The sequence below is a fragment of the Tinamus guttatus genome, unplaced genomic scaffold (assembly GCF_059628265.1).
Source record: "Tinamus guttatus ecotype Peru unplaced genomic scaffold, ASM5962826v1 Tinamus_guttatus_pri_ptg000030l, whole genome shotgun sequence".
Classification (NCBI taxonomy): Eukaryota; Metazoa; Chordata; class Aves; order Tinamiformes; family Tinamidae; genus Tinamus; species Tinamus guttatus.
This window is the reverse complement of record NW_028288564.1, coordinates 1,339,683-1,411,600: the sequence shown is the minus strand read 5'-3', so window position 1 is coordinate 1,411,600 and position 71,918 is coordinate 1,339,683. Positions and strand designations below refer to the sequence as shown.

Sequence of the window (71,918 nt, the reverse complement as noted above, 5' to 3'; positions counted from 1 at the left end):
GTTGTCTATTCAGTGGGGGTTTCTGGGGGTTGTCAGTGTTTGTGAGGCACTGAGAGTCTGTGAAATCATCAGTCCCAGTGTAAAATGAGTGAAGTCAAACCTAATGGCTTCATAAAGTGAAATCAGTAGGACACAAATGGATATCATTTCAAGAGGAACTCCACTGCACCACAGCCAACTCAAAATAGGTGCCAGCTAATAGGATTCCTGTGCATTCTAGACCTAGTTAAGGATCTTTACACATGGCATCGGCCGGAGAAAAAGCATATTCTGTGCTTGTCTGAAAATATCTTTAGCCAGGACAAGTCACTTTTCAAAATGTACTTCCTGTGGTGTAAGTATGGAGGTGGACTCTGCTAGTCAGATTTTGGACACTTTAGTTGTCCAATTCATTGTTGTTTGATTAGAGTTGACATTTGTCAGTTGACATTTGTCAAATGTCAGTTGACATTTATTTAATTAAATTATCCACAAGGAGTACAACTTGTGTGAATCACTCAACAGTCCTACTCTTTTAACAAAACACTTGATAAATCTTTCACCAATGCTACACAAGACAAGATTTCTGCTCCTGATATTTCTAAGATTAAAAAGTGAAGCATGAAAAAAGCTGGGAAGTGCTCCTCATCCTCCAACCACGGTTGTTTTTTTTTTTTTGAATAGTGTGAACTTTGTTTATTTTTTCTTTTTTTCTGTTTGTTCTTTTTTTCGAAGAGTCCTGATAAACATTGTTCTGCTTTGCAGATCACCTCTAGTGAAATAGTAGGTACATGCTAACTTGCTAATCCAAAGCCAGATGAGTCTGGATCAAGACCAAAGCACTATGTTGTTCTACATCTCTGCACAGCCACGCAGGATGGTATTCTGCCTTTCCAGACTGAGTGCCAGATGCCAATGTTATTTTGTCAACTAACCATTCTAAAGCAATGGATACAGAAATTGTATTTGAACATCTGCTTAAAAAAAAAAAGTTTTACTGTCTCAGGGCCAAGCTAAAGCTATGGGGCTCAAATACATTTCAGTTTTGTGACAGGCGGTAAGTGGGAGTGAAAGAAGTAACAGGAGATTCCATCACGGATCATGTTTAGACTATCCTTTGCCATCTGCTAATAACCTGGAAAGCACTTATACAAGTCACTGTTTGCAAATACAAGAAGAACCTATAATTTTTCAGTTGTAGTACAGGATATGACGTACAATTCGCCTCTACTCACTTTAGAGTGTTTCACGAGAACAGGATCAAGCCTGTTTCTGTTATCACAGCTTCTGGGCTAGGATAAGTTCACAAAGTTGAGCTTTTCTGTATTATTCTGAAAGAAAAGTGATGTTGATTTGTGTTCTCCATGTAAAAGGTACATGGGAGCTGAGCCAAAATGTACCCACAGATACCTTTCAAGGCATCCATATTTTTGGTGCTTGACCCAAATGGTGACTTCATTCTGAAGACTTCAGCAAGAACTGGGATGGGAGGGAAAAGAACTAAGCCAAAACCAATGCAGCCAATCCACACCAAACCAGAATCTATCCAGGATCGTGCCGTAATGCCCATCAGACAGGTGTGTCTGAGAGGCTTTGATCATGTGGGTTCTCATGCTGTTACAAACAACTGAGTGAAGATGCAGACCAACTAAATGCTGGTGTAGCTAATCTTCCATTTTAAACCTGTATATTATCCAGCTTATACTTCTTTGCTTAACTTTTCTCTCACTCTATATTTTTCATGTCTTTCTGTTCTTTCTTTATGGTACTGACATAGAATATAGATTGCCAGAAGCTGACATCAATCTTCTGATAAGCTGTGGTATGGTACTAGTAAGACACATCAAGAGGGGAAATAAATTTACAATGACGTTCTTATGTTTAGCAGCCAAAAAAAGAGGCAGAGACAAAGAAGTCAGTTCAGTGCACAGCAGAGTATTTGCTGGCTGGCAGACTGAATTCCTTAATGAGATTCTTATTAAGTTCTTTCTGCCAAATGCTGTTTGCTTGTGCTGTCAGAACTGTCTGCATTAATAATGAGTAACTACTCAGAAGCTACTTATGTAAAGCATTGTTTTTATATCACTACCACAGACCGCATCTCCTGCCTCTAGCAGGAGAAAGCACCTTATGAATGAATTCATGGAGCAATCCTTAATGCTCTTAGGCTAGGACTACGTCTCTATGGACACAGTCACGTTGGTTTGACCCACAGCGTTCCCCAGACAAAGGCCTCTAGACCTAATGCACTTTTCCTTTGAGTTGTCTCCTATCATATTTCACTACGTTTGCAATTGAATTAACTCTGCTGTGAAGACAGCCCATTAGCAGCACTCATAAGAGAAGTGAGCTGAGGTAGTCGTGGGAGGCAGTCCAGAGCACGCTGAGTGAGCCACTGAGCTACTATAACGTGGTCCCAGAGGTAAGAGCCTCTTGGCAAATGGAGAAGGCTCCACAACACATGGAATGAGGTTTGGGGGTAGTTTTGTGAAAAGTGCACTGTTATAAGCACAAATAAAAGCAAGGAAAATACTTATTTCTTTTTGTGCACTGCAGTTTGTCTCTTTCTGCTTTTGCCTCAAATGTGTTGCTGCTTTTATTCCCCCTGGTCAATACCAGCTCTATAGGCAGAACACAGACACAAAATTTAGACTGGATACATGAGAAGGAAATTTCTGCCCTTGAAGATCTTCTTGCAAAAGTTTGTTACTCTGGTGATTGGCTCTGTGTGATTTTTGGCTAATGATAGAAAGTTGCTATCATTAAAACTCTCTATGGTGAATACTCTTCTATGCTAATGTAATCCAGCAACTGTTCACGAATCACTAAAACCCAGACAAGGTCAGATGCAGATATAGCTCTAAGTGGCTAAATTGTTCTTGAAAACAGCAGTCTTATGAAGGCTAAGCAGCACACAGCATGGTTATCGTCCTTCTCAACTGGAACAAGGATGGGAGTCTGTGCCTAAGAGCAGCTTCCAAGAGAAGCAATGAGCAGCCTTACCTGCAGCCCTTCTTCATACGAGCTCTCCTCCGCAAGATGCCCTAGAATGCCCTGTTGGCCATGCACCCAGGCAGGCAAACTTGGAGGCTGTGGAGAGAATATGCTTTGGACTTCCAACATCAGCATTCAACACATGTTCTTCTTCCATATGGTGATGAACTCTTGAAAGAAGTAAGAGCAGAGCTGTGCTTGGAAACAAGGTTGAAGGATACTTTAAAATTAGTGATGAATCTGTGTGTTTCATTTGCTCTGTGATCAAAAAAAAGGCATGTAGCAGTAAGTAGCTTTGTAAACCACATAAGTTTGTCCATCTAAGAAAAATGAGAAAATACAGTGTCAACCGGTTGTATTTAAAAATGAATGAGGATTGTTTCAGTTCAAGTAACATTTGAGAGTTATGTCCATCCCATCTCTCAGTGGGAGATGGAAGAAAAAGAATATTCATTCACATAATCAAAACAAGGTAAGCCTTGATTCTTGATTTGGAAACCAAAAAGACCCCTTGTAAATGAAAAATGTTGATCGGAATGTGAGACGGACACGTAGACAGACAGATAGATATGCTTTGTGTAAGCAGAGAATAACAGCTGAACTAGCAAATTAATTCAGAGGCAATAATTCATGAGAGACTGAGATAAGAGCCTTGTTATGAAGTCCATTACAAAGAATGTATAACCATATAAAGTGGTCAACACTTCAGGCTTATAGAGACCACTTCTGCTATTTAAATTATGTCATGGTGATTTTGCTAGCTACTGTACAACCACATATAAAAATAGTCCTTACACCAAAGAACTCACTAGGACTCCAAACTACAGCACCAGGGTATTTTAAGTTGCTTCTTTTGTTTCCTCTGTTTCATGAAACAAGGAGGAAGATACTTCTGATATAGTCCCAGGACAATGATTGGTGCAAGAGGGGAAGGGAGGCAGAATGGCCAGGCAGATTGAAAGATGTTTAGAAGAAATCCAGTTCTTCTGGGAACCTGGTAGGCACTTTGAGTTAGAGCTGGTAAGAGCCCTAAAATTGCCTTAAAATTCAGCTCCACTGAGACTAACGGACATCTGACCTCCAAAGCTGAATACTATACTCCTCTACCTACAGTTCTTTATGTAATGCACATGGAGAATCAGCTAGCTCAGGGTAAAATTCATCTGAACCATGAGCTATCAGCCATTTGCTAGTTTTTGTATCAGGCAAGTCATGCCTGATACAGCAGTCAGCAGACTGAGAACTCTCAAGGGGTCCCCTCACATCACACCAACTCATTTACTCTAATACTATAGAGGATCCACTCACGGTTTTCAACTCATTAGGTCTCGTTCAATCTTGCAACAGAATAATAGCTAAAGTAGGGGTCACGGACTATAAGAAGGTTCCAAGACATACTTACATACCAATTGCAGATACAGCTGTTAGCAAATAGGACAAAACATACATTCAGCTTATGAAATTTTCAGGAGACTCTGAAATTCTGGATTTAGAGGGTGATTTTTTTAATGTTTGTTTTGAACAACAGGAGAAAGTCCTGCATAGAAGTGATGCAGTTTCCCTCAGAATAGCCAGACAAGAATATGCTTTGACATTCATGGCCTCTCTGTTCCCAGCCCCTAGTTCAGATTAGTGTGACACTGGCACCAGTTCATCTGATTAATCATCATATGGGTTAGCACTGCATTTATAACACATTACTGTTACAAATTTAGTCTTTGGAAACTCTTTTAACTTGTACCTCAAGGAGTTCATCCGATTTCTTGTGTAAGGCTCCTTACTGCCTTGGCAATAACCCACCCTCATAAAGGGCATGTTTTGTATATGCAGCTGGTACTACCCTCACAAAGAATGGAAAGACTGCTAAAAGTGTCTTCTGGAAGAGGGACAAAGTATTAAATATTGAAACATCTGACTCTGGATTGGAACTCTTTAGCTCTTGTCTTCCTTCTTCCTATAGGATTGGATGAAGATAGTGGAAACTGCTAACTTAAACAAGAATGATTTTTGTATCCGAAATAAGCATCGAGCAGGCAGATTATAAGTAAAACTTCCTTAATTTTACTAGGTTAAGGTAGAATTATATAAACTATATGATCACTTTTGCTGATGGAGGTTTTAAAAAACATTACACCAGGTTTTATTTGGAAAACTAGATGGCCAGATGATAATTACCCTATTTTCATGTCTACATTACTGCCAGAAGAGGCTCAGCTATTGCAATCTAGAAGAGATTCGGCTCAAAAAAAATTAAACTAGTACAGTCTAAAAACAATCTGGCATAAACACTTTTTCAGTGACTTGTATTAATTTGTTCCAAAGGCATTACTCACCTTCTAAATTGCAAATTGCGGAGATCTCCCTTTTCATTCAGCTAATGAAAACACCATACACATCAAAAGGATTAAAATAAAAAACCCTACCTTATTTCTAGTGATTAATTTCAAATGATGAAACTGAACAGGTCAGAAGCAAAGTATTTAAATGGGTAAGTCAAAGATCTAAGCTGTAGAGTCTGCTTGCTTTGGCTTTGCTGCAGGGATATATAAAATTCAGCACTGGCTAATTCTTTCTGTACTGGCTACTGTACTCAAGATTCTCCCCCCCATCCTATCTTATAGTATAAAAAGAAAAAGTGTTTGAGAAAGGGAGTACATGTGTCTCTGGGGAAAACAAACTTCTGAACAGCTGAAGAATACGGCAACAGCCATTAAAAAAAAGAAAAGGAAGAAAAAGAGAAAAAAGCCCATAATCTGAGGTGGAAGCAGTACCCAAGGACAGACTCAGTCCTGCAAATAGAAAGCTGTCTACTAAGATATTGTGAATATAAATCAGACAATACAAAGAGCTATTACATCAAAACACATTTTCCTATTCTCCTTTGAGCCTGCCTTTTTTTTCCCCACCCACTTAACTAACAAATATCCATACCCTTGTGAGTTTCCAAGCCAAGAGATGGGAAAGATGCATTTACAAGAGTAGTGAGCCTCATCCCATGGGCATACAACAAAGCTATCCAGACCCCTTTCCTTGGCACATCCCTCATAGCCTTCTCCACAGTGCATGTCTGCATATAACCTCTAGCTGGAACACTTCATCCAAGACCACATTGCAAGTTTTACCAGCTCCTTTAAGAGGTTTACTTAGATCTACTCTGCATATGGTGCTGGGGTGTGATGTCTACCTTAAACACCCAATCCATCCCAAATTTTCCTAGGGCTCCCTTCCTCTCACTTGTTTGCACATGTAGGCTCTGTACCTCAGTCTTCACACAAACAGCCCTGGTTTGTTCTCACATTTGCCCAGCATCCTAGCTTAGCAATGTGTGGGGAGGAAGAAAACCTGAGCTAGCTGACAAACACAAATCTTTAGGTTATTGTCCTTCCTGACTGCCTGTCTAGCGCATCCTCAGCACCTGCATTTGGCAGCCCCCAGCTGGAGCTTTGAGCATTTGAACCTATAGGATTTATCAAGACTGTCTGTGGGATGTACTAGATCGCATGGGCGAGCTGGGAAATAGCAAAGGTTTTGTGCCATTATATCAGTTATTTCACTCTAAGAGTAATTCTATGTGTGGTCTGAAAGCAAAACAGTCAGGAAGGTCAGAAGTTCTTCAGTTCCCAGTGAAGAACAACTGTCCTATAGATAGCATCTTAACTAAATGGAGGATGCAAGAGAAATAACAATCACTTCTAAAAGATGTTTCTTTGTCCTTGGTAGTAAAACGTATTTTTTTTTTAAAGTGCATGACCATATGCATCATTTCAGAAGTCCCTGACAGATGGATTTTGAATATAGTCTTTGTTTAGCCACAGCTATTTCTATTCAGAGACCACACAGAGTACTTCAGATCATAAATGTATAAACATAGCCTACACTAAAACTACACTAATATGAAGAGCGTTTACAGGGCAGCCTGTAAATGTTTCACAGATTTTAATAGTGTCTCAAGATTAATTCAGGTGTTAAAAACCCTTGTTTACATTGCTTTATAGATTGAAATAAATAACAAAGATGCTCAGGAATTTCCTTAAAACAGGACTCTAGTTTCTAGACATGGTCATTTTGTTCTTTAAAATAATGAAAATGGGAATTAATGCCTTTCAATGCTTTGCATTGCTTTGAAATGTCCGAGGACGTGCTGTAATGCCACACAGAGGTCACATGTGTGGCCTGACAGATGTTTTTTACTTGCAATTTCTCTTCGGTTGGCTGAGTCCTGGAAATGAAGACTGCATGACATGCAGGCATAAGCAGAGTCTCTAGTTAATTTTGTGTGAGAGCGGGGGCTGCACAACCAGAACCCCCAAGCCACTGAACTCACCTAAATGTCATGCAGGTGGACAACACCCTTCCTTCCCTGCTCCTGCAGAAAGCACTGGGTGTGGGGGCAGATAAATGGCTCCCAGCATTACTTTAGATCTCCTGGCATTGTTCTCACACTTTTTGAGAGAAACATGGATAATTAAAGCTTTTGCTCTAAGATATTTGGGCACAGCTTTCTAGTTTCAACACACTGGGTTTTTTACCTTTCCCCTTTCCATATAACTCCTCATTTTCTCCTGTGGCCTTCTAGGGCCACAATTAGTTGTTTCCCAAGACGCTGGCACTGCCTGCTTTCCTCTCAAGTTTTGCCAGAACCATTAGTAACTCCAGGAAGAGCAGAACTAATGAAGCCTTATTTCCAAAGAATTTGTGTCTTATGGTTGGATTGTTTCATATCTAATAAATTGTGAGCTACGATTAAATTTTTTCTCACAGTTACAGTGTTCATATATCTTTCTTCCACATAGAGTTTTTGTTGCTTAATAAAATTTGAGCATAACCTATACCTTTTTCATGCACTTATTTCCAATAAATGTATAGGGAACCTAATATATCCTGTGACCTGAGATGAAAGAAGTGATTAAAAAATTACTAGGGACCAGACAGACAGGGGAGGAGGAAGACAAGAGAGACATAAAGATACACAGGGGTGTGTACATATACTTATACAGACACATACACAGGCTAAAAAAATCACAGCCTTCACCAGCACATTGATTAGAGCAAAATGTCTAATAGCAACTCATCTTTCTGCTACTGCAGATCCTCTTCAGGAACCTAGTTTAAGCTACCCTGTCAAGAGACTTATTGTGCTAATATATTGTATGCAGCCTTCCGGGAGCGCAGTATAGTTAGCTTGGCAAGTCACTCTGTGTGTGGTGGGCAAACCTGAGCATCTGTTAAAACTGCCAGCACCACTGAATCTTTTAACAGGTTAGAGCTTGGGATCCTGCTCATATCCAGTCACTATATCACGAGGAGAGAGGTTTCCAGGCTTTTTTGATCTATATCCTTTCCCCCACTCCAGATGTAATTTTATTGGTAATAAGCGTACCTTTTCTCTGTACCTTTTGTGGAATCCTTCAAAGCAATCCACATGTTGAAACTTTGGGATCTAACAGTATTTCTCAGATTGGTTTCAGGTATATGTTCCGGCACTGGCTTCAGCTGATTCCTGCCTCATTCATCATTCGTCCCCAACTATTGCTTCTATAGGAAAAAAAGGTAGGATTGAATAAGACGGTGAGAATATATGGTACTCCAGGGCTGGCCTAACTGACTTAGCTTAACTGTCAAGCATGAAGCCCATGATACCGCAAACTTGTTCATTTACAAAACATTCCCAGGAGGCATTGGAATAAAATAATAAGATAACTTTTTGATAACTTATTTTCATGTTAATAGTACAAATTCTGTTTGCATTAGACCTTCACAGTCTTTCATTTCTTGCTTTCAATGAGGACTGCAGCAATGACTATTAAATCTTCAGTTCCCATGACAAGCAAAATGTATAAATTTGCATCTAAAAATTATCAGGATTTTTTTAATGAATATCTATACATTTTTTATACTCCAAAGTTCTCCCTTTTACATGATCTGGAAATCTATGGATGCACTCCTTATACCAGCAATGAATTTATATTCTGCATAACAAAAAAACAAAGAAAAACTTGTTTTTGTTAGGTTTGTTTGCTTGCTTGCTGAGCTACAACACAATTTGAAAATTCATTTAACAAGTACTCACTGGGGAAATTTATTGTTTATACAAGACCATAAATTAAATTTGGAAGGCAGGAAGGAAAGTTCATTTGGTTAAATCTCATTACCTTCTGGAAAACCTATCTGGAAATTCCTAATTCTCCTTACTTCAAAACAGAAATTTGATACTCTAACATTATTGTGACCATAGGCTATACCTCCAAGGCCTCTAATTGCAGAAGAGAATAAGATTACACAGAAGCGTGTTCATTAGAGTCTTTATTCACATAAATATTTCTATTCAGATGACTGTAGTCAGCTCATACAAAGGTACCTGTATTTGCATAGTTTTGTATCCATCCAGCTGTATTCAAGATCAGAACAAAGGCATAACACAAGGAACAACAGCAAAGGAAAATATTTGGGTCTGTGCATTTGTTTGCTTCATGATATCCAAATGTCTCCAGTTCATTTTGCATTAGAAGTTAAGGCCCTCTTAGCTCCATTTTGTTTAATTTTCCCTGGAAGCCTCTCGCAGTGAATGGTGAATTGTAGCAATTATAGCGCGACAAAGATCAAACGGGTGAAACTTGCACAATGAGAGGAAAAGACACACCTGGCAGCCTGACTGAGCGCTGCATTTATTTGTGTGGTTACTGGCCAATTTAATGCCATGCTGTGAAGCTACGTTTCTCTACAGAGCTCATTAACCTCGGCGACGCACTGCACCGACATGTCTGTTCTGCTTCCAGTGCTTATGTCAGGATGTTCAGAGTTAGCTTGGCTACTTCCCCACGGCAACGCACTGCGCTGTGTGTGAGCACCGGCTTCGTGCTGGCTATACCCTCGCCCTCCCTTCATGCACGTCTCCTCTATGCTGCTCCACCCGAGAGGAAAAATACTTTCCTGGCGGGGGAAAAGAATGATCTGGCACTAGCGAAGTCCTAGATCTTATGCGTTCTTCCTCTTCAATCACCTCACCCCTCTGTCATTCACACTAGAGCTAAGGAGACTTGTGGAAAAAGAATTACATGAAACATCAAGACTTCATTCTTAGGGAATAGGTGCTCTCCAAATACATTTCAGCTGGGCTGTGCTGGTCACTCCTCTGACTGGTGTCTGTCTGTAAATTCAACCTTACAAGTTTTCTAACACCTTTAACGACTTTATTTCCTGCTTTATTGGCAGCAGTTAGAGTAGTTGAACAGCACTAAGTATCTCCTGCCTCAGAAAGGAGGAAAGAAAGGAATAGCTAGATCTAGACTGCAGAGCAGGCATGCTCTCCAGCCCTGATCCTCCACTTGCCCACCATGAGCCCTTTCTTCACAAAGAGGCTGATAATCCTCAGGTAGCTCTTACACCAAAACGCTACCACTCAGATGTCTTGAAAATTTGGAGGCTGGCGAGAGCAATGGAAAAGCAGATCCTTCATATAAAATGCTGTTAAAGAGGCTTAAGGTCACACTCAGCTAGCATTATTTCAAGTAAATATGCAGAAGAAAAATGGTTTTCCCGTCGCCAGTGTTGCAGTGGCTAACAGAGCCTTCCAGCACAAGCCCTTTATTTATTTACTTTTAACTGAGAGTTCTCAGAAACTACAACACATACATGTTACATGCATTTATATGCTTAGCCCATAACTAAATAGGTTTATTCTCATTCTTGTTCACTTTCTGTGACAGGGATATCCTGGGGAATAGAGACATATATTCCAAAATACAAAGAAAGCCCAAGCCAGCTATTAATTCTAACATGATCTGGGCTGAATCCAACCCTAAATAAAGCCATTCAAAGTCACTGATTTCCCAAGTATTGCACAGTGGCATCATGCCAATTAAAAACCTCCAAGGGACTTGGGGAAATTATTAAATGTAAAACAGCAGTGAATGATTAACTCACTCGCTACTCTAAGCTTGCTTCTTTGATGGATGATAACAAGAACTTTGCAGAGGGGATGGGACTGTGGTTTCAACTACTCCAAGCTTGAAGTTTCTATAATCAGTAACTTACCCACAGCTTTTGCTACTCCATTCTGGCCCAAACACAAGAGAACCCAGTATGTCGCCTTCTTCACTTTCAGAATAGAAATAGCATCTCTAAACCTCTTTTCAGCTTTGAAAACGTACAGGGTTCTCTTCTGTTACCTCAGAGGAAAAATGCATTATGCAGAACAAGTACTCTATGTAGATAATGTTACCAGCCAATCTATGGAAGTTGTTTGATTTAGGATTTTTTTTTCCACTCAGTAAATAAATTTCAAACTGGAACACTAAAGCCAGTTTTCCAGGTAGTTTTGTGGTCTGGATTTCTATGTTCTTGGAAATGTTCATTCTACGTTCTTCTCAGCTTCCACAGAATGAAGTAATCTTGTACTATTCACACATGATGCCTATGGGATGCCTAGTGTAGGCAACCTATAGATTTCAGAAATATAGTTGTTTGCTTATTCTTTGTAACAGCTGACTAAATTATTAAATAATTCACCAGATGAACCTAATGCCTGCAAATTCTTATTTAAGTACACATTCCCATTTTATGCTCTGCCATCTATTTGCTAGCTCACATTCACTGAACGATCTGTCCCTTACTTTGTTTGCTCTCAAGGTCTTGGAGTGTCTCAATTCTGCATTCATGCAGTAGCTAGGACAGTTGTGATCCAGGCCTACTTGAAACTGTTTTACCACCATCACCATCCAAAATGACAAATAATAACTCTTTGAACTTAGAATCTTTTTTTTTCCCTTTTGAGATGCTAATGTTGAAGGAATTGATTCTGTTCCCAGAACTGTGTGTTCTTTTCATTAGACTTAGAAAACAAAAACAACAACAAAACGCCTCTAACTTTCCCTGAAAAGAAACACTGCCAGTTTTAACTCATAGTTTTTTTGTGTTATTTTCCCTCCTCATGGTGATCTGTTGTTAAAAGTAGAGCTAGCCAAAAATATTCTTATTTCAAACTTTTTTTTAAAAAAAAATGTTTTTTACATTATTTACTATCTGTGCATACACTAACACCATGAGTTTTCCAAGAATATCTAGGGCTTCGTATTGTGGTATCTATGCAGTAGGCATGTGTTACCCAATAGAAACAACTGAGAATTTACTGAAGTAGGGTAAAGGTACCTGAAAATTCCTTTCACTTGAGTACCAGTAGCTGTAGAACGCAGCTGGATTGTGAGGGAAGGCCTGCACGACTGTGCATCTTGGCTACACTCAGCCTTGGCCAGCTCGGAGGCCAAAGTTACGAGTGACGACAGTAGTGTGGGAACAGGTGTCTGTTCATACGGCTGTTTTTCCTTTGGGTCTTTTTCAGGGCTTTGCATATTACTGCCTTATCTCATACACAGAGTCCTGTCTGCTTGGGTCTCAGAAGGTCCATTTCTCTTTCCCAGATGACAAGGTGGAAAGCCAGAAAGACAGGGTTTTAACTGTATTTCTGCATGGCAGAAGTCTCCCTCATGTGGCATAATGTGGGGCTCTTATGCAAACAATGCAGTAGATTTTTTTTTCCTCTGCTTCTGGAAAAGCAGCTGGATAACTGCACAATTCTGATGAGGTCAGGCATCAAGGAAAAATATAACGTGGAGTACCATTAATTCTAAGTTCATGTCGGTCATTCAGGTAGACAAGCCTGCTTCTCGATGCATAACACACTCGTAACGGTCAGCATTCAAGTCCATATGATCTCTTTGCCTTTCTCTCAGCACATTAGGCAGCCACTACACACCAGCACTTTTGTTACCAATGCCAGTCCTTGGCATGAGATTGGGAATGTGACCAGCTGTATCGTGAAATAAGTATCCCTGCTGTTGGCCAACATGTAGACTCTAGTACTGCTTTCAATGTACATGCCTGTAGTTACTGAGTCCTGACAGACAAGCTCGCCCTCCTGCAGCCTCTGTTAATTCAGCCGTGCTCTGGGTGCACTGGGGAGTGACAGGGACACAGCAGCTGGCCCTGCTGCCAAGGATAACAAACAGCCAGCCCTGCAAGGAACCCAACCATGCTGCCTCCCACAAGCCCGACTCTCCTCCTCCACAAGGCTCCATGGTGCTTCCTGCTCCCCTTTTCTCATTTTCCCATCGCCACACGTTGCATCCTGCCTCAGCCCGTTTCTCCAGTATGATTAGTCTGACTGTCGTGCCAAGAAAGGTGTCTCATGGAGGCAGCTTGCCAGAGCTGTGGATTGTGCAGCCTAATTTAGGGCAGAGCATCTGCTAAAAATGTCTTGCCTACCCCTAAAGGCTTGTAGAATAGGTGTTGTGCTTGTGGATGCCATTATTTAACAATATGTTCTGCCATCCAATTTAAGCAAATTCAGATGAAAACAGAGTTCAAGCCCCAGGGCTCACCTCATTAACAGACAGAGTTATATTCCAGCAATATTATCCAGCTTTTGTAGAGCACTGCTCATGTGTAGCTTTTTGATGGACAAATATTCTCCAGGTATAAAATTCTTACTATGCAAGTGATTACTTCTCAGATAAATTTAATGCTCAGTTATGTTTTAAATGATTATATTTTTATTGACACATTTATATTTTCCTGCACATAGCCACAAGCAGTGAAATAAACACACGGGCAAAGTGCATCAAGTACAAATCAAAGGGAACAAAAGTCAAGAGAAAAGGAGGGGCCTTTTAATTAAAGCACAGGATTAGGTATTAGGAAACTCTGGGTTTCAAAGCTTCCTAAATAAAGTTAGAAAACTTACCCTCTCTCGCTGGTGTGTGATACTCTTAAGTCACATTGAACTGGACTTCTCTGCATGTTTCCTTTGAAGGCGAACACATTTGCCCAACACTTCACATGTTTTGACTCTTCATAACAAGGAGTTAACTCCTCCAAAACTCAGCTTGACTGAGGTCATAGTTTCCTCAGCGTAAACAGCTCTATCTCTGCCTTGATGTTAAATTATTAAAACTAGTCATTTAATCCAATAACATTTGTTCCTGCAGGCTTCTCCTTGAGATGAATGTGAGAAAAAACATCCCAATTCAGCAATGCCATGAAGCTCGTACCACTGATTGGGATGCCTGGGTTATGTAGGAAGGTTTCCATACACATTAAGTAGTTGCGCTGTACTGAAAGGAAAAAAAAAAAAAAAGGCATGTTTCCACATGCAGGAAAGTTGTGTCTCTAAAGAAATGTAAGCATGCAGCTTTTAACAAGCCACAAGAAGTTCAGAGGGAAATTACTGCAGAAATGTGAATCATTCTGAAATAACTTAAGCCTGAATAGAGATAATGAAGAATTAGAAATTTCTTTTTTGGGAAAAGAAAACCTCTAATCTTCATTTAACCGTAGCAAAGGGCAATGTGGTGAGCAGGAAACACACAGTACTTCGGAATGAGGGCAGCCCAGCTCGGCGCATACTGAGCACCACGCGCCAGGGGGGTGCGCAGCGTGCGTGCCGCAGCCGCTGCACCCACAAACGCGCCCGCCAGCTCCCAAGGCCCCGGAAGGCTGCGGCGGGGCCATTCTCTTTCCACACTGAGCAAGGGCGCCTTAGGGCTTGCTGGGGAGGGAGGTGAGCGGCCGCAGACGGGCGAGCAACGAAAGGGAGGGCCGCCATGGACCCTCCGCGCCGCCAACGGCCGCCAACGGCCGCTGTGCGCGGGCGGGGCCCTGCGCATGCGCCGCCGCCCTGGGCCGCCGAGCGCAAGCGGGGCGGGCCACGCGGGGAGGCGCCGCTGCGCGTGCGCGGGCCGTTCCCGGGCGGGGGCGGGGCCGTGCCGCGCCGTGTCGCGGGGGGCCGCGCGCGCTGTGCTGGCGGCGGGCGCTGCGCGTGCCGCTGCCGCCGGGCATGGTGAGCAAGGGCCCGCTGCTGCGCCTGCTCACCGCCATCAACCGCAGGAGGATGAAGCTGCTCGTGGGGCTCGCCTGCGTCGCCTATGTCGCCTGTGAGTGAGCGAGCCGGGCCGGCGGCGGAGGCGCAGCCATCCGCTCCCCGCTATGTGCGGGAGGCGGCTCCTGGCGCCGCGGGGCGGCTGCCCCGCTCCTCCTGGGCAGCGGAGAGGCTCGGCGGGGAGGGCGGCCCCGGTTCCCGGGGTGCTCCCAGCTTCTCGGCCCTGTTAAAACTTTCTCACGTGCGGCGGGTGCCCGCGGGGCCTCCTCCGCGCGGCCCCCTCTTCTAGGAAAGGAAAAGTGGCGGTTGGGGCGACCGTTGGGGCCCGACGAGGCGGCGAAACGTGGCCAGGCTGGGAGCCGCGGGCCGCGCAGAGGGAAAGGCAGCGGGGCGAAGGGGCCCCGCGCAGGAGGGCCCGATGCGGCCTCTGACAGCTCTGTGCCAGGCCAGTTGAGCTTCCCCTCGCTGCGGGGGCTCGGTGTGGTTCGGTGTGGTGCGGTGCGAGCGGCTCAGGGGCTCGGGGGCAGCTCCGGGAAGGACACCCAGCTCAAGGAGTGTTTATGCAGCTGCTCCTCCGACCTCGTTTGGTCTACGTGGGTCTTAACCTAGTAGCTGTGTGAGGTAATGACTGAAAGGAAGTGTTTCAGGACCAGTCTGGTGTCTTGTTTTTGTAGAGCTTTCTGATTTCGCTTCGGGAAAGCTTAGTTTACTGAGCACGTAGTTGGAATCTAAGATCCTGAGGACAAGACAGGCCTAAAAGGTGTTTGTGCACATCTTAAAATAACCATTGACAAGGATGTTTGTGATGGGACTTCTGAGATGTGAATTAAATAGGGAGAGTCTCAGACTTAAAATATTGTCAGTCCTCTTCCTTTTCTTGTCCGCATCCATTCTTTTCCATTTTTAAGTCACTTATTTTGTGTTAGATTATTCTGTGTTTTCAGTCAGATTTTACCGAGACAGTGAGTGCATCAAGAGGAGGGGTCTTTGAAGGTTTGTCAGCTTAGTTGAGTTGATGCTTAGAAGGACATATAAGTGAGCTGGCTTTGGGGGGTACATTGGATTAAGACCTTCCCTTTGCATTTGGCAGGGAAAAGAAGGTGCTGCTCCAGCACTGATTTTGAAAGAGTGGTGTTTCCTATTCTAGGAACATGACACAGGAATTCCCTTCACAGCCATATGTTACTGTGTTTGCCAGGCCTCATTTAGATACTTCTGCTGTTGAAATTAAATGTTGCCTGTGACTCCTCGCCTATCTTAGATTTGTCCAAGTGGCTTCAGCCTCCAAGCATGGTAAAGCAGGGTTGTCTTAATGTGTATTTTAATTTTGAAAGGGTTTTATATTTTGCCAAAAGGGATCTTAGTATTGCAAATGCTTTTACAGGGGTGGTGTGAAAATGCAAGAATAGAGTGTCAGTTGACATGGTCACAGAGACCTGGTTATTGATTAGGCTCTGTAGAGGGTAGTTGATGTTTGCTTTCTAATCTCGTGGATAGAGGTTAGCCTTAAGGGAGGGAAAAATGGCACAAGAACTGCTGCTGCCAGAGCTGTAAGCAGTAGAAGTCTTCACACCATCTGTTTCTGGCAGTTCTTTGGGATTCAGAAAAATGAGAGGAAAAGAGCAATTACAGTGCAATGTGGCAAAGAGTAGCCTAAAAAGAGAGTAGATTAATATCTGATATAAATCTTTCACGTCTAGCTGTGTTTTTCAGTCTTTTAACTAGTAGTTTAGTGGAATCATCAGTTACAGCTCTGGTATCTTCAGTATAGTATTACATGCTGGCAGATGGCTCTGCTCTAACAGATTCTAGATAAATTGTTTTTTGTTATATTTTCTCTGGAAGCAGTTGTGATTCCATCCCCCTATCCTGAAACAGTACTCCTTGCAATATTACTGAATCATCACTGTGTGCTCTTCAGTCAGGTAATACCAGACTAAAATAGCATAGAATTTGGGAAAACTGAGCTGTGATGTAGGTGTATGTGCTGGCATTTTTATTTTCTTTCTTTCTCAAGTACTTTCCAAATGACTAAGTGTTTTCAGGATATATATACCTCCCTTCTATGAATTTTCATTCAGTGTTAGTACATGGGCAGTCAGATTTGGAGCACAGTGTGTTACAAGGAATTCAATGCTTAGCAAAGTATTAGGATTATTTTGTGAACTTAGCCCTGAGGAACTGTTTAGAGCATCTACCCTTCTCGTAAAGTGTCTTATTTCATAAAAGCTTTTGCCTTTGAATGCTAACTCGATATAAACATGCCCAAAGAACTTCTCTGTAAGACTTAGAAAACTAGAGGAAGAGCTAACTAACGGCAACCAAAAGACACTGCTATTATCAGGAATCATTGAGTGGCTCTCCTGGTTTCACAGTGCAAAATGATGGCTGGCTGGGCTGGCTTTGGTAGCCCTGCACCACCTGTCTATCCCTCTGCCACCTTTGCAAAAACACATAGGTGGCTGTGCTGTGCAGTAGGTAAAGGAAGCTGCTCTCCATTAAAATCATCTGTCACAAAGGTGCTGGGGTCCTTTTTAGGTTATAAAACCAGGTCACAGTGTGGGCATTCAGAAAGCTGGCCTGGCTGAGCAAAGGAGACCGTACAGGGGGAAATGACCAGCTGGGCCTGCAGATGAGCAGTGTTGTCAGCACACAGTTTGCAGGTTCTACAACTTGTGATTAGCTAGGGAATCATGTTGATTTTGGTTGAAGTACCATGCTGACATATCCATAAAGATATCTAGAACTCTTTTTATTTATTTTTATGAACTTCATTGATTTCCCACTTCTGTCAAGAAGGGTCCTTGCTATCTTTTGGGGTTTGAATTATGTTACATTTGATGCCTCGTTTTTATAAAATAAATTTCTATATATAAAAAAGCCCACTTGAAGCAAACTGCTATGCACAGTTTGTAAGAATAGATAATCCACAAGGAATGCTTCTCTGTAGCAGACAGCTAAAAGCTGCTGTAGCTTATGCAGATGTTCCCCTCCAAAACTGAACAGTTTAACGAAGGATGTGTTTGCATTCATTTAATCTGTTAGTCTTTGGCAAAAGAGGTGATTTTTGTTCCCCATCACCCTGGTGATGAATCTGGAGATCATATAGCTAGTGAACTAAATGAATTATTCAGTATAATATTACTCATTGGATGGGGAATGTAGGGAAGAGAAGCTACATTAGATTGCTTGGCGTGGTGCAGCCTCCGTCTATGAACGCTACACTGCTCTGCTGTGTTAGATGTAGTGGGAAGCCATGCCCAATGGTTGAATTTTCACTGCCCTTTTAAAGGAAGAAAATCCTGTCCTAGATCTTTTCTGTGGTTCAACTTTGCACAAGATGCTGTGGGAGTGCCTGAGCTGCGCCAAGGAGGGGCTGCGCACTTGAAGGTGGCCTGGAAGCAGTCCTTAGTTGTGCTTGCATCATCTTGAAGCCGTTGTGAAACCACAGCATAAGAACATGAGGTGATTGTAAGCACAAGTGAAGTGGATTTAATTTTTTTGTTGTTCTTCTTCATAGGAAGAGAAATGTATTTAGACCGTAAAACAGTAACCGATTAAGTTTGCTTTGGGAAAGATCTAGTGTCATCATGACCTGCTCAACTTATTTACATGCAGTCTGAGACTTAAAAGCATTTACCTGTTTGCAAGATGCTATGTCAGTATATACGTGCCTTGAAAATTTACAGCTTTGCAAAAGAAACCTTTTAAGCTTTATACAGACATTCTGAGATACTTCACCAAGACTGTAGAATCAAGACCTTATTTAAGTTATTGGAAATAAATCTGTAAAATGTAGCCAGGATTTAAAGACCAGGACTTGTCAGCCTGCATGGTTTGCTTTAATCCTTGTATTGCTTTAAATAATCTACCGATGTCCTGGTATAACAAGGGAGTTGCTTTTGGTATAGCAAGAGAATTGTGTGTTCTTAATGAAAATAAAGAGCTTTATTTCTGGTAAAGTGCAACAGTTCTTTCTGCTCATTTGTGGATAAGATAATTCTCTGGAAGGGTGTCACTATCTTGTTCCTTCTCCAAGGTGTTTTTTTTTTTTTTAAAAAAAAAAAAAAAGTGGGAGAATGCTGTCATGAGATCTAGGATTAAGACCTCATTACATTTGCAAAATAAATTACAGCACAGATACTAGTGCAACTTAAAAACATATTAAAATGAGTGAAATACATCTGGAGTTTACTTGCTTGACTTCTAGCATTGTTTGTTTCCCCACTAATTTTCCTGTGTATTGTAGGGTTAGCTGTTTTTTTCTCTGATTTACATCAGTTAGTAGAATGCAATGTACTCTTCTCAAAATATCACAGTGGCAGTAAGCTTTTAGATTTGAATCTCACGTGCTCCTTGCATTTTCAGTCTCTCTTATTTGTTCACAGTGAGCATTAAATGCTACTTATTGATGCATTTTAGAACTAGAAACCTTTACTTTCAGTTTCCTTAATGGAAAAAATAGCTGTGATTTGGCCCTCTTGGCTATTGCTTCAAGCAAGTTATTTAGCACCGCTTTGGAGAATAGCAGGGCCATTCTTCCTTCTCCAGCAGCTTTACAATTAGCTAGCAGGATTGGCCAAGGAAGAGGTAGCAATGGTCTGATGTGACATCATGCTTGGCTGCTTTTTGTGTCAGCGTGCCAGGGATTCTCCACCAAAAAAAAAAAAAAAAAAGCAAAAAACATTTGCTCGTTGGCTTCATGTCTTGCAGAGCTGCCTTTCTTGTGTGGGTTTATGCAAATCAGATTACAGCCTTAGCTCCCTTTTTTGTCAGCCTTCCAACTGGCTAGGGCCCTGCAGCTCATGGACATTTGTTAGATCTCCAATAGCCCTTCTGAATTTGTCAGGAATAAATGGGCTGCAACTGTGGCTTGCTAGTTGCTAGTCACATTTTTCTTTTTTTTCCTCCTGGACAAACTGACCCTCACAGTTTAGCTCTCTACTTAGCATTTGTCTTTACGGTAGCAAATGCAGAAAGTGGTGCTGTCATTTTTTCACTCCAGGACAAATGCTGTTAAGAGTTTTCATCTTTCCTCCCTGTTCTTTTGCCAAAGCAAAATGTTTACCCGAAAGGTAATTAGGAAAAGTGAGTTTATTTTCATTTTAGACATGAATATATACTGTGAAGGTTTGTTCTGCAACTGAGAAAACTTAGCAGTCAAAAAACTGTTTAAAAATGTTGAAAATAATTGCACTGAGTCATGACTCCTCATTTGACTGGCACTCCTCATTTGAGTCATGCCACCTCAGTTGACTGCTCAGGTTCTGAGGCTTGGCACTTGTGCTGGTACATCGTTGGCATCTTCAGCATGTCCTGTGCACCTCTGAGTTTCTGGAAGAATACCCCAAACTCTTCTGCTATGTCAAGGAAACAAAATTGAGAACTAAAATAAACAGATAATGCTTAAAAATTGGAGGTCTCTTTTAAAAATGGAAATACCTTTGGAAAAAATGGAAATGCCTTTGAGAAATCAGGGATGCTGCGTAGACTGGGGAAGGCATGGCTTGTGTAGACGCGAGTATAATATGTTTCAGTTGCTGGAGATGAGTAATACTACTTCCTTTTTCTTTCCTTCACTCAAACTTGGGAAATTGGTGCCCAGCAGCCTATACCAGTCTGTATTACCTAGGAGGTGCAAGAAGCCTGACTGATTTTGTGTTATTGATACCTGAGACTGGATTGTGAGCTCAAAATACTCAACTGGTGTAAATCCTTTTGCTTCCTTTAGTCTGTGCTGTAGAGTTTTACAGCAGCCAAGAGAAGTTTGTTTGATATATATGTATCAATATATGCTCTTTTAAAATGGTGATGTCTGTCTTTATATAATGTTACTGATGGTTTAAGTAAATACTTTAAATGGCTTTCCAGGCATTTTAAATGCACTAAATAAATGTTCTTTTATCCTCACTAGATATGCCATAATTGCATTTATTTAGTCAGTTTTCAGTTTTGTAGAACACTTATGCCTAAATCTGACCCACTTTTATCGGGGAATTCAATTATCAATTCAATGTTCTACTCTGGTGCATTTTGTAAAGATACTGCCCTGGAATACAGAAGGAATACAGAATTCCTAAATTTCACCAAGGGGCCATTCTGTAATACAAAGTTATGATTAATAATTTTAGGTTGCTGTACCCAATAATATTGCAAAATACTCTCATCAATATAATACTTTTCTAAAGCAATTTAAAAAAAATACTGGGATACTGTTAAGGCTTTATTGTTCTGCATTGCAGACTGTGAAATACAGTTTGAAATGCACTAAATAATCACTTTGTTATGTATCTAATTGAGATATGCAGAAGAATTAAATGCTTGTTTTAGTCCATCTGTAATGTAAATCAACTTTTCATAAGATCCTCTTGCATGTTTTTTTGTTCTGCCAAGTTTTTCTCAGAAATGGAAAAGCTTACTTTTATCAAAACAGTGATGCTGCTGAGTGACTATGATAGCTTGATTTAAGATGAAAGAATCTCTTTGAATGTCTCTGCATCCCTCTGAAATGAGAAACTTGTCTGTAGTGATTCATTTGGAGTATTCAGACATTAAGGTTCTGCTCTAGACTTTCATTTGTTTCTATTCACTGTTTCCATTGATGGCAAAATCCCTTTCTAGCCAGTATTGCCTTGTGCTCTCCTGTTTGGTGGACTGCAAGATATAAGGAAGGCAATACAGGGAGAAAATGCCTCTTTTCAGGTAAATTATTTGAGCAAAACTTTGTAAAGAAGTTTCAAAGAGAAATATTTTCAAAAGGCACACAACATAGCCATTGGGAAAGAAACTGGTTTTAAGAGAGATTACATCTGCTGTTGCACGCAGTACAATTGGATCTCCACAGGCATCACAATCTTGCTTTTTATAACATCCATTTTAAAATTTATGTGATAGTGAAATCAGTATCTTCAATGAAGATGTGAGATTGAGATTGCCATATTTGCATTGTGATAGACCATGACTTGGTTTTAATGTCATTTGAAGAAACCTAGAGAAAGAGGGATCATCTTATATACAATATATTTTGTTGTTTTAATTCAGGCCAGCCCCTGCCTTAATGGAGTATCCAAAGAACAACTAGCACTTTGAAAGCTCTCTGGTACTTTGGGAATGTAACCTGGTCATTATGGTCTGCTGTGTCCCTCTTAATTTCAGAAGTGATTTTCTCTTGGAAAATAAAGCAAGTGCTTAAATTCTCGGCAATGCAAGTTTGTTCAGTAGAAAGAAAACCAGTCTTTACTCAATGTGACTGTTTTATTTTAAGTGTGATTTCAAGAAGTCTTGTAGAAAATCTTAGGAAAATATTCCTTGGGAATTCCTTGGGAAGAAGGAAAAAAAAAATAGGGTTTCGTGTAATCCAGAAGGCATTGGTGTTTAGTTGCAGAAATTTAAATATCTCTTTGATAACAAAATATCCTCTTTTCTAAAAGTATACTTATCACTTTCTCCAAGTGATGGCATTCTCCTTAAACTCTCACTTTAAGGGTTATTACCTGTGACAATGATTAATGTCTCTGGTGTATTTTTAATCTTCACAATACTTGTAATTAATTCTTGTAAAACTTCTACCACAAAAAAAAAAAAAAAAGAGAGAGATTGTCACTATTTTTATGGAATGGAGACAGAAAGAAGAGAGAAATATCTTTGATCAGATAGAACCAAAGCAGGGCTCCATTTTTCTCCTGCAGGTCATTAAACTTCCATGTGTTTCAGAACAATCCAAATGTTCCAATCCCTTTCCTTACGGCAGCTTAATATGTATTACCTTAATTAGTGATTGGATGAAAACTACAAGTAGTCTTTTCAGGGAATAACCAGAACTTCAATTTTCTCTCTGTTGTAGATGGGTGTTTAGTTACAAAGTCATGCTGTCCTCTGACTAATGCAATTAGTCATTAATTATTTTCTTCTTATTCACCAACTTTCAGTAGGTGACAAGGCCACAGATCGGATGGGTAGGAAGTTCTCCTGTGTAGTTCTCCCCATAGTGTTTATGGGACATCTTTATGGCTTGAGAACTGCTATAGGACTTCTGTCCTTAATGAGTGCCTTTTGGCTTAAAAAGTGTTGTGGGAGGGTTTTCTTTATTTAAAGACTGTCTTTTAAATTTTGTGGGGTGCTCAGTGATGCTAGCTCAAAATGGGTCTGTTATGAGTGTGAGGCTTTAGAAAGCTGTGTTTGTGTGTAGGACCTGATCCACGTGTGGAAGTATTTTTGATCATTCACAAAAGATGATGCTTGAATTTGGTAGCTTTTGATGCTTGGGTTTGGTAGCTGTTAAGGGGTTTCATGGGGTTTCACCTCTCCAGATTTTTGATTTAGATTTAGGCATGTACTTCTGCATCATTCCACTCGTGGATTTGGGCTCAAGTGTTCTAATAGGATGATATTCCCTTAGTTCAGAAAAACTTGTGTTGCCTGCATGTCAGATCTTGCCTGCTGTAACCTTTATGTAACAACCGTGATGTACACTGTAGTGTAAAACCCTTTCAGCCTTCATCCGTTCAACTGGAAGGTCTTTTACTTAGCAATACTCAGCAATGGAACCAGGATACCAAGCGTAGTGTAGTGTTTTTGGAAGCATACATTTTCAGTTCCCCATCCTTGCTATGGATGCTGAGCACACAAGTAATATCTTTTTATTTAGGAAGCCAGTTGCTTGTATGCAATGCAGTACACAGCAGACATGGCCAATGAACCTGGAGACTCTCATTTTTTGTCAATTCCTGCCTCACCAACTCAACCCAGATATTTCCTGCTTCTACGTAAACAATATGGTATCTTTTTGTACAGGTTTCTGTTGTGCAGGAAAACAACCTGTTATTCTGTATGTCTGAGTAATGTACATCTTGACAATTCTGTACCCAAGGTTGCCAGTTAAATGATCACAATTCACCAAAAAAGATTATTTTTGTTAAACTTATCATAAATATAAAAAATATAAAATTGTAGCTAGGCAGTATAATTTAGTGCTCAACACTTCCCCTGCCCCCCACTAAGAATTTAGCATTTCTAATAAATGTCAAATTCAGTGTCTTAATATAAGTTTTATTGATCAGCTATTCCTAATATAAAATTTCTCTCTGTCTCCCCCAGATGTCAAAGAGGGTTTCTGATACCATCATTGATGTAGCGCCCTCCCACATTTTGTTGGATAGCCCGTCAAATCTGAGTTGTTCTTTGAATTACTCAGCAGCGTTTGTGATTTAAAGCAGTTCAGTTACTTTTCCGTGCCCAAGCAGCTAGGCCAGTAGCTGCGTTACAGCAATCTCACCTGTGTCCTCCACACTGCTCTTGTTTTGGTTATTCTGTTGCCCAGAAGGTGCTTGTGATTGTTGCTGCTGTGTTTTTCACTTTGTGGTTTCACTGATACCTCACCACCTACTTAAATAGTAATCCTAAAAATACATATGCAAAGCCTGAATCTAGATAAAGTGAGATATTAATTTGTTGAACTACTTAAATAGCTGCTGCTTGGGGGCTGAAACACAGCTTATGAAACTGGGATCACTTCAGAAGCTTTATTATATATATATATGTTAATACAGTAACTGCAGGCAGATACCTGCATACAGACTACCCCTTCTCCTTAAGATCTAGTGGAATTTGTATGCTTAAGCTGAGCCTTGTCTCTTAAAGAGCAATTATGGAATGATTTTCTGGAGATATTCTGAGTGCATTTTCTGTGTTGTTTATTGCTAAAGAGTCCCTTACATAACTGTTCTGTGTTAACCCTACTTATCTTGAAGATCAGAAACTGTCAGGTCTCCAGCGTAGCCTGCATTAGACTTGGAACCCTCTCGTCTTTTTAGACTACATTCTGTCTCCTCGTTAAAAGGAAAAGCAGTATTCTGATAGTCTTAGTGTAATCTTTTGAACTCTGAATAGCTTAAGATTTTTTTTAATAGAGAAGAGATTCAGCAGATAAGTCTTTTCAGAAACAGCTGACACTTGTTTACTGTGCCATGGTTTATCTTCCTTAAGACTATTTTCTGCATAAAACTAAATGAGATGTGTTTGTTTAGTGAGGTGTTTGGTTATATGGCTTAAAATTCCCTTTAAGTCTGCATTGCAATATAAAGTGAGAGAGCTTAGTTTTTGATGCAGGGCTGTTGTGTCACCTCTCAGAACTGGTTCGTCTACTTCAGCTAGATAAAAAAAATAAAACACAGTCTTTTTATCCTTGTCCCTCTGCAGTCTCCAGGTCTGTGGTTCAGGTCTACACTCCTTTTTTTTTTTCTTTTCTTTTTTTTTTTCCTCTGATATCCCTAATAAGTCAAGAACTCTGGTTCAGTTAATCTGTGTGCTGTGACAAATTATGATTGAGATGATTCTTGTATGTTTTGTATTATGCAAGATCGTGTGGGAATAATAATCAAGTAAATGCATCCACAGACTTGTTTGCTCAAGTAATTCCAGGTGTAACTTGAAATGTTTTAATCTATTTTAATTGAATGATTTTATTTTCCCCATTCTTGGTAGTCTCATGTAATTTTATGGAAGGTCCTCACATATTTATAAACTGTTTTGATTACTTGGTGTATATATTTTATATATATAAATACATGCAACTTATTTAGATAATTGGCAAAGATCAAATTTAATATTGTTTTAAATTACTTTTGATGAAAATAGAAAAAAATGTCCTTTTGTACACTTTGTATGTTACCCTAAAATGTTCTCTCTCTTTTTGTTTTACAGCTGTATGGGGAAACTTTGTCAATATGAGGTATTGTACATTATTTTTGGTATTTAATATATTTAGCTGAAATAAAGTTAACTATGATCTTTTTCATCACCATATACCCTGTAGGGGGAAAGCAATAGCAGCTCATGCTGTTATTGGGGTGCTCACGAGGCAACTGAGAGTCTTTTTTGAATAAAAGGTGTTCAATCTTGGAAGTCTTGGCTGTCTCTGCTGCACATCTGGCCCAGGATCTTGCACATTTTAGCACCCCTTGAACAGGGAGATGCTTCCAGGTGCTGTGATTAGCCTAGCTGGACAGGCGTGGAGACTGCCTTCCCTCAGCACAGACGTGACCGTCTCTCAGTGACAATAAAGGCTTAAACAGCGACGAGCAGTGTGCGGGTCCTCCGCTGCTCCTGTACTAACACCTCGGAGCCTAGAAACAGTGGTGTGCTTGTAAAGTTTTTTCCTTCCACAGTTAGCTGGGAAAGAATCCAGTGGTTTAACTGCTGAAAAGCAGAAAATCTGGCACTGTGCTCCCCCAGAATTTTGGCCCTTAGAAATAGGAAGGCCTGACATACACAAGCACCTTGTAAAGGTTGTCACGGTATTGGTGCTTGCATAACTGTTACTCCTCTGGGAAGAGTCATGGGAAAGAGGTGATTAATATAGAAGATGAGGAGAGTATGGAGACAGTCTGTTCCCTACAACAAAATCTTTGCTCACAGAACACAAAATACTCCACTCTTTTGCTAGCAAAGGGTTTAGTTATTCTGCTGCCATGCTTAGTGGCACAGAGTAGAGGAAGGCTGAGACAAAGCGACAAAATCGATGAATTTTCTGGGCACCCAAGACAGCTTATTCCTGGATATGGAATCTGTTCCTGCCTTAGCTGTCCTGTTAATTCCTCTTGGAGTTTCCCACGCTTGCTGCGAAGAGGGATCAGCGGGTAACAAAGCAGCTGCTGAACCGCTGCCGTTGGCAGACGGAGACATCACTTGGGTTGCCATGTTTAGTGACCGGCAGACTGTGGCAGCTGTTGCATGAACAGCTGAGTGTTTTCAGAGGAAAGACAAGAACCTCAGAGGGGTTTGTGGAGGGCAGGTGCTGATGGGCTCCAATATGTTGGTTCCCAAATGAACTCTCCTGGCTCAGAGATTTTGCCATTAGGTGCATGTGCTTCCTTATTTGAGGAGCATTTTAGGGTGCTTTGAGGACAGTGTTTTGTTTGCCTCTGCTAGGAACAAAAGCTTGTTTGAAAACTAAACTGTCAGGTGCCAGTCCTTAAACTCTAGGATTTATGAATAAATAATACTAGGAACCATTTCTGAGAAGACCTTTTAACAATCTGAAGGGTTTTCTAAATACTCCTTAATTGTAGAGCAAAGAGGAAAGGTTATGTGTTCCACAGATAATTCCTGAAAGCTTCTCTTGAAGCTTTAAGTTTTGGGGAAAATGTGAAGAATTTACAAGAATTATGTAATATGATTTCCTCATAATAAATTCATAGTGTTAACTGGAAGTTTTTTTGATTTGTCACTGTTAAAATAAATTACAGTTTGTTATGAAAGGGTGCTCTGGGCCTGTGTGGTTTGGTCTAGGAGTTTCCTGCTCTCCTTACTGATGAGACAAAACAAATCTGTTCAATGAGATTTTTGCCTCAGTAATGCAGGTCTAACTTTAGTAGGAGAGTTTCACAGAAGGATATGAAGGGAATCATTGCTGTAGCTGCTAGCCGTGTGGCATATATATTTATACATACTTAACAAAGGGCCTTCTGTTTCTTGCGTGATGACTTCTGGTCCCAAGTAAAGGAGCTCTGTTTTATTTGAAAGAACTCTGTTTTTTTATGCTGGATGGTCATGAATCCTGTAGTATGCAAAAGCTTACTACTGTGAGGCTGGATTAAAGAATTCACCTTTCTGAGGGAGGGTGTAATTGAGGAAGAAAAATAATTTTAGGAACTTGAGGAAAATTATACAGACTAGATGCAAGAGCTAAAAATTTAAGAATACATATTCCACATTTTAGAAATTTACGCAGAGAGTGGAAACTCCTAATTGCTTAAGAGATATTATACAATTGCATGCTAAGTAAGACCAAGCAGATTTGTGCAAGACTGTTTTTCTAGGTCACCTTGACATCCTTCAGAGTATAGGCTTGGCTTCACTTCATAGAAGTAGTGGTCATGTGAGAGGTCACTGTTGCTTCAGTATGTTTTCTTCCTTGTTTTTATAAAAGCTCAAAGTCAAAGCCAGTCAGGTTTGTCCTTCTCTCTTTAAGTTGGAATTACAGTCGTGACAGTAAGGGAAAATGTTTATTAGCATATTTGTAGCATACAGTACAAACAGACCCTCAAAAAGGCACCTTAGAGACTCTCATAGTAAAGTTACACTGAAAAATGTTTCTGCTACCCCTACCCTTGAAGTAGTAGTTGGACAATTGCTATTTCCTGTAGGTCTGGTTCCGATTCTGCTAAACTCTGTGATAAGACTATAGTTGAGTTTAGTGGACATTGATCATACACTTTGATTTGCTCTGTGTCTATGAAATAAGACTAACTTCTGTTAAAATGTATTGCATGTGCATTGTAGTGAATATTGTTTCGTTATGGACTTTTTTTTTCTTTTCTCTCCAACAGATCTCTTCAAGAAAATGGGGATCAAAAGGTGGAAAGTAAAATAGAGGAGGTTAGTTTGGCAATTGTTGCAGTCTCTGTTCTGAAGTCTCCATTTCACTCATTCCATACTGAAATAGATTATATAACCCTTTTTGTTACTGTTCATTTTACTAAAACATTTCAAAGCATTAGGTATTTGTCAATATTGGTTTTCATTATAGCGATGTTTCTGATGTTGTTAGTGACTCTTCTCCTTCTCTATCTTTTCCTCTAAACCTTTCCTTGAAGCTATAACTCTGGAGATACTCGCTTGCTGCAGAGTCTTCCTAAGCAGACCTTTGTTACTGAACACAGGATTTAATGTACAAATTCTTTCCTCTGTCATCCTTCCAAAATATTAATTAGGCATCAGCTTCAGTGCTAACGTAATACTCATCAAAAGTGTTTTCCTTTGTTTTTAACTCTTGAACTAATATATTTTAGCTGTTTTTGTAGGTTGGGGCTGGTTTGTGCCACTAATGCTTTAAGCACAAGTACTTGCAATTTCTAAAGTAGACACAGGTATTAGCACACGGGTGGTTCTGAATTTCTATACCAGTGCTTCTGAGTTTCCATTTCAGCCTTCTGGATTTTGTTTAAAGCTTTAGTTGTGCAGTGTCTTGAACCAGTAGGGCATTTCGAAGGACTAGTTGCTGCTCCACAGAGCTGTATCTTTATTGAGTATAAAAATGCTGTATTTCATTGTAACAAATGTGCAGTTTATTTCAGCTTATGAAGTTCTGAATTGTCTAGCTCTGAACAGAAGAGTTTGTATAAAATGGATGAACAGTAGCTGGCAATGTGTTGCTATTTAGTAATACCTCAAGTGATACCTGCTAAGAGCTTTAAACTTCTATGGCCCTATGTGTTAAATTTTGTGATAGGCTTTAGTGCACTTAACAAGCATTTAGAACTTGTTTCTGCTGTTAGAATTTTGGGTTATAAAGAACTTGAAATTGATGCTGACTTCACTGATTCTCACTTTCAAAGCTTAGAAAATGCCAATAGAAAATTTGGTAGATGAACTTTGTTGTCCAGAAAATCTTAATAAAATCTTTTAGAAATTAAAAGCCAAAATGTGTTTTACAACAGAATTTGAGGGTATTCCTTAGTGTTTTAAAGATAATGTTTCTTTAATTTCTCATACCATGTTCTGATAGAATTGCAGCTGTTGCAGGGGAGCTAATGCCTCTGTATCCACTGAAGGATGTGTATATGCTGCCCTTCTAAGTAGCTGGGGTTTTACTGGCTGTCCTGTTGTGCTGTAGCTCAATATTAGAAGCTGTCCTGAGTCACCTTAGGCAAGTCACTCATGACTGCATTTTGCCAAATAGGAATCATACATAATCTTGGGTATTCTTACCCACATTTTGAGCTACTGCATTAGCTGTCGAGGTGCTTGGATGGTAAGCTAAGGGAATTCACACTGTGACTGATTTGGTTTTGATAAAATAGCTGATCCACTTTCTAGTTAAAAATTATTTAAGGATTGATTTTTTTTTTTTTAGTGTTACAGAGAGTGATGAAAATGTAGCTTTTTAGATTGTCTTCAGTGAAGCTCTTGTGACTATTTGCATGATTCTTGCATTAATTTCTTTTATGAGTATTTTGTGATGTAAATCTTGCTTTCAAAGATTAAATATTGTTCCTTTATTTTAGGCTGTTGCACCTCTAAGGGAGAAAATCAAAGATCTAGAGAAAAGGTAAGTGTCTTTTACTGAGTTTGTGAATTGTTTGAAAAGCAGTTTCTGTTTTTTAACAGACAGTCTTGTAGCTTTGGGCTTGAGATGTTTGTTTGTTTTGTGTATGCCCTCGATACCTTTGGGAACTGGGGCCTTGAATACCAGGAGACATTAATGCATGTCTGAATAATGTTCAGGCTGAATAGTCCCATCGAAGGAATTGGGAATGCTTGATTTTTGTGATGTTTGGGTGCTGTGAAGGAATTAGTTTGTCCTGTTGGTGCACAGGTTACCACGGTTTGGAAAGTCAAATGTAGGTGTGTACTAAAATTTATTTCAGCCACCAGAGACTGAAAAGAAATGTTTTACTTTGTATTCCCCATGCTTGTGATCAGTTACTGTGGTTAGCTCATGTAGAATGATTACATTGTGAATCTTAAGTCTATACCCGTGCTCTGGATGAGTACAAGCAACAGACTTGTTGTTTTCTCAGGGTTGGTAAGAGAAGGTGATACTCTTGAAAAGTACATGATATGATTGAGAAAAGCAGACCAGCTTTTGAGTGAATAGCAAATCCTAGGTTAAATGCGAGTGTTAAATTTGAAGAGGTTCCGTACCTCTGAGGTAGTGTTTATTTGTTTTTTTTTTTGTTTGTTTTTCTTAAGGTGGGCTGGAAGGGGAGGCTGACCCATTTCTTCCTGGCAGCTTGTGTCCATTCTGCAATGTCCTTTTCTCATGTTTGTGCCAGCACACCCATTTGTGTAGCTGATAGTATATAGGATGAAGAAACTAAAGCATTCCAGTCTTTTTTTTTTTTTCTTCCCTCCAAGCAGCTCCTTCCGACCTCAGCCTGGCTGCCTTGAAGCCGTGCTTTTCATCACAAAGAAAGTGCTGGAATAGGAGTACGAATTGGCAATTGTGACAAGGACATGACTACTTTTGCCAGTGATGCTGTTTCATAAATGATGCTCTTGATGTGCCAGGCACACAGCTAGTAGGGAATGCTGTTTTACAAAGGGCTGAAACTTGGCTCATTCTAGCACTGCCAGTAAGCCTGTGTGGTTACATATGGCATGTTGGTGGCTAATGTGCTGTTACTCTTGAGGGGGCAGAATCACACTCCCGTCAGCCAGCTCAACCCACACAGTGGCTTGAGTTTGTTTGGCCAGTCTGTTAGGGAGCAGTTGCCCTTCCACCAACCAACCCCACACTCTTTAAGTTTTGATTTTCCTAAAATTAACTTGAAAAATTCACAGATCTGTCACGTGCAGTTTGTTTTAGGAAGAATATTGATATATTTGCTCATCTCTCCATGCAAGCATGGACTTGGCAGTTTATTGGCAACATAAAACAAATTACAGACTGAATCACTTGTATTGGTTGCATATCAATTATAATGGAGAAACTGTGGAGTAATGACTTTGTGTTCAAATGAAATTGTTGCTGCCTTCTCTCTGTTCAGTTAATTTGCTTAATCTTTACTGATAGCCACGTAATTCAGGTACTACTTTTTTATTTTTTTCAAATGAGTGTTAGATTGTTGGTTTGGAGCTGTTAAATTAAACTCTTCTTAGGAGGCACCTAAAAGCTCTTTCTATTTTTAGTAGTGTGCCATATATCGAGTTGTTGGAAATGTCTGTAGCAAGCCCTTAATAGTGAGGGGAAAGAAATAACATATATTTTACTTCTGTATGAGCTGATATGGAATGATCATTTATCAAAAGAGAAACATTGCTTATGTTGTTGGGGTGTTCTTTTGAAGAATGTAGCCCTTTACCTCTGCTGCTCTTCTGATCATGTATGACATGTTTCCAGGTACTGAATTTTGAATTTTATGTCTGTGTAAAATGACAGTAAAAAACTATCCTCTATTAGATGCCTGAAGGCTGTTCCTGATAGTAAAATGTTTCTTTTCCAATAGCAATGGTTTTTTTTTGTTTTTTTTTTTTGTTTGTTTTTTGTTTGTTTGTTTGTTTGTTTGTTTTTAACCTCATAATCAGATAAAATCTGGAAGGAAGCCATGCCCATGCTTATGGAAAGCAGGAAAGACAAGAATTCCTTTAGCTAGTTTCCTAACAAAAGGTTATTTAACTGAAGCTAAAGTTGGAAGTTGGATCAAAGCAAATATTAGGCCAGGATTAAGTCACATCCTTGCACGCAGCTGAGCATTCAGCTGGATCAGTTTGAGGTTCCTGCCCACTGCAGCTAAGCCAGCCCTGGGGTGAGGAAGGTGCCGGAGTGATTGGGAGTCCTTTTGGCAGCTGTTGGACTTCATAGAATCATAGAATCCTTAAGGTTGGACAGGACCTCTAGGGATCATCTAGTCCAACCCCCTGCACACTCAGGGTCACCCAGAGCACGTGGCACGGGGCTGCGTCCAAGCGGCCCTTGGAGATCATGCTGGATTAATGGCCTTAAAAATGGAGGACCCTTACCCTTCATAAACTCCTTACTTCAGTCTTCCTTTTGGGGAATGTCGGAAGACTCTTCTGCTGTATTTCTCCTCTGCAGGAAGCTGGGAATGGCCCTCACTGAAGAGTAGAGGTGCCGCAAGTGCAGAAACATCTGTGCTCTGCTTGTGAAAAATTCCTCTTGAGCCAGTGATGCAGGTTAGAAGCAGAGGAGACCAGGTACATCAGGATCACATGGAAAAAATTCCACACAGAAAAAGTTCTGAAACATTTGCCCAGGCTGCCCAGGGAAGTGGTGGAGTCCCCGTCCCTAGCAGCGTTCAGGAAATGTGCAGATGAGGTGCTTAAGGACATGGTTCAGCAGGCAGGGTGGTGAAGGGCTTTTGGTTGGACTTGATGATCTCGAAGGTCTTTTCCAAACATAGTGATTCTGTAATTCAATCCTGGTCGGTTTGTGCGTAGATTAATAAGTAGTCTCGGTGTGAATTCTTGGCTTACAGGCTTCCAATTGCTGCAGCTAGTTGTATGTCTAGCCGTGTGGTAGTCCAGTAGTTAGTACTGGAGGACAAGAGTAACCATAGCTAGAGTTCCTTCCAATGTCTTATCAATGTTTAGTTAAGGATTACCTCAGACATTGATAGATTGTCAAGACTGAAAGGCTTATTACCTTAGAAAAAATGTACCATCATCCCTTTCTTTGGAGATGGTTGTTGCCAATACAGTAGGCATGCAAGTGGGATGAAGACAGTGACAGGACTGCATGTGCATAAAAGTACTTAAGTTCCTGAGCATTAATTTTAAGCCTAAGAGAGCACCTAAGTTTCCTCTTGTCACATAATTTTAGGGTATTTTGTTCCCAGTTAAACTCCCTTAAAGAAGAAGGTGGAAAACAATTAAGTGAAACTAGCTCATAGACTATCAAAACAATAGCAGTTTATCCACTTCTGGGAAGCAGGTTAAGAAAAGCTCTGATAGTGAATAATCTCTCTGGTAAGAAGGCTGAGAAATATTAATGACAATTTTTTTAAACTCTTGTTTTTAAACTTTACTTTGATGAAACTTCAAGGAGGTTTGTTTGAAATTAGTGGTATAAGTTAACCTAGTTTGTTTGCTTTTCCAGAGGTTTTTAAGAAGATTGTTTGCTCTTTAAAACTTTTTGATTATGTTTTATTGTCTTGGGATGCCATACCAAACCCCATTACTTCTGCTCTCAAAAGACAGAAGCCCAGTGATTTTTTTCTACAGGAAAGTTTGCTAGGCATTTTTTTAAAAAACATTTTTTTATTACTGGATAGGTGCCTTGATGAAGGCCCAGATCCTTTAGAAAAAGGAAGTAAACATATCCTTAAAAAACCATTCAGAATCAGAGATTCTGAAAATCATTTTTGACATTTCAAAAAGAGATATATGAAAGAAAAAACATCCTTAAGAAGAAGGAGAGCTGAAGGTTAACACATTTTTCTTCTTTGTTTTGGAATATTCTGTAGTTTCACCCAGAAATATCCACCAGTGAAATTTTTATCAGAAAAGGATCGCAAAAGAATACTGGTAAGTTGGTATTTAATCAGGTCTTGTGCTTGGGAAATAAAAGAACTGTGTGGAATGTAATTGTGGATAGAGGATTAATTAAAGACATGAACAAGAATAAAGTAATTTATCGTGGATCTTGTATGGGGCTGCCCTGCCTCCGAAGAAGTGTTCTTTTTTTTACTCTGTGCTGATGTGCTGAAAATCCAGCATGTAGATAATAGACTTGGGCTCTGGATCGGAGGTGCTGATTAAGTTACTGTTGTCTGCTTGCAATATTTTTAAACTGTGTTGCCAAAGGTCTTTGTGCTTCCAGCTGGCTTCGGCTTGTTGAGGCGGGGAAGTTTTTTAGGTACATCTTGAAAGTGCAGAGAGCTGGTATGATTGATGGGGACAAAATCTAATTATGAGGCTGGAGAAGTAGCTGCCCTGCAGCGCTGTTAAGATGGGACTGTGAGTCAGTGGGGGAGTGCTCCTGCATTGGTATCTTCTGTGGTGCTGCTGTCACATTGCCAAGCACCAGGGGCATTTTAGGGTGAAAAAAGAGGGCACGTTAGCTCGGGAGGAGGACTGGTTCAAGACATTCTTAGGCTGAGCAGTGTTGCTGTATCAACCTTTGAGTTGTATCTACAAACACTTTTCAAGTTAGCTGAGTGTTCAGATTCCTCTTGTTCTGTCTTAGAGACAATGTTGTCTGCAGGTTTTCAAGAGACAGAGGAAAGTGAAGTTGCTTAAGCTGTGTATTCATGTATTTTAAATTTCTGCTTATTCAGTAGAGAGCAAAGTCTAGGACAAATCCCCACTAATATACCTATAGCTCTAACTTGTCTGGTGTTCTCTTTTGGCAGGACTCTTCAAAATCTAGAAGAAAAACACTGAAAAATTGCAAATAGCGTATGATTTCCCTTTTGTATTTTAACAGGATGAGGATTGCAAATAAAGCAAATTTGTCTTCATTGTTATGTAAAAATTTGCAAAAATAAGTGTTATCATATTTTACTTGTTTAACTTTGCAGTGTTATTTTGTCTTTTTTATGACAGTCTGAAGGAGATAAGCTTGTAGACTGTTTCTTCTGTTGTGGAAATTGGAAGGTGTGATGAGGTAAAAAGCATAGATGGGCTTAACTGAAAATTCCTAAATAGTGAGCTCATTGTACAGGCAAGGGCAATAATGTTGCCTTAGTGCCATGATTTCTGTCTATAAAGTGGAAAGCATTGACAAGAAAAATACCAGTGCAAGGTGTTCTTGGGTTGTAGAGTTCTCAGTGCTAAAACCCTTGACATTAAGATTTTTGCATATTTTATTTGTTATAGCTAGGAGTTCATTGCTTTACTGTGGTTGCAAGTAGTTGGAATAAGGATGTTTCCTGCTGTCCTGAGCATGAACAACTTCATAGTTCCATACCTCAGAGAGAGTAAATTACCAAAGCGAAAGTTGGCCAAAGGATAAGTGAGTTGTATTGTTATTTCTTATCTGTCATGGATTGTGACCAATTTGTGTGAATTCAGACTGAGCTTCACAAGCTTCCTACTCAAGTGGGCAGTTGCAGCTGCTGTATCATCACAGTCATCGTTATGTGGGAAAAGTGTCCTTTTGAGTAGTGGAAGACAGCAGCTGGAGGGCTTGGAAGTATGTCCCGAACAAACATAGGAATCAGCTAAGCAAGTCAACTTTTTCAGATGATTTCCTTGTTGTTGTTTAGTTTTGTGAGTTTTTGTTTGTTTGTTTTTTTGTTTGTTTGTTTTGCTGATGGTATATATTTTCCTGGATTCTGTTCTGATTTCTGCTTTTCACTAAATGCAGGGTTTTTTTTTGTTTTTTTTTTTTTTTTTAAACAACCTGGAGTTATTCACAACACTGACCTGAGCAGACAGCAGTTCTATTTCCTTTGCTTATAGCTCCTCTATTGGCAGATGTTTACCAGGAGAGGAGATATCTCAGCTAAGAGCAGATTCCCTGGCACTCTCATCCAAAAGAGCTCAAGTCTATTGAATCCCATGCCGCAGAGCGCAATAGCTCTCTTTTCTGAAGTGTCCCTTCTTATGCAAGCTGTTCTGTGAATGTAATGGATAATGGTTGTGACATAGGATCAGTCTGTTTCGTTTTTTCTCAGACTTGAATACAGCAAACCAATGAAAGCATGAAATGAAAAAGTTAATGGGACACTATGGGACACTAGATGTCTCCAGTCTGACTACAGATACAGAAATGAACAAGTCTGACAAATTAAATGCCCTGGGTAGAGGAAATTTAGAAATGTTCATGGCTTTCAGTAGTTCCTGAAGTTATCAAGCACTTTGACTCTATTACGTAATTAAATGTTTTGTATTAATGAGGTCCTTTAAAAGAATATGCGTTTAAGCTCCAGGTGCAATTCTTCAACTCTGATGTGGAAATGACTTGTGTACAGTATCTGATTTTGCTTTGCAGAAAGTTGTATTTAGAAATAGTGTGTTAACCTTGTCTTTATGTGTGGTTACGGGAAGGTTATACAGAAAACTTCAGTGATAATCATCTCCTTTTTTAATGAAGCCATGAGTAATGATTAAAAAAATAATTTACACAGTTGTTTACTTTTCCAGGGGAAATTCATCTCCTTTTCCAAATAGCTCTTTGTCTAGTACCCATGGAATTAATATATTAATAAAGCTAACATTTGGCTTTTATGATTAAAAAATATTTATTGATAAAGCAATTGGAATCTTTTTCTCAAACATTTTTTTGTTTTCTCTTTTTCCTTTTGCTTAAGTATAACATAGGCAGGTGCTTCTAGTACTGCTTGGTTTGTATTTCATTTTTTGTTTGCTTTTCAAAAAAAGGGAAGATTGGTGATCAAGACTTCATGTTTTACTACACCAAAGACCCATTGGGAATGTGCTGTTTGTCTTCTCTGGGATCCTGGAAATAGAAATAGAAGCAGGGAATTTTATTGGCCCTCTGGTGAAGGAATAAACTGTAGCCACCTCCTGGTAATTTCTGCCTGGTTTACCATAAAAACACCTTTGGGTTAAGAAAGCTGCAGCTCCCTTTCGAGCTGGGATAAACCTCTGGCAATAACTTTTCCGTGCAGATTATTTTTGCCTTTGTAAGTGGTCATACCTGGCAATGGCACTGTCCTCCCTCAGTTAGCGCCTGCTCCTTGCCCGTTCTCAGCAGCTTTCCTCCCCTCTTGCCAGCTGCAGGGCAGCAGGAGCCCTGAGACTGTCGCTTCCTTTTAAAGAGAGCTTCCCCTGAACAGTCTTCTCTTCAGGTTTGTCAAGGAACCCAATCTGGGCAGGTTACACTTTGACTAGTCCAAAGTGAGAGGATTTCAGCCATTTATACCATTCCACACACAGCATTTTGTCGTCATAGCAGATGATTCATTTGTTAGATTCCTTTTTTCAAATTCACCAAGTCTGTTTGTTGTTTGGCTATTTCTGACTGAAGGTGAAGAGCAGACATAATAGCTGAATCACATTTTCAAAATGTGAATTTGTTCATGCAGTCATGTAATAGCTGATGCCGCACTGGGATTTCCAAGTTCATTAATTCTTTGAGAGTAGTTATCCATTACTTCTTTGTGTGTGTTTGAAAAGAGCTTATGAAGGGCAGAGATGTGTCTGTTGGGATGTGTCTCACAGCCTGCAGTTCCGCTGCTGTGTTGACTGTTCAATACTGCGTTCAGTGGTATTTCTTTTTAACTCTTAAAACTGAGCTGCTAAAAGGGGAAAAAATAAACAACTCTCCTTCCCTTCTCTTACATGTACTATTTAAAATTTGAATACTTAAATTCCACTTGTTTCTTTATAGTAAAACATGAAGTTTTAAAAGGGGCAAATGTTGGGTGTTGGAGCTAATGGCGTCAGAGGCTGAAATTTAGGGTGTGGGGTTATCAATCTAGTAAAACAGAAGAGACGGTTTTGGTTTTAGCAAATATTTTTTAAAAGGGAGATCTTCAAAGACTCGTTTTTGTTTAAGAATGCTCTTCCTTCTCTGAAGGATGAAAGAAATCATAGTACTTGCTTAGGCAAGTAAGGATGTTTTCCGTTAAAACTATGTCTGGATTTGATATTCTTGATATTATAGAGCTTATGCAAAAATAACCTGGCATTTTGTTGCCATCTTTCTGAGAAATAGGAATGGAAGAAAATCCTTTTGGGGTCTTTTTCTGCTTTGCTGTGACATAAACAGGCACAATCCAATTTGAAGGAAAAAGGAAAATAATTTATTTTTTCAACGATCTTGTTGATGTGAATAAATTAGCTAAAGTTCTGGACTGACAGTGATGAAACATGCCAAGCATCTCTCTTGAAATGCCCAATTCCCTAAATATTGGGGAGGATCTTTAAACATGGAAATAGAGTTGTTTCCCCTGGGAAAGCAAAGATCTGAAAGCTACTGTTCTTCTGTCTTCATGTTTGTGGACTTTGTCTGGTGTTTCTTTAAAAAGAAAAAAAAAATTCATACCAACTGTCCTAACGCAGATAACTGGAGGAGCAGGGTTTGTGGGTTCTCATCTTACTGACAAACTAATGATGGATGGCCATGAGGTTACAGTTGTGGACAACTTCTTTACGGGCAGGAAAAGAAATGTGGAGCACTGGATTGGTCATGAGAACTTCGAACTGATAAATCATGATGTCGTTGAGCCCCTGTACATTGAAGGTGAGTAGCCTGTGCTTTGGAATCTGCACTTTGTCATGCTTTACCTTCGCAGCATGTTTGCAAAGAACTCCAATATAGGCACAGACATGTGGATTCTTCCATCCTGTAGGTTTTGTTTATTATTAGCCCGATTTCGTGATCATCACATGGTGAGAGGTTGAGGGCTGTTCACTTTGAAACAGTTACTTCTCTGTGGCAGGGTGGGCAGGAGAAAGGAAATTTTACAAACTTTGTAATGTGGTAGTGATTTTGTGGGAACACAGAGGTGATGGTAGGTTATCTGTGTGTCTCCATCTGATGTCGCACATCCTGGCGTGCATCCTCCCTCACTCTGCCGCCTAGATGTAGGAATCACCGAGACTCATACCACCTAGGTGGTCATGAATCTAAATTCACAAGCGCTTTTGCACTAGCCTGCGTCCGACCTGCAGCTCTGTATGGTCAGTTGAGAGGAAGATCATCAGTCTGAGAGGGCAGTTCAGCTCACTTCTTAGCTGACTTATTTTTTCTCTATGGAAAACAATGCTCCTATTTTAGTTACAGGCTTTCTACAACGTCCTATAGAAGAAAAAGGCAGCAGTACTGAATTGTCCCCGTTTTCAGAAAGAAAAAGTTAAACCATCCTGATTGGAAAAAGTTAGAAATAACTCAGTCTAACCTGTCATAAACCTCAGAATATTATGCTGAATTGCAAGACAGCATTAGTTAAAATATATTTATACTGGATACATACATAGGTACAGACTTATGAAATAAATCGTCAGGTAGTGCATCAATGAAAATGTTATTCCAGTCGCACTGGCATAGTGGTTTTGGCTTATTCCCTTAAAGCTTTGTAGAAATGTAGTTATTTCATTTTTAAGAGAACAATAAATCTCAGGCAGTATTTTTTTTAATTCTTGCAGTATTCTGTTGGATTGAATTTGACAGGAAAAAGATCTCTAGCAATTTTACTTCTTGTGGCTTATCTTGACAGTACCACTGAAACAGTTCTGCAGGTGTGTGCTCTCCCCTGTTCTTACAATGTATTGGTTCAGTTGCTGTCTCTTACTTTACTGCTGCCGCTTCTGCTGGTGGTGTAATGGGATCTGAGAATTGGCGCTCTGTTCACCGCAGATGCGGTAGCCTATAGCTCGGCCAGTTCTGTCAGCGTTCCTAATCTTCTCCCTGCACTACTTTCTAGCTGTCTGTACGTGGGGCCTCTTCAGAGAATTTCCAGTTCAGCCGTTGTTGCTGTCCAGTACTGGGCGGTAGCGAGTGGCAGCTCCAAGATGCTTACATGAACTCTCCCGTGCCCTCTGGACTTAAGACACCAATTCCCATTTCATGCTGATCCTAAATTACACTATGAGCTTCAGTGAGCAGTTCACTGAACTTCTCGTTCTTCGACAGTGTAAATTAAAGATGGCATAGTTAAATGCTAAAACAAAATTAAATTTGATATTCCGATGTGGAACTGTGATTAAAAATTTGTTTGGGTTTTAAAAACAGTGGTGAATTTATAGTCCTACATAGGAAAGAGGATAGGAAGATAGACTTGAAGGGAGAAAAAAAGAAAGAAAGATGAAACAATAAAGATAGTTACTTTAACAGATGCACAAACTAGTTTGATTGTTGTGTTCTTTTGTTTTCCCTTTTGGCATATGGCTCATTTCATCTCAGTCACTGTTAGAACTGACTTCTGCTATCTTTTACTCGTAAGTAGGACTTGGAATAAACTGGGGTTATGACAAAAGCAGCTTTGAGGAAACAGGTTTTATCTGAAGAATTCCTAGTTTTTGGAGTAGTTTTTGAACTAACTTATATCAGAATGTTTAACACACTTCAAAGAAAAATCAATGGTTTATTTAGTAAGAAATGTCATTTCTAATCTAGACAGAAGTGTGTATGCACAGTCTGCTGTGTTTAAATCTCTGATTCATGGTATGAAGAGGCAAACTGCATTTTTGGGTCTAGATCTCACTGGCCAGAAACAGTGGGAAATCACCTAAACACACATGTTTTGGTTCTTGATCCTATGATAATTATGTGGTACTGAGTGACTTCCTCTTTCTCCAGTAGGAATTTCCTCTAGCTTAGCATTGCGGGAAGATGCTGTCAGTAGAAAACTCACAAGAACATGTAGCTTTCACTGAGGCTTTTCTCAAGAAGAAAAACAAGGTCTCCGATGTCTTTATTCAAATGAAAGTAGCTTTTAGGAGTATTGGAAGGCAGCAACTAGTCAAAAAGTACACAAGTGCCACTCACAAAACAAACAGGTATATATGCGTGCACTGCTGTCACTGTGATCACTCTATGGGGATAGATTTGCATTAAAAACCACCAAATGAAATTTTACATTAAATGTATGTAGAAACGAAAAAAGTACTTAATTAGTTTGTATAGTCACCGAGGATTAGGGCTGTCGCTGCTTATATCCAGATTTGTTAGTTAGGACCCTATGAGAGGGTTGACCCTCTGCTTGTGGGGACCTGTCCCATTCTCTTCCATTTTGTTCCATTTAATATGATTAGCAATTTCACTCAGGAGCCAGGTAGGGACTTCCACGCTAAAATGCCTTTTTACTGGCATACTAAACTAATGGAAAAAAAAAAAACGAGGAAAAAAAGGCAAATTTCAAGGTGAAGCCATAAGATGGCAGTCATACCACAAAGCGGGCCCTTAAAAGCAATTACTGCAGTCTTGGGCTGCAGGGCTGCTTCTCAGCTCCTGTTAGATCCTTGTACCTTCCTGTCCACAAGAGCTGCAGCAGCAGAATAACTGCCAGAACCTTGTGACAAGTGGGTGCAGTCCTTGTCCTGCCACTCCTGCCTTTTCTTCTCACTGCTTGGGCAACCTTTGGAAGCCTTGCAGGCAATGTTTCTTGAACAGATTTGAGGGAAGTTTTCTCATCAGCTGGAAAGTGAGCTAGACGTAGAGCAGGGCAGATGTGATTCTGAATATACACAACTTTTTGTCATAAATGTTGTGACCACAAAGAAGCTATTGAAATAGATGTTGTGAAATACTTGGACCTTGCAGTGCTTTTAGAGTGATAAACTTTTGTCAAAGCTTTCGACAAAAGTTTTGTCAAAGAAAGAACTTTGTTATCATGAGCACTGCATTACATTTTTTGAGAGTGAATAGTTACAATAGTAGTAGAGTAATTTAAATGAATTATCGGTCCCTTAACATTTGGGAAACATTTTCCTCCTGTTTGGAATCAAGGAAAATGCAAAAATAAGCTGCTGCAGTCCTGTTGGTCTTGTAGAGCTGTATGTTACAGACACTTAATGTGTCATCGAGCTTAATGTGTCATGTGTACATCGAGCAAATGATAAAACTCAGAAAGACTTTTTCCTTGAAATGATGTTCAGGATAGTCATCAAGTATTACATTTTTAGCTGGAAATTTCATTTAAAGAATTCTTTTTCCTTCCTCAGGTATATCATACTAGCCGCTTTATTTTTGAGCCATAGGAGCACAACTACAGAGTAGAAATTTAGTTGATGTTCTCCAACACTTTGCTTAACAATGGAGCTTTCAGGCAAATACCACTATGACACTGCTGAAATTGCGGTCTATGTCAGCTGAATGCAAATTGAGCTGTTTCTTTTTGCTGAGGATAATGAGCAATTCCATTCTGACATTCAAAGATAACTCTTTGAAACACGTGTGAATTACATAATGTGAATAAAGTGAGAAGAACACTTTGTATGTGGTAGATTAGGAGGAGCTACTTTATTACTTGATTTCTGCAATGAGTTATAAGAATCGATATGAAGATCAGTTACATAAAGCTGGCCTCTTCTGTTCTTTATTTCTTGATTTTTTTTTAGGAGTCTAGTTCTGGCAAGGCAACTCTTTAAGTTCTATTTTCAGTAGCTGTTGTGAATACAAAGGCGGTTTGGGCTCTATCTTGGTCTCTTGCAACTTTTAGTGAAGAGGTTCCCAGATGATGGGCTGCGAGTACATTTTGCAGGCTGAAGAGTGTTGCAGATGAGCACGTGGCATACCTCATAGTAAGGAGATTGGCGTTTAGAGTTTTCAGAATGGATGAAGTTGTTGTTTTAAACATGTTTGTGCTTATTAATAACATTATTTACAAAACTGCAATATGTCATTGGCTTGACTGGGGCTAACAGGCTCTAATTTTTAAGGGCTCTGCTGGTTTTGTGGATCTGAGCTGACTCTTTTCAGCTTTTAACTTGTTATGTAGGTGCCCTCAGTATGTTGCATTTTGGGCAACTGTTCTAGTAGAATTTTGAGACCTTAATCTGCATTTGACTGATCTGGAATTTCATAAGCTATTTTTATATAAAAAAAAAAAAAGATCATTGCTGCTTTTGAGTACCTTCATTAATAATCTTCATCCTCCTAGTCTTCATTCTCTATGTCAAATACTTACTTCATTCAACTTGATGCCTTTTAATTTGTGCATCTGGGGTACAGTCGTGGCAAGAGAGAAGGCAGCATGAACTGTGCCACATGAGGCTTTTTATCCAGAGCCAGGTGCCGCCATGCCCAGGTCTGTGGTGAAGCTTTCTAAATCCCCTAGAAAAAATCTGTATGACAAACCTTAAGAAAGCTTCAATACACTTTAAATTATAGTACAGTATATGGAACAGATCATGGAATGATCTGGGGATTTCACAGAGCAATATTTAGTAATATATTACTGTTTTTGACTTCTGGCAGGCTGCCCTTCCCCAGGAAGGGGCTGGGGTTTTTTTTTGGGGGGGGGGAAGGTGGGGGAGAGGGCATTGAGGAGAGAGGTGGCATTTTGGGAGGCAATGGAATAGGTGATTCCAGGAAGAGTAGTTTTATTGCAACATGCTTGAAATGTGAGTGGTTCTGTCATACGCCTTTTGGTTTACTGAAAATTCATGACAGCAGGATTTAGTATTACATATTCTGTATCTACTAACCTATAGTTTTTCTGAAGCTTTTCTCACATTAAAAAAATAGAAATTCATTTTGGCAATTGAACTCTGAAGAATATGCCGTATTACTGTAATGTTATTGATGCAGATTACAGATCTGTGTGGAGATTGTATTGCAAGCAACAGGTAACAAAGGTTAGAGATTTTGTTGCATTTCATCAGGTGATATTGGCATTTTCACAACATAAATGGTGGCTTAGATACTAATGCCAGCTTTTATCTCTACTTTTTGGAATTGATTTATTTTATTGCTTTTTTCACCATAAGTTGTAACTTGCAAAATTTGCAGTTTTTTAAAATGAGTGGCAACTTAATTATGTTTTCCCACAGTAGGTGTTACACAAATTGTCCATTCTAATCTGTTTAAAAAAAAAATCAACACAAATGCAGGCATACAAAAATTGGAGCTGCATCTCAGTTTTACTAAAGATTTTGGTTAGAGTAGGCACCATTTCTGTGCATGAGATTCAGTTTATGCTTTGTTGTGGTTCAGCTGATGCACTTGTAACTAAGACATTTCCATTTGCAGTGTCTGGGTCTGCTTGAAAACAGTCTTGGTGTGTTTAAAGCTTGCCTTCAGGTTTTTAGTGCCCAGAAGTAACTTCTTGGTACCAAACTAACTAGAACATAGTAAACATTTTCTCAAATTTAAAACTTTCCTGGATAATATCTTTATTTTGTAGCCCAACCTGACTTCTGCTCTTTGATAAGCCTCTTGTAGTGTCCACAGTGGTTTAGATTTCTAGCTCCTAATATGAGTCAATAGTGAAAATCTATGAGCTTGTGCTTTTGTACTCCTGTGGTCCCTATTTATATACTTAAGGCTTTGCACATCCCTGTACACAGTCAATTTTCAGTTGTGCTATGGCTTAATTGCAAAGTCAACTCAAGGCTCATTAGCAGGCCCAATTAAATATTGTAAAATCTTCTTAATGAGAGAGAAGCGGAGAGCAGCTGCAGGCTGTGTTTGTACCTATGGTCCTGTAGATGCTCCTCCCAGACACCCCAGCATGTTAATCCTCTGCGGAGCAGTAGCCTGACTAACTCCCCACAGAGTAGAGCTGGAGTTGCCCGCTGGCTTAAACAGCGTCCTGCTTTGTGCCAAAGCAGAGGAGGCAGTCCTTTTTTTGTCTGGAACATCCATTTGTGTGATGAAACTCAGAGGGAAAAGTACACAGTTTGCTTGACTCTTTACTTGACAGTGCATTTTTTAAACCTGACAGTTGAAAGTGGAACTAGAAATGATTGTGCATGTCTTGAGATCCTGAGCTTGATAACACTATTGAGTGACCCCTCTGGGTAGAAAACTTGCCCTTCCACCTTCCTGAAAGGCCTGGCACTCTTTAATTGTTGTGGAAACCAAGCAGTGTTTTGAGCTGGTCTCAAGCTAGATACTCTAACAATTCCTGTCTGGATAAGGGAGAAAGGTCAGAGCTGGCTGACCCCCTGCAGGTTTAATCCAAAAGATGACCCTGTGCCCTCAGCAAATGCCCCATCTTCCTCCTATCTGCCATGTCTGCCTTCACTGAACCTTTTTCATAGGGAAGAGGTCTGTGTTTGCTGTTGCGGGTAGGGGCAGAGGAAGCCTGTTGAGGCAAGTGTAGAGATGTCCATGCTGTGGCCAAATAAAGCCCCCTGCTTTTGGTTTTCCCCCCAGCTTCTGTGCTCCAAAGCAATTGAGAGCTGGGAAATAAAGGGAGTAAGAAGGACTAGAGGAGGAAGGAGCTGCTTCCGCTTTTGTGCGGTGTGTTAACACTCAACCCCTGCGTTTGAAAATTAAACGGATCTTCAGAGGTTTTTCTGGGAGGTTGCACTTGTTTCTGTTTTGTAATTGTATGTCTGTATGGATAATTACAGGCTCAGCTGTAACGTCAAGAGATAGGATAGGTAGCTTCAGGCCTGCTCTTCATTATAGGAGTGGCTTCTCTAGAAGCCGCCGTGTCAGAACAGCACAGCAGGCCTTGAGCAAGGGGTGAGGGGAAGCAGGGAATGGGCTGCTTCCTCTGCAGCAGAGTTGCTTCGGGCAGTAAGTTACTTGACGGACATAAATGCTTTTGAAGTGACACTTTCTTGCTGCAAAAACTCCTCCAAAGCCTATGGGAAAGTGTGGTTGAAAGAGGTGACAGCACCTATAAAGGGACGGCCAGAGACCATGGTCAGAGTTTACCAGTGTTGGGGCTGCAGGTGGCTTTAGCTGTCACTTGCTGATTCACTTTGAGCCACCCTGCCTGAAGCAGCGTGTGTGACCCAGCGGCAGCAGTAAATGCGCTCCCCAAGCACTGCCCTCATCAGCTTGCCATCTACTTACTTTGTTTGGTATCGTGACAGCAATGCGCTGTGGTGAAGAAACGCTTTCATGCAGAGGCATACTGTGAAACTTTAATACATTTCATTTATGTTATGCTTATGTAGCAGACAGTGCTAATGCAACAGAGTGTTTTAGGAGTATGGGTAGTACTTTGAATCAGGACTGAACTGGGAGCTCATTTCCTGCAGCATTTGCAGTCTCAGATCATCTCTGGATATTGCGCTAATTAGCCAAGTTAATATGGGTTGCACACTGAAAAGCTCTCTGTGATATTAGAGTGGATTTGGTACTGAGTGGAAATGCTTGGTTTATGCTGGGGTGATGGCGAATAGCTGAGTAGTCTGCTCCATGAAATTGCATTTCTGTGTGTTTCTTATGTGAAAGCAAGTTCCCCCTGGTAGTTGGCTGGGTTGATTTGAAGTTTCTGCTATAGAGATTAAACACTGAAGACCAAAGAAATCATGGCAAGGTGTCAGATCTGGATTTATTTTGTGGCACCTATTTGAGAATACAAATGTCATTACTCTGCCAAGACAGTAAGACTTAAGTGTGATGGAGTCATACAGATCATATTAAACGTGACTGTGTGTTTATACTGACAGGTAATTGTTTTGCCTGGTGAAATTTGTCTTGAAATATTTTATCATGAAAACATTTATTATTTTGCGGGTTTTATTGTATTGTGTTAGGGCATTTTTTCCTTTGGGGTGAAGATTAAGTGCTCTGTTTAACTTCAGTGTGTCCGTTAGAGTTGAACCATTTCAGGCACATAAGCTGTGAGCATACCCACTGGATTTAAAAATACCATTTAATCCAGAAAATTGTGAATATGTGTGCAAACCCCTCAGAGAAGTGGAGGGAAGGTAAATACTACACCTTGCCAACTTTGCCATTTTTGTTGTTGTTACAGAACATATTTATCATAAATAGGGTATGTTTTTTTAATAAGTAAGATATGCTTGTGTTTTGGAAGCTTTTATCTACTGTAAAGTTTTTGGTTGCTTAAAGGGTTGTTGTACGGTAGTAAATACATCCTACATGGATAAAACAAGCCGCTTTTGTACACTGTTATACTAATATAAGTAATAGATATTAGAGGTAAGGATATGTGCTTGCCTTGTCGAATGAAACTAGGAAATAAAGAACAGAGGGAATCTTTAACAAAACAAAAAAAAACTGTAACTTTGAAGTGTTTTTTCAGCTAGTTGAGAGCACGTTGTAACTTAATACTTGATTATTTTTCCTATTAGTGGTATCTTATATGTAATCTGTACTGTTTAAGCAAATGTAATTAAATTTAAATGAAGGGAAAGGCAAATTTGGGAAAGTTTCAGTCTTTTTATTTGAAAGTTGAGGATGCTTCTGTCTTATTTCTGGCTGAATGCCTAATGTAAAAATGGTGAACAAAATTCATTATTTCACAGATACTGTGAAAGTTAAACCCAGTAGAGGGCTGCTGATAATTTGTTGTCCAGGAACAGGATTATATTTTGTATTCATGTTATTTTCTATTACTTGTTACATATAAAATAACTGGGAAGATACTTAAAAATATTTTTTGAGTGTATCACCAAACCAATATCATTCTGTTCTAGGCTAAGACAATGTTGTCCCTTGTCTTCTGCAACACTGTCTCCTAGCAGCCAGCTTTGGCTTTTTCAAGGCCCTTAGGATTTGAGTTCCAGCTCTCCTTTAAAAAGCAAACTTTCTTTTGCAGCACAAAGGAGGAATGATTTTCCCCTTTTTTCCATCCTTTCACCTTGATTCTAATTCTTCATAATATTTTGATTACATCTTTTGAATGACCACTTGAGAAAAAATACTCTGAAGCTGGTTGTCATTTAAGAAATGTGAGGGGAATAAAACATTGCATGTCCTCTTGCAACTTCTAGCATTGGCTCTGAAGTATCTATAAGCAAATTTTTTACAAGTGTAAAAATCTAAGCACTCCAAATCTCTGTGTCTGTCTCAACAATATTGTTATTCATTAAACGTTAGCTTTGGTTCTACTGAGAATTAAGACTTGCTGTAGGTTACAGTAGATTTGCGTACATGTCATCTGCAGGTAGGAGTACAGAAGTGCTAAGTTTTGGTGTTAGGCAAAAACAAATGCTTGTTTCTTGACTCCCTAGGGCTTTCTCATTTAATGTATTGCACAGGAAAATAATGGTGCTTTTTTCTTTTTTTTTCCCTCCCATCCTGCTCTGTAGTGGACCAAATCTATCATCTAGCATCTCCTGCTTCTCCTCCAAATTACATGTATAATCCTATAAAAACATTAAAAACCAACACTATTGGGACGTTAAACATGCTTGGTGAGTCAAAATCTTCTTCTTCTTCTTACTTAATGTTGTTAGACCTAAACACACCTGGACAGAGTTGGGCAGGAAGGGCAGCTGAGTCATGTGTGTGTATTCAGATATACTGAGGTAGGAGATTCTTTAAGAAAGGTGGGTTGTTTGGTTCCCCCCGTCCCCCTGCTTTGAAGACTGTTAGTTTTGGGGGGTTTTCTTTTGTTTGTTTGTTTGTTTGTTTGTTTTTAAGCATACCTGCAGGTGAGCTCTGGCAGCATACCAGATCGGGTGTTAAAGCGTAAGAACTTCCATATCTGTTACTTGGCTATGGAGCAAAACCTGTGCAGTAATTAGAGAAATCATAGGAACAAATAGGAGCATGGGATTTTGTTACAGTGGCACTGTAGCACTGACTGCAGTTCCTACTGTGCTGGCTTTGGCTTGCTCGTAGCAGGTAATTACAAGGCAAAATTCTCAGCTTTAGCTACCTTTTTTTCACATGCTCTTGAGGAATGGGTCTGTAAATAGAGGACCTGAAGTCTTTACTATTTTTTCTTCACAGCTTTAATCTATTTGACATGTGCTGTTGCTTGAACTGGATGCCTGCAACCACAGAAGTTAGCATGAGGCAAAAAAAAAACTTCTGGGTCCTACCCCTGCTGATTTCTCATATGAGTGATGCCGTTGGGTACAGTTCAGAGGAGTAAATGATTTAGAAGCTGCTGTGCCACCAGATAGTTGCATGGTCCAGAATAGAGTTTTGTTTGCTTGGCTATGTCAAATTTAAGGTTACAAAGCTATCAGAATAGAGTATCGAGTAATTCCAAAGGCTAGGTGCATTATCAAGACTGGTTAAATGGACAGTAATTACAAATGAGAAAAGATACTAGTTTTTTTCTTATAGTAGGTTCTTTTGAGTTTTTTTTGTTTTGTTTTAATTATCCTTCTGATTTTGGTGATTGTACCACAGTGTTTTGTTTCAATATACTGATTCCCTAACTGGCACGATTTATGTTTTCTTGACCTTTACTTAGAACATAATGTATTAAGTTCTGGATATTGGTTCAGTGTAACTTCTAGTCCCAGAAAGAAACACCTCACAACATGGGGTGTGCTGTTCCACAGCCTCTCAAGGCCCTAGCTTGAGATTGCAAGCAACAAGTGTGATTTGCAGCTAGATATCACTACTGGGAGAAAAAGTTCCTTTTAAAAGCATGTTTAAACATGATTAGAGTAAAGCAGCAAACACAAACAAATGATTCTTTCTCTTGCCTAAATTCTGCTGTTTCCTTTCCCCCCCTGCCCATTCCCTAAAATCTAGGGTTAGCCAAACGTGTTGGGGCACGGCTGCTCCTGGCCTCTACGTCGGAGGTGTATGGAGGTAAGAAGGACAAAAACCTTGTTAGAGCTCTTGAGGTATCATTAACCAATGGGTATTTACAAACCCAGCAATGGGTGTTAGTGTCAAGATGATGTATTTTGCCTTACCTTGATTTCTTCATCAGGTCTGCTACTCACAGGTTAAAATGTGTTGCATTAGTACTTGTTTTATTAAGTCTTTTGTCAAAGTGGTGGAAACAGACTCTGACTGTTGTCTGTAACGTTCCTACATCTTGGTTTATGACCTTTTCATTAAGGCTTTGGGGGAGATTTTGAATGTTGAGCTCTGATTAGAATCCAGAATGAAGTATTATGATTACAGTGAATGTTCTTTTACTGAGTGACATTGAAAGTGATATTTTTTTAAATACATAGACCAGAGGGTTGTTCAGCTACATAACACTAGTGATCTGCCAAAAGGTTCATTACATACGGACAATTTTTCTGTTAACAAAAGATGTTTTGTTTTTTTCCACAGATCCTGAAGTTCATCCTCAAAATGAGGATTATTGGGGCCATGTGAATCCAATAGGCCCCAGAGCCTGCTATGATGAAGGAAAGCGGGTTGCAGAGACCATGTGCTATGCATACATGAAACAGGTATTAAACTGGTATCAGATAGAGTGGGTTTGCAGTACTTGTGAGGGCTAAGTATACAGCAAACAGGGATGTTGCATATGTTTCAGAATAGAGGGTAGAAAGAGAGCACCTTGGATAGGAGTGTGTTTGCACTGTAATTGCAAAATCAGTTTTCTTTTAATGCAGAGGTTTTATTGCTCCCATCTGTTGTGGTATTTCAGCTGAGTAGCATTCTCCAAGAAAACGTGCTTTCGTCTTCTCATTAGACTTGTTATGTCTCTGGGTATCGTAAATAGTTTTTTAGATAGATTAAACTGGAGTGACCTTACCAATTTGGGAGCCAGATAAGAGTTGCTTAAAGTTGGTCTTGTGCTCAAGTGCTTTGCTGATTTGGGCCACTACTGATAAAAGTGGAATGTTTAATGAGCGTACTTGATATCCAAATATATGGGTAAAATGAAGCTCTTTAGTGAGTACTCCTATAAGAGCAGACTCCTTTAAATCACTTCAGAATGTATTCAGATTATTTAAGTGTAAATATAGCCTTTAGCAAAAGATAGGAGTACTCAGTTGTAGCATTTTTTTTCAGACAAATACATTAACATGAGGGTCAAAATGTGTTTTAAAACATATTTGTGATGCCGTGTTGCATCTTTCTTGGGTTTAATAATCAGCAAGGAGAAGCTTATCATTAATTAACCCAGCATTGACATTTTACCTGCATGTGAATCTGTTTTTATTTAGTTGCTGTTCAGCTAGTCTCTAGGAGACTAATCTACTGGAAAATGTGACACATGAAAAAAATAGTGTCTCTGTTTCTCTGATTTCCCCTTTGTATACTAAAGCTGCAAACACCATCAAATGTGGTATATTCTACAGAATTTAAAATCTAAACAATAAATTACTAAATGCTTTTTAAAACTTTGAAAAAAAATAAATATAAAAGGTAAGAATTTGGTGAGAGGTATTTTGGCACAGAGGATGTAATAATTTTAACCCATCTTTTCTACCAGATAGACATGAAAAATCTCCATGTTTATATCTCCTTTGCTCTACTTTAAATCTTTTAACTTATAATATGCTGATACTACTGAACAATAGTTTAATGCAGTGTCATAGCATTCCTTATAGGTTTGGAAATTTGTTCACCATTAAATGTTAGAGGTCTTGTGAGAAATCCTTGTGCTGTAGAGCGTTGAGTTTTCTGCGAGTCTGTCGTGCGCGTTGCACTGCTCTTTTAGCAGCGAGGATGGTAGATCATTCTGGAAATCATGGGCTGCATTTTAAGGCCCTAAGATGAGTCATAATATTATCCCATCAGTCTTATGCAAGATTTACAAAGAAGAGTAAAGTCTTGTGAAGTAGAGCTGTGGTGCACACTTGCATTAAATAAAAACTCAATATAAATACTCAATGTAAATAAATGTTGCCTCAGGGCAGCCCCATAGGATCCTTTTGTACTTCACTGCAGCTTAGTGAAGTCTGGCCACGCTTCTTCTGCATTCCTCTATATTCTTAAACACTTCACATTTTTTCCAAGTCTTGATTTTTACTGTTTTCAGGCAAGAAAACACTGACTTTTGCTGGTGTTGCTAGCGTATCTGACTTCTGCTCCGAAAATGGGTATTGTGCTTCTAAGGACATTTTGCAATAGGAGTGACCTAGCCCAAAAGAACTGGATGTGCAGGACGTCAGACTGAAACATTCCCAGAATTTTCTAAGCTTTAATAAAAAGAAGAAACAAGAAAACTTTTTTTTGGGTCTTCTTTTTTTCATTTCTTCCAATTTCTTCTTTTCCATCATCGTTCACTTTCTTTCTTACATGCACTCATACTTCCAAGTTATACTTCTAAATGGGCTGTTCAGAGTCAGAAGCTGATTGAATACGCTTCATGGTTGCAATTTCTCCATGGACTGTCCTGACCAGGACCTTTTCAGTGCACTCCCTTCTGCTGGCAAGGTTGGTTTTTCACTGCTTTGACTCTATGAATTAAACATTTCTTGACTTTCCTGTCCTGTTCACAAGGGCCTTCCTTTGACAAGCGCAGCAGGCTGCAGTGCTTGTTCCTCAAGGAGTTTAAGGGCAGTAGTAGCATTTCCTTAAAGAGAGAGGTGAGGAATTGAGCTGTTTGCTGGAGAATTGCAGGATTCACAATTTCAAAGCATATATGAGATGAGCCCATCTCATCTCCTCTGAAGCACCTGTGTGATTTGAGAGTATATTTGCTAAAAGGTTTTGGGAGCAGCTCTCTCTCCGTAAATGAGTGTGGGAAAATAGGTCAGCTGCGCTCCTCAGCGCACCTGCCAGCTACAGGGAAGCGAGTGGAATAAATCCCAGTGGTGGATTTATCCTCCCTGCTGCTGGAAGGCCTCTGAAGTCAGCAGGAGCTTTAGTTTCTTGCTCTGCTCCCTTGGGAACTAGGCTATATCTCCTGTTGGGTACCTTGATACCCTTTCCTTGATCTCTTGTTCAGTGTTCAACAGTGCTCCCTCCTGGAAAGCCCTTGGCTGTTCACACCATCACCCCAACAAGGTGCAAGGCTTCGCTTTGAAACTTTGCTCTTTCCTTACAAGAAGAGCTTATTCCGTATGCGCTTTTTTTTTTTTTTTTTTTTTTTTTTTTTCATTCTGGACTTCTCTCTTTGGTACTCTTCTGCTTGTCCTTTTTACTCGTTCCTGCCTCTGCTTTGTTTTTGCTGAGGCTTCCATCTGTGGTGTCTACTTGCTGTAGATGTGATGCACTTGCCCATTTAGTAATTGTGCTTCTCCACAAAAATGACTCAAAGTTTTAGCTTTCCAGAGAAGGTGAAATGAGAATTTTACAAAAGGAACAGTGTTCTCTGAACAACAAATAAAATTTTACTGGACAAATAGGTGGAGAAGAAAGTTCATAGGAAGGACATGGGGGTTGGAGATTCAACACTTACTATTGCATTCTCTTTTTATGCTTTGTTCAGAAATTTCCATACCGTGTGCAATTCCAACTTATATGGTGAAAGAGAAGAAATTATCTGTTAAGAAATTCCCAGACCAGAAGCCTGTATTTCTGGCATCTCAGAGGAGGAAAGGAGTGTCTCATTGCTCCTCTTGTGATTAGTCTCATCACAAGAGATGCATCTTGTGATGTGTCTCATCAGGGCAGTAGCCAAGCAGCTCCGAGAGCAATTCTTCAGTACTAGAGGTGATAGTAACTGCTGGGTATATCTCAAGCCAAAAGTAAATAGCAGTGTTAAAATACCATTGGTCCCTTTAGTTCTTTAGAAGCCCTGAAGAAGAGTTTCATTTCCCATCCAGGAACAGCAGGTCTGACGTGAAGCTTGGAGAGAGGAGTCTGTAAAATGCTAATGCATCCTCACTGCTCGCCATGAGATGGCATTGACATCCCTTAAACTGCAGGCATCCTCAGCACTGTTAATGTTCTCCTGTTACCCAAGTTGTTGCATGCTAAGTCAGTGAAATTCAGAAAGAAAAGAGGATTGGGCACATTCCTCTGCAAAGTTTGGAAGCTCACATACTCACAATTGTATCAGTCTTCTCAAAAAATGCAGTGGTTCCATTGGAAATAGAAAGCACTGCTTATTAATCACGTTTTTGTCTTTTGCGGTGAATTGGCTCCACTTTACTGAGAAGGTGATGCTGCTTTCAGCCATAGTAACTGCACAGCTCACAAATATGCTTTTATGCTTTGGAAAAAGAAATGTCAGATAAAAGTCAAAACTTCCCTATAGACCGGTAAAGCTAAATCCTGCAAATTGCAGCAATTTGGGGATCAGGCTTTTGAAACTTGTTCATTCTGGTTGCTGTCAGGCAACCCTGTGATACTTCTCTGGTAAGCTGTTGTTTTCTAAACTCCAAACTCCAAACTGTTGGATTCTTGGGTTTGCACATTTTTCCAGTGGATTGTTGAAGCTGTCTGACATTTTTTTTTCTTTGTAGGACTTTTGCACATAAACCACAGTGTCATTGTGCTTGGCCCTGTAAAGTGTAGGCACTGAATATTGTCTTCTAAAGTTGCCTGCTGTTAATATCCAGTTAAAGGGAGTGAACTGAAAGGCAGGGAGTGAAGCAGAACTGCGCAATATCTAAGGCAATATCATAAAAATGCAACCTCTCATTTCATCAGGTCATCAGTAGTAGGAGGCTTTCTGTAAAGTGGAGGGGTTTCTCTACTGGGTTGTCTGAATTGGGTTGGTGTAGCTACCGTGCTGCGACTTCCCAATGCAAACATGGCATGTATACAGCAGGGAAAAACCCTCTGTCTTCCTGCCCATGCTCTGGTATGTGGTTGTGCCGTGTTTGAGTAGCACCTGTACTGTTTCTATGTGCTTTGCGTTGCTAACAAACGTAAGGACTTTGTAACAAACACCAGGATAGAAGATCATCTTGCAGTGATTATCAGTTTTCCCAAAAAGGCTCAAATGCTTGAATTTAATCTGCACTTTTTGCAAGTTTAGTTCAGAAGGCAATAAAATTTTTAACCTTGTTTTTTTCTTTTTTTGTAATTCATTTCAGTAAGTTTCGCCAGTGTTTGAGAGACAATATATACATAGGAGCATTTGTCTTCTGATTCAAACAGGCTGGTTTTTTTGAGGTTTCTCATTTTAGTTAACCCCTTATTTTACATCTATTATATTATTATATGGCTGCTGTGGCTCTAAACCCGCTATCGTGGCGATGTGTTACATCTGTAGGTGCTCTTGCCACACCAGTCTGTGAATGTTACTCTCACAGAACTCTCCATCACACTGAAGTCTGAAATTGTTGTGTTTGGCCCATGAACTGTTGTTCATTTGCTTGTTTTCCTGCCCCTCATTGGAAAGTGACAGGGAACAGTTCAAAGTTCCCGTTCAGTGGCTCTTATTGCGCTGGTGTTAGCTGCCCTGGTGAGATGCAGGCTGCCTCCTTGTGTTCAAAGCTGGCCTGTGCAGCACAATACTGAACTTAAAAATCCCTGTCTGATGGGGATATCCTAGTAACACATCTACATGGGTGCACATCTCTTCCAAATGGCACTGTCTCCTATAAAAATGTTGGTGGAGTTGGCTTGTGACTGCTTGCCTTGGCCATATACAGTGCAAATAAATAGCAAGCAGAGGCAAGCCCTAGAAATAAGATGAGCTTTTCACAGGGAGATGTAAATAATGATATGAAGAGACCCTGAAATGTTGCAGTAAGATCTCTAGCGTGGGAAGTGTTGTGCTGCAAGCATGGCAGGGATGTCAGCCATGAGGCAGGAGTGCTGCCAGGTATTCCTTGGTTGTGCGGAGAGTGGAATCGGATGTCAGGGTCCTCGCTGCCTTGTTTAGGAGCTTATCACTTATGAAATATAATCTCACCCGTGCTGAATGTTTTCAAAGCAGTTCTTAGTAACCAGAAATGAATCTCATTTTGCTTATTCAGTAGGCAAAGTATGGGTATCTACGTACGTGTGTGTGTGCATACATACATATATACACACAAATATGTACATACATGCACATATACACATATATGTGGGTGTGTATTTAAGTGTGTGTATATGTGTATGCAGACATATATATACACAAATATCTGTATGTATGCACACATACACACACACGTATATATGTAGATAAATAGTACCTTAGGCTAAGCTCTCAGTACTGGGCCTTATAGCTTAAAAAATACCACCAATGCACTCTGGTGAACTGTCTGCCAGTAGTTCTGGATACGGGAAATAATCTAAAGAGAGTTAATTAATGTTGTCTGAAACACATAAATAAAAGAAAGAAATGAAAGAATAAAGTCACTAACAAAATGACTAATAAAGCAAGGGAGAAAGACAGCAATCTTAATATTTTTACCCAAAATGTTGATCGAGATTTGTCTCAGCTCATGGTACTTGTCCAACTGCCTGGACTTTCCCTGGGAGATGATGCATCTAAAGCACTGAAGGCTCTGGGGGGTTTGTTGGGGTTTTGCTTGCTTGTTTGTTTTGTCAGAGAGTCTTAATGGTCTGCGCATGTTGGTCGCTTGGCAGCCTTCTCTTTCCTGACCTTTGTGTGCGGAAAGGTCTCATACTTGCTGTTTACATGTTTGCAAAGAAAGAGGCCATAACTCTTAAAACAGCAAGGCAGGTTTGTCTGATATCTTAATGAATTATGGCCACAGCATATGTTGAGGTTATTTCAATTAAAAAAAAAAAAAAACTTATCATTTGAATTATGTTCTGTACTCATTCATTTTCTCAGACAGTCAAGACAAGGAGATGTCTTTTCTTGAAAAGCTTACTACACTGAAATATGTCTTTCTAAATTAAGATATATTCATAACACCCTTGATACCTTGCTGCTTTATGGAGCCAGGATCTCTGGAGTAGTGGCTAATACGTGCTGCAGACCATGAACAAGTTAGTGGGGTAGGACAAGAAAAGAAACCTCTCCTGTCCTCATTGGCTGCAGTAACTTCTTTTTCTTTAGTATGATAAGCTTGTACCCACCTTCTCTGCATTCTACTGTGTTATCTTTTGTTGTTGTTCAGAGGAGCAATCTATATGTGAGCCTTGGAAAATATTTTCTGCATCTTCTCTGTCTTCCATCTCCCTCTGCACAGGCATGGTCTCTGTACATGTGTCCTGATAAATGAAAGAGTTGGAGAGCACTGAAGTGGATTGCTAGCCCACACTGCTGTGTTTTTTATGTTGCTGCATGACTCATTTGTGGGTTCCTCAAAAAAAAATTCTTTATGAATTTGCTTTAAGATTAAGAATGTGCTCAGTGTAGACTAATGCTGGTTGATCCCATTTGGTCTCAGTGCCAGGGATTCCTTTAAGTACTATTTTGTTCGCCAGTATAAAAATGGCTGAAAAAGTTTCCTCCTTTCTTTAAGATTTAATGAAAAAGTGTATATGACTTGGTGCTAGCTCTGCCCACTAATCTAGGGAAGTGATTGACTTGGCTAGTGGGAATTCTGTGGAGGGGTCAGTCGCAGTGAATATGCTGCTGATGTTCACATAACCAGGCATGGGAGGGTGCCCATTGGCGCTTGTAGGCAGTTAATGCTAAAAGGAGTAGAGAATTACTGAACATGCACAAAAGATCAGATTCAGGTTTTCCTGAAGTGAAAAGCAAACGTTTCGGTCACATGTTAATTTCCTGGCACCAAAATATGTTTATGGAAGTGTTTGTTAAGAGAAGATAGATCCCAGTTTTACAGGGTATGAAAATTCAGTTTTCCAGAAAATAAATTTTCAAAGCAGTACAATACAGGGAAAGGTTTTACCTGATGACACTTTAAATAAAAAGTTACGCATTTTAAAAGACAGCATTGCTCTGTTTGACCAAAACAAACAAAACTTTTAAATTGCAGGGAGGGTAAGTGCTGAAGTGCTGGGTTTACTGTTACCCTGCAAGCATTGTGGTTCTTACCCAGAGCCCTCACTAGTTTCTAAGCAGTATGTGAAAACAAGACTGCTGCTGGTGCAAGTCGTGCACTAGGAGAGTCACTTTTTGGTCCGCATTAATTTAATGAGTTATTTTTATCTTAGGGCCTAGCTTCCAAGTGCTATTCAGTGCTTGTTATTTATGGGTGTATCTGGAAAGTCCCCATGAAATACAGTCCCTCCTTGGAGGAGATTATGGGCTTCTAGGAGAGCGTGCTGGGGAAAGCAGAAAGGACACGAAACTCTGCCCGCCTGTGTGCTGCGGTGCGGTGGTGACAGCGGTGATGGATCCAGGATGGGATGCTGGGAGCAGTGCATGCACAGCAAATGTGTGTACCTCTGGCATACACTGCGGTGCTTTTCTTAACGAGCTGAAGAGCAAATGAAGAGCCTGATCCTGATTGCTGCATTTTGCATGGGCAGGAGCTTTTGCTCTACCCAGGATAACGTAGCAGTAAAAAGACGATGCGAGGTTATTTTTTGGCAGCAGTGGACAGTGTTGAGTGCTGCTTGGTTATTCTTGTTTGTCAACAGTAGTTAACTTCTGAAATGTTGAAGTGTGTTTTGACTGTTTCATTATCCTCCTTGTGGAGTGCTAATGCTGCTGCTTTCACAAAATGCCCTTGAGGATTGATTTGTTTGTGGATGGATCACTTGGAGACCCAAGAGAGAGAATCAGATTTTAGATTTTGAATCTATACATTTATTTCCAAGAAAACTGTTCCTAGGGTCTCTCTCCTGAATGGAGTGTGAGCTGTGTCCCTCAGCCACCAAGGTATCACTATTACATTTCCTGTGTGCACACCCCATCTTCCTGGGAAGTGGCAGTCGGTGACCTACTTGATCTAGCTGTCTACGTCTAAGGAAGCCCCAGATGGAGGTGGTTGTTTTTGGAAATTATTAAAGTGCATGAGCTGAAGTCCTCAGTGGTGCTAGTGCTGATTTAGAATTCACATTGCAAATAGTGAGAATTTGTGTAAATCATCATGTCTTACACGCTGTGGTTTGCAGGTGAGAGGTTCAAATTATTTAATGGTAAGAAAAGAACTCATTTAAAGTATGTAAGAGAGATTCTTAACAAACATTGGAGGGAAATGGTTAATTTGCATTTTTTGGAAGAAAGATTTGTAATAAAGTAGTGACACTTCTTTCTCTTTACCCACAGGAAGGGGTTGAAGTGAGAGTTGCCAGAATATTCAATACCTTTGGTCCTCGAATGCACATGAATGATGGTAGAGTTGTCAGCAACTTCATCCTGCAAGCTCTCCAGGGAGAACCCCTAACTGTGAGTAGTGGCATCTTACTGATGTGATGTGTCCACTTGCTGAATAGCTTAGCCTCATGTGCTGTGATTTTTAGAAAACACTGAGGTTTTCCACCTACAAAAATCTAGTTTCACAGTGTATCACACTTGCATATGCAAGGATGTATTCTGCCAGTGCTGTTGCTCTTCCTTTCCCAGAGGAAAGTTCTGGTTCTAATGTGAGACAGTGTTTTCAGCCTCTGTCACAGCTCTTCCATGGGAATGAGTCATGGCAAGATCCACAGCAAGCAGGCAATATGTTTTCATAGCTCTTCTGTTGAGGAATTTTTTCCTCTCAACTTTTCAAAGTTAGCGATCTAAATGCCTTTTTTGGCAGAGCAGCTGAAACTTTCCATGTGTAAAATAACATTAAAGGCCCTCAGTCGACATTGTGTTGTAAATAAAACAGCTGAGGACCACATTTTGTGACTGTAGACAAAGTGACATCACGTAGCCCTCATCTCTACAGCTAGATCTTCCTGTATCCAGAACAAGTCTGTCTGTTGCAAATGGTCTTTGGCTCTTGCTAATGCTTAAACAAGTGTCACAGACTGGGAGAGCAGGAGCTGGAACAGGCCAAAACAATGCCAGTGGCACTGCTGATAATTCAGCAGTACACGCAGTACCTGTCCTATGTCCTGGGCCTGTTAAGTCTCCTGTTGCAAAATAAAGAGTGTATGTAGTGGAAGTGGGAGGAAACACGTCGTAAAACAGGAAGAGTAGTTTGGGATTTGAGATCTGTTGTTGAGCTCATGGAAACATTTGCAGTTTGCTTGATATACCACAGAAATTTCATATAAATTCATTATTACCGCCTAGATGTAAAGAGTGAAGTAATTACTCAAAGGCTTATGGGCTCTTATTCTGAAAAAGAGCTATAAATGTTGCTGAGTGTCTCCACAGGGCCATTGACTTGAGACTGTACTAACATTCCTTCTACTAGAGACTGTAAATCTGAAGTTCAATCAGGGCTTCCTGTAGGACGGGAAGGTGATCTAAGGATGGAAAAGGATGAAGTTTTTGTAACAGCTCCTGCTACTGTGATTCTTGTGGAACAGAACCTGAAGTGGGGCATGGCACTTTCACAGCAATATGTCATGCTCTGGCAAGGACAGGCTTGATGTCCTGTAGTAGAGTTCACCTTGTTTTGTTTTGTTTTGTTTGTACTACATGATACACCCAAATAGGGCTGCTCCTTTCAGAATTCATGTAGCAGACATTGCCCTGCTGGTTGGATGAAATCTCTGAGAAGCTGAAATTGTATTTAGTCTGCCAAGCAATCAACATCTGTATTAACTACACTGATTATTTTTGAAAGTTTAGTCTTCTCTAGAAATCAGCCTTGGCTTGCTTGCTCATTGCTTATCAATGGTTGTCGCCTTAGGCATTTTTTCTATTTTTCGGTGTTACTAGTGTTGAGTTTCACTGTTACTCCTGACCATTGCATTTAAGTTACTAGTTTTGCCTTGTGTTTATTTCATAGTAACAAAGCCCATAATCTGAATGCTCTGGCCACAGCACCTCCTGAAGATTCACTTTTCTTCCCCAGAATTTTAGTTTTCTCTCTACAAAGTGCTGTGGCTGCTGTTGTTGGATGCAGCCTGCGATCAGTGGCAGATAAGCTGTCATGGAGAGCACAGGTCTCTGTGGCTCTGCCCGGGGAGGCCGGCAGGAGCCGGGAGCCCAGGTGGCCTGGTCAGTGCTGCGGGGCCTCCTCAGCACCGAGTGGGCCCATTGCCTGAGCACGGGTGCCCGGTGCAGGAGCTGCCCCTTACGGCTCACACCCTGCCTGTTCAGGAAGAAGTGCTTGTCCACTCAATTTCTCAGTAATACTGCTCCAGCATAGAAGCAGCAGAGATATTAAGCAATTAAGAGAGAGGAGGAGGAAATGCAGTTGTAATTTGCTAATAATGATCAAAAATAAACACTCTCAACTTTTTCTTTAGCTAGAATTTTGTATTTTGTGCTACTGATTCATATCAAGAGACAGTCCCATCAGTTTTTTTCTGGTGGGAAAATTTGCATTAAAATATGATCTGAAGTGATTTTGAAGTGTTGGCTGCACTTCAGTAAACTGATTTCCCTAATTCTTCTCAGATCATAGCAAGATTGAAGTGAATTACTTGTATTATAATGGTAATCCATTGCTGGTCTGTACATTAACAGAACTAGTTTATTTGCAAAGAGATGTTTATAAGGCAGCAAAAGTGTATCTAAGACTCGAGATGTCCACTAATTGACAGCCTTTGGGGCCTGGGGCCTGTCAGCAAGGCTGGCTGGCTAGAAGAACGTGCAGGGACACAGTTCTTTTTTTAGTACTTGCTTACCAGTATTGCAAATGTTATTTCTTTGTCCTCAAAGCAAACAGTTATTGACGAAAACCACAAGGTTTTGGCATGGATACGCTCCTGAAACGTGAATGCTGGTCTCCCAACAGCCAGGGTGACTGGTTGTCTGGAGGCTGCTCTGCTCTTTCTCTCTGTTCGATGATGCCCTGAACACGGGGCTGATGGGCAGCACGTAGGGTTGTGCCTTGGAAGGGATCTGCCCTTTCCTGGTGCCACGTTGTCCTGCTGCAGGCAGACGGGTGCCTTGGGTAGCGGGTTGCCCACATCTATCACGTAACTTGAAACAAAACATGCACAGAGTGGCCCAGCAGTCGAAAAAGCTTTCGACTTCCTGCAGGAGTTTGATCTCCTTACTGCTCAGACTCCCAAAAGCCGCAGGGTGAGGCTGGGGCTGTTTGTTGCAAGGCACTGAGCAAGCAGGAGGAGGGGAGAAGGTGCCGCTTCTTGCTTAGGGACTTCAGCTCCCTGTAGGGCTTGCCTTTAGCAAGACAGGACTGTAACTGTGTCCTCATTGCTGGTGACATCCTGACGTTTCATTGAAAAGAGATATTTATCTTTTGTAAGTAGAGCTAAGTACAGTCAGTGGAAGTTCTATGAAGCCTCACTAAATATGAAGACATTATCTTGTTTTAAAATAGGCAATCCTTGGGGTATTGTAGACTGTCGGCAAGAGAAGCCTGGAGTCGCTGCCAGCCTGTGGAAGGGATTATTGAAGGCTTTTTGTCCGTGCTGTTAGCCTGACCCCCATGCCATCCAGACCTTATCAAGAACGTAACAGGAGATAAAATGCTTTAAACATTTTGTCCAACATTGCTGTTCCTTTGGAAGGAACTATCTGACATGGAAAATTACTGGATATGAGGAAAGAACTAAGGCTGGGACTGTCTTGCTGTCCAGGTCAAATAAAATGAACTGTCAGCAAGAAGCAGTAATTGAGACAAAAGTATTTTACCCTTGTATTACTAGAGAATTAGTAATAGTAGTTAGAATTAGAGAATTAATAGAGAATTACTGTTACTTTGTTTGGCAAGGATACCCAATGTTGACCTTTTTAGAAATCAAATATATTCAGTCTCTTTTGGTTCAAAGTAGTTGTTTGAGTGGAATAAATTAATCTTGCAAAGTGAAAGCAATCCCATGAATTACCCTGGTTTAAGAGATCGTAGCCTGTGCAGACGTGGCCACTGTTGCTTTTTATTGTTGTAGAGGTTGTATTAAGACAAACTGAGGGGGGTGGCAGAGGGAGTGTTGGAAATTCTCCATCCGTTGCCTGCATGGAAGAAATGTAGCCCTGAGGATAACTTCTGAGGAGTCTTGCACACAACTTTGTTCTGCAAACCCTCTACAAAAAGGTAATCAATAGCGAGTGGGAAGCTCTCTACGTACTTACATGAAATCTGCTCCCTAGTTCCATACTGGTTGCTTCAATATACGGAATCTGAGGGAAAATGCTTTTTCCATCCCTGCTAGGGTTTCTAAACAAATATGTATAGGGGAATCATGTCCACTAGAAATTTTTCCATCTCTCCTTGGCACAGATACTAATATTTGGAAAGTCATACTTTTTTTTTGGGGGGGGGGGGGGGGCGCTACTAACATTTGGTTGTTTCTTTGAAGCCATCTTTTGTTGTGGAGCAAATAAAAGTGGGCTGTCAGAACCACATCTTAATATTCTGAGCTTGCTTTAAATATTTGGCTTTTTTTCTGGCTGAATTCATACTGCAGCCTCTTTCAGTGCTCCAGGAGAGGACAAAACGTGGCTTTGTTGCACATCTTGGGAAAATGCTTCCTACATCCAGAGTTCGGGAGTAATGTGATGCATAAGGGTATGTTTGCTGGAGACACTTCCAACAGAAAAACTAAAAGAATTGCTGCTTTTGCCAAAAGCTCTGCTAAGCATCTTCGTTGGTCCCTGTACCATGGGCTTTATGTCCCAGATGTTTCTCCTTGGGACTTCTAGAATGATGAAGAAGTAGAGGAAGATAAAAGTCCATTTTTTTCCCCTAACTTCTCTAATTTTTACCTATTTTTAGGTTTATGGACCTGGGACTCAGACAAGAGCTTTCCAATATGTCAGGTAAGTTTCATCTGTGCTCTCTGATACTGTTTCCTTAGCATGACAGTTCTTTGAGCTTGGCCAGCTTAGTATATAGCACAAAACAGGCTTGCACTGGCATTTTTTTTCTTAAATTAAGAAATTGTTTCCATCCCTAGGACAGCTTTGCTTTCAGAAAGGGGATATTGAAGATTGAAAAAAAAAAAAAAAAAAAAAAGGCAAGAAACAAGAGGTTATTGGGTTTGGAGCTGCGGGTGGCGGGGTGGCTGTGCCGTGTCCTGGAGGGACGGCGGGGGCCGCGGAGGCGGGTGGCGGGTCCCTGCGCTGCAGCGCGGTGCTGCTGCCCCGTGTCCGTGGGGCGCTCGGCGCCTGCGGCCCCGCTGGGCGCAGGGAGAGGCTCCAGGGTTGCTGCCACAGCCAATATTTACAGTGTAAGCAAGGCCAGAATGTACTTTCACTAACGAAGGGGGAAAAACAGGATGCTTGGCTTAGTGTACGGTAGGAATTATTTCAGGATTAGAATTCGCTTGCAAGTACGAGGGGACATGGTTTTGATTTTCTTCCTTAAAGATTTCTTTTGTTTCCTGGTGGTTAAGGTGGAATTCCTTAATAAAACTGTAACTGTAGGAGTGTGCAGGTTCAAAGTAGCGTTTTGTTGCTGCCGCTGGTACAGAGGGACTGTACCTAGATTTGCTGTATTTCTCTTTTGACACTCCTTCCTTCCAAGGCTTGTGAGTCTGCAAACCAGAACTGAAATGAAAGCATAGTGTGTTAAGCACATGCAAAACCCAGACATTCAGCAGTATGTATTTCTCCATGTTCCTTTAAAATAGAAGCCAGCATCTTCCAAAATGGAGAACTTCAGTATTTTCTGGGACCAGCATTAAATGTCTCAAGGCCACCAAAATTCTGCTTATTATTTTCTGATTAATGTTTTGGTGTGGGAGTAGCAAGGGGAAGTAGAGGGAGTGTTAAGAACTGAAAACAGCTTTTACAAAGAAAAGTTTACAAAATACAGGTTTACAAACTCATTTTCACAAAGAAGTGAACTAACATTGTCCATTTTAGTAAATACTTCAGAGTCATGCAGCACTCCTCTGGTTGTTTTCCCCTTACATTCAAACAAAAACTGTTTTGAGACTAATATCTCTTTTTTCTTACAGGAAACTAAGAATAATACCTTAAATATAAGCTTGATATTTGAAAATCTTAAAATACAATTACGCAGTAGGGATTTAGAAAAAAAAATGAAACAAGCCATTTTAGTATTTTGAGGGATGCGTTGCTAATGAATTTCAGTGACATTTGTAATTGATATCACTGAATATATTTACTGCCATGAATATGTTTGCATGAGCTGTATTTGTTTTCAGAAAATGTATTTGCACATGAAACCCAGTAAGTAGCGCTAGTTACTCTAGTTAATTTGGAGCATTTTATTTGATTTTTCGCAAGTAAAAATCTTACATCTCCCAAGAGAATAACCAGCTTCTTACCAGGTTTATGCTAGGGACAGAGGGATTCTAATGTTTTGGTGTTGGAGTCTTGCTCTAACTAGTGACCAGAAGTTGACATTCACAATTTCATGCATGTGTGAGGTTAGGAGCCTACATCAAACTTACCACATTACTGAACTCATTCTTAGAGGAAAAAATAAGGAAAAAGATACATTTAAAATAAACCTTGAGCTGCTATTTTAAAATTCAAAACACATAGCAAGTGGAGGTCCACTTCCTTTTTATCTTACATTTTCTTTATTTATGTGTGTGTGTGTGTGTATATGTCTTTATATTTCTTTACATATAGGTCCAAAACACATTTTTTTTTTCTCCTATAAGACCACAATCAGTTTGAAAGTACAAGATTGCCAAATTTAGGCTATAACATCTCATGTTCAGAAGTTAAACTTTATCCTCAATAGAATTGGTTGCAAGTATAAAAATTCTAAGATCAAACCATTGAACTAGAATTAATGGAAAATACGATACAGTCTTTGTGTCTTCTTCCCAAATGACATTTCAAGCACTAGAAATTATTTTTATGAGGAGGCTTAATATAAACAGTAACAGCTTTTGGAAGATTTTCAAAGTCACGTAATAGTTGGCAAACTACAACTAATAGTAGCTCTCAATTTAGAATTGGTAACATTGGTAGACCCAAGAGCAATGCAGTAGTTGGAGTAACATAATTACAACTAATGCTGTGGTCAAGACTGCCCCAAGATGAAGGCGTTTCTTAGGTGGTTTCTGCTAGCTAGTTAAAGAGTGAAAAATAACTAATAAATTCAGTAAGATTTATTATGGCGGATAAAAGCGATGTTAGCTGCTCTATTAATTACAAGCATTTCACTTGATCATACTCTTCATTGCCTTTAAGATGCTTAAAAGAGAAACCCGAAGCTCTAATTTGATCTTAGAGTCTACGCTTGCTTCCCTTGAAATTAGCAGCATTTGTTCAGATACAAGAGTCCATCTGCACTGATCAGATTGCAGTATTGAAGTTGGTTTCAGATGAATAAGATGCACATTTTTGTTCTGTCTTGCTGGCTAAACTGCAGTGCCAGACTTCTGCTTTGGTGGCTGAGGAGGGAGATATTTTGTTGTTGAGGAGAGGGGAGATGACACCAAAATACTATTTTTAACAAACTTGGTTTAAAAAATTTTGGAAGGAGCAAACACAAACAATGAAGTGCAAAGCAGGCAGTGTTTTCATGTGCCTCTGAAGAGGATACAGTATGCTGCTTTTTGAAATGTATTGCAAATTGGCCTTTAAATAAGCAAGGACTTAGGGTTCTGGAAGAAAAAAAGTTACTGCCTTTTGTGAACATTTTATTTTCTGTTTTTGTCTTTCATATGCTCAGAGGAATTGTTGCAAACATAATCACCCTTTAAAACTGAAAAGTTTGAAACTTTTTACCTAAAAATCCAGGAAATCTTATATGATAGGGACAGTGGAGCAAACAGGCAAGGAAACATAGACCTAGTGAAAAACACACTATAAATTTGATTTTGGCCTTCCTCAGCTGACCTGTGTGCTTTACCACAGTTCTAAAGAGGCAACTCTCTTTCGTAGATTAGAGCATTTACAGGGAAATGGGATCCTGCCTCAATTTATTCTTTCTTTTTCCCTAGTGATCTCGTGAATGGGTTGGTGGCCTTGATGAACAGCAATGTCAGCAGTCCCGTCAACTTGGTAAGTGGGAGGGTTCTGCTCTGTTGCTCCGCAGTCACCATCACCTCTCCTCCTTGTCACTCAAGGTAGCTTCCTGAAGAAATAAACACAGCAAAAAGGCTCTTTCCATCAGGAATAAAGCCTATATGCTCCTTAGAAAGAAGAGTATTGAGCCCCTAGGTGTTGGTGCCTGGTAGTCCCAAGAACAAGAGGAATTTACTAAACTTATTGTTTGTTTTGGCAATAAGATTCATGTGGTTGAAATGTGGAAAAATGAAACAACAGAAGTGAGGAGAAATGTCCAAAAGAAATGATTGAAGCCTTTATTATTATTATTATTATTATTATTATTATTATTATTATTATTATTATTATAAAAAGGCACTAAAGGAGTCCCAAGATTCAGAAATTAGAAATCACTGTATACAAGTCTTATGGAAGAAAACAGGATAATATTTGATCATATATTTTTATATATATTTTTTCCCTCAAAGTAGAAATGAATATTTACTTCTTTTCATAGCCAAACATGACTGTTAGAATTATTTTGTGTCAGAAAGCTAGCATCTCTTAAGGTGATTAATTGCTGTTGCAATGATTATTCTTCCATTCGCAGGGAAACCCAGAAGAGCACACTATTCTAGAATTTGCCCAGTTAATTAAAAAGCTTGTTGGTGAGTATCGTAAGTCGTTATTCAATGAAGCTCGTGAAGTATTTATTGTTGTGTGATTATTGTTACTTGATCAGTGTGTGTAATAGGAGGATGATTAAGTTGGTCTTTGGATTTCTTAATAACTCTATCAAAGACATTTAATTGTATCCCGATCATATAATTAAATATAATTGAAAGGGGATTTTGACTCTCTGATTAATATGTAAAGCAGTGCATGAACAGCAGAACTGAATACATTGTTTCTGTCTGGGTCATGTATCATAGTAGTTTTACATATTGTTTATGGAAGTTAGTAGGTTATTAGTGGCTAGTGAAGAGACTTTCTCATTGTTGTACTTGCTTCATGGAATGTATATAAATTGCTGGGCATCTCCTTCCTTTTCTACACCACAATTCTGAGATCCACAGAGAATCAGACTCCCAAAATGGTAGTAAATGACTGACTGTGCTCAGTCTTCTAATGCAGTTTCCTCGCGAGATGAAGCACACTGATGCCATTGGCAAGGATTTTCAGTCTGTAGATTCCAGCAGTTCTTTTGAGGGATCTGTAAAAGGCACCTGAGAAAAGCAAGTTAAAATGTATGGTACAGACCCTCATGAATGTGATGATTCTAACATGGGACTCTTCCCCCTGGTAAACATCTATGAGTCCACAGACTGGGAAGGAATATTCAAAACCACAGTACCAAGCCCATCTAGCAGATAAAATAATTGTTACCTCCTTTTGCCTATTTGCCCACAAATAACTTGGTCTCTTTGACTGTGTCCGAACAAGTCATTTAGTTTTATACAGGTTAAATCTCTCACAGTTAGATGACACATAAATAGTTTGCTGGGTTTTCTCAGAGACCTTGTCATGTCTCTGTATGTTGTTACGAGGAAACCCAAGTTCTGTGTTGGATCTTTAACAATCAGGCTGAAGAATGTGGGCAAAGAAGTAGTGAATTCCTCTGCAGTGCCAAAGTGCCCAGCTGGTTCACCCAACCATTGCACTCAGTGCAGCTGCCTGTGTGGAAATTTCAGTGGTAGGAATTAGGAAAGAGAGAGCTGCAGGGAAACCTGATCCTCACCAAGAAGGAAGGATGTAAATGTGACGTATAGGGAATTAAGTATGGTAACGTGCGGTCCCTTGTTTGTTAGGCAGCGGAAGTGAAATCCAGTTTCTCTCGGAAGCACAGGATGACCCTCAGAAACGAAAACCTGACATCAGAAAAGCCAAGTTACTGCTTGGCTGGGAACCTGTGGTAAGTCAAGTTCTATTACTGTTGTGCCTGAAAAACATGGTGGGGAAGAGAGCATGTTTCAGTATATTTTCCAGGTCACATTACAATAGGATCTCTTAAGTTATCAGAGTATCTGTTCAATGGGGCAGTTATTTATGAGGCTGTTAAGTGTCTGAGTGTCTCAAACATTGCCCTATCTCATGATTCAGGAACTGTTGGGTGAGATTTTACGGCCTGTGCCATGCAGGAGAGCAGATCAGCATTGGCATTTCTAACGTCTTAAGTATTAAAAAACCTATCCTACTTTTTTTTTTTTTAGTTTCTTCACATGCCTAACATTTAGTGGCTGCCTTTGTGTAAGCTTGACCTGTACTTTGGAATATGTGATACATAGTAATGAGAGCTGATGAATTTGCTGCAACTACAGGCCTCAGTCCTGTTTTGCTGTGGTAACACAAGTTATGGAAGGAGGAATTTAGTCTTATTTAACAATTTTTTTTTTAAAAAAAAAAAGGAGTAATTTTTAAGATGATCTGCAACATCCTTGCAATTTGAATTGAGAGAGATTTAAGAACAGAAAAAATGTTGCTAGAGTACATTTAGAATAGATGAAACCAAAGAAAAACAGACCATGGAATTAACCTGAGATAGCTGACATGGATTCTGGCAGACTGAACTAAACCAGAGGAAACTGCTGTTATTCCGGGCTTACCGGCGCTAGTTCTGTGTTCAGGTAATCTCAGCCCAGGGTTGTGAACATGCTCAGGGTTGGTCTATCTTTTTCTGACTTTAACTTACTGTTCACCTCTCAAGCCTAGTTGTTAGTCATCTGAGATGATGTCAAGTTTGTGGTTGTTCTGCACAGACAAAATGTAAGAAATGCAAAATGTCCGAGCACTGTGTTTTCCTAATCAGGAACTTTCCTAGGAAGATTGTGCATGGGAGTAGTTGAGCACAGTGGAAGCTAAAAGCTGGTTTGTTTGGGAAAAGTGACGCCCATTTAATCCCAGGAAGATGGTGGCTTCCTTAGCCAGCTCTCCTTTCTGGCGAGGTTGGTGATTTGTTGGCTTTTGGGGGGTTGCAGACCAAAACCTTTCCAGGAAGATGTGGGCCCCTGTCTAGTAAGTATAAGCCCATCATGAGCAGGAAAGTCGAGCTCCAGAGCACTTCAAAAGGATTCAGAGATGGCAGAGGTGGCCACAGCTCAAGGTAGGAGGAGGATGGCAAGCTAAGGATCACTAAAGGTTGGAAAGTTAACTTGGATTTGCTTCTGACCTTTCATGTTCGGGGTCAGGCTTTACACTTACCTCGCAGTGCTGTTTTGGGAAATGAAGTTGTAATAAACTTGTTGCTCCTGTCCACAAACTGCAGTACTTAAATACAGACCTAGAACGTGAAGAATAACGATGATGTGCATAGAATAAAAAACAGCAGACTGATAGTTTGTGTGTGTCTTTTTTTTTTTTTTTTTTTGTATGATAGTGGTACAGTTAAGCAATGTTTTTTTTACAGAGATTCTGTGAAAGATAGTAATTAAATTAATTAGATTAATAATTAAAACCAAGAAGAGCTTAGATTTGTGTTTATCTCTTTGCATGTGTAATGGAAGTATTTTGCGCATCTGGACACAAAATGGACCAGTTACAACTATTTGATGCCGACTTTTATTTTTAAACTTACTCCATCAGAAGATATTTCCGATGCTTGAAAGCTGTCCTACAGTAGCAGTGCAGAGATGTAACCAGTGTGTGGTGCTGTTAATACTTGTACTGACAAAGAATCAAAGGGTTTTACAGCAGGGTTGTAATAGCTGTGATAGAAAGATGCTATTGTGAAAAGAGCTGATGCGAACTTGGTGATATGATTCTCTCCCTGTTTTTGGGAACAGGTCCCGCTGGAAGAAGGTTTGAATAAAGCCATTCATTACTTCCGCAAAGAGCTCGAGTATCAGGCCAACAATCAGTATATTCCCAAACCAAAACCCGCACGGATGAAAAAAGGAAGAACAAGACATAACTGAAGACTGTTAGTTGGACAGAAAACCCCCTACTTGACATTTGATGGGATGTACTTTTTCTTTCTTAGTTTTTTTTTTTTTTTTTAAGAGAGACTTTGAAACAGGTATCATGAAGAACAAACTGGAATTTCATTCTGAAGCTTGCTTTAAAGAAGTGGATGTGCCTAAAACAACAAACAACAACAAAAAAATACAAAAAAAAGAAATCCCCATCCCCTGCAAATCTTGCCTTGCACTTTTTAAATCTGTCTTTTTATGTAAAATAGAGTAGAAGCATCTTTTAGTATCTTCAAGTTTTATATCTTGCTGTGAGATCATTTTGTTGTGACTGTCCTTGACAGTTTTATTTACTGGTTTCTTTGTGAAGCTGAACACAAATGGGTTGGAAAATGCCAATTTATTTATAAAATGAGTACTATAAAATATGAGATGTTCTACTATGCATAAGAAAAAAAAAGTGAGTGGTATTGTCAGGTGAGAGAAACTCTGTCATCTGGTATATAGGAGTTTAAAAGAATTCTGTATGAGAGCTTTATGTATTCTTTAAAGGAGAGATTTTTCAAAGGTTTAGTTTTAGTTGTACACTTGAATTTGAGATATTTTCATTGATTACCATGGATAAGGATATTTTGAATCACTACTGTGTTGTGCGTACTCTGGGAATAAAGTTAATGTATTACTGGTTACAGTGGTCGAATATGCTATTTTAATAAAATATTGAAACTTCTACTTTCCATTTTGTCCTTTCACTGTATGTACTTCTCATTACACGTATATTGTATATTGATTAGAAAATAACAGATAATAATTGTTTCAAAGTTAAAAGCTGCTAAGAGATGGTTTGGAAGGACTGTAGGATGTCTGTTGAAATAGATTAGATAAAAACAGGTCATGATTTATTCCAATTTAAGCATTGGATAATGATGTAGAAGTGTAAGATTTTCTTTAAAACATAGATTACAACTTCAGTCTCCCAATTTGAGGAAATATTTGTATTTTAAGTATTGGATTGCCAGTAAATATTATATAACTTTGATAACACTGTCTGTCATTCTAAAGGAGGTGTCGATACTCGGTTGTTCTCACTTTGCACAGTGACACCCAGGGGCTGCCTTGGAGGAAGGGCCGGCGGAGGCTCTTTTGGAAGATGCTTTGTCTTGGCGCCCCTCAGAATTGAAAAGCCCCCTCAGTCAGGATGGGGAGATCTCCTGGAGCGGCTGCACTTTGTCTCATTCAAGCTTTGCTTCCTGAGCTTTCCCGAGTGTCTTTAGGCCGCTTGACAAAGCGGGAGTTGCTGCCGAGACGGCTCGGGCCGGGCGCCGCGGGGCTCGCGGGCGGCTCCGCTTCGGGGCTCCCTGGCGCTGCGGGAGCGACGCGGCGCTGCCCTCCTGCCTGCGCCCCGCGACCGCTGCACAAGGCCGAGATTTCCTTTTCCCAACGGAGCAATAGCCACCTGCCTGCACCCTGTGAAACTTCAGCCGCTTGTGTGGGCTCTGCTTTTCCCTTAAAGACTTTTTTGCCATCTGTGATAATTCTCAATAGTCTTTTTGCTTATGAAGGTGCCCGAAAGGTACAGCCTGGTCTGCGTGCTCCAAATGTGCCTCCTCCAACGTGTTGTGACTGACAGAGGCGCAGAGTCTGCCTGGTTAGTGGCTGGATACTCCCGGAACAGCTGGATCTTTGTGGGAGCGGTACTTCGGCATCGTTTTGTGCCTGTAACTATCAGTGTCCCCGTGCAGCTTTTTAACCCTAACCTTTGAACTGTCCCTGTTTGGGGGAAGGTGC

General features: G+C 40.1%; 1 protein-coding gene across 1 annotated transcript; it reads left to right on the top strand.

Annotated features, from left to right (window-relative positions):
* The first annotated feature begins 14,766 nt into the window (after positions 1–14,766).
* UXS1 (UDP-glucuronate decarboxylase 1) lies at positions 14,767–70,860 on the top strand. The gene is made up of 15 exons (XM_088530329.1): positions 14,767–14,900; positions 25,547–25,574; positions 28,174–28,222; positions 29,851–29,894; positions 33,772–33,832; positions 38,279–38,459; positions 47,900–48,004; positions 49,305–49,364; positions 49,842–49,963; positions 58,507–58,626; positions 63,026–63,069; positions 66,180–66,240; positions 66,836–66,893; positions 68,034–68,137; positions 70,005–70,860. The coding sequence occupies exons 1-15, from the start codon at positions 14,804–14,806 to the stop codon at positions 70,134–70,136; spliced, it is 1,266 nt and encodes a 421-aa protein (XP_088386455.1). The 5' UTR covers positions 14,767–14,803; the 3' UTR covers positions 70,137–70,860.
* The last annotated feature ends 1,058 nt before the right edge of the window (positions 70,861–71,918 follow it).

What these genes read in the sequence shown, in the direction of transcription:
- UXS1 (XM_088530329.1), top strand. Translation starts at nt 14,804, where the DNA reads ATGGTGAGCAAGGGCCCGCTGCTGCGCCTGCTCACCGCCATCAACCGC. An exon ending in GGAAACTTTGTCAATATGAG is followed by an intron (nt 25,575 to 28,173) that starts GTATTGTACATT and finishes TCTCTCCAACAG; the next exon opens with ATCTCTTCAAGAAAATGGGG. An exon ending in AGGATCGCAAAAGAATACTG is followed by an intron (nt 33,833 to 38,278) that starts GTAAGTTGGTAT and finishes GTCCTAACGCAG; the next exon opens with ATAACTGGAGGAGCAGGGTT.